Source organism: Lactuca virosa, chromosome 4 (genome assembly GCF_052849685.1).
Source record: "Lactuca virosa cultivar CGN04683 chromosome 4, Lactuca_virosa_CGN04683_v6, whole genome shotgun sequence".
Lineage (NCBI taxonomy): Eukaryota > Viridiplantae > Streptophyta > Magnoliopsida > Asterales > Asteraceae > Lactuca > Lactuca virosa.
Genome location: NC_136429.1, coordinates 132,718,079 through 132,790,167, shown reverse-complemented (window position 1 = coordinate 132,790,167; position 72,089 = coordinate 132,718,079). Strand labels below are relative to the sequence as shown.

The 72,089-nt window shown below is 39.9% G+C and overlaps 4 protein-coding genes and 1 non-coding gene across 5 annotated transcripts; 2 read left to right on the top strand and 3 right to left on the bottom strand.

Moving 5' to 3' along the window:
• Positions 1-44,881: 44,881 nt before the first annotated feature.
• Positions 44,882-46,633, bottom strand: LOC145105051 (uncharacterized). Its single transcript, XM_079042185.1, has 2 exons — positions 46,251-46,633; positions 44,882-46,133 (listed from the first exon to the last, which is right to left on the bottom strand). Exons 1-2 carry the CDS (start codon positions 46,631-46,633, stop codon positions 44,882-44,884), a joined length of 1,635 nt encoding a protein of 544 aa, XP_078898311.1.
• Positions 46,188-46,294, top strand: LOC145110135 (small nucleolar RNA R71). The gene has a single exon (XR_013709515.1). It is a non-coding gene; the product is annotated as a small nucleolar RNA R71 (small nucleolar RNA).
• A 5,454-nt stretch (positions 46,634-52,087) lies between the features above and the next one.
• MOT1 (molybdate transporter 1) lies at positions 52,088-53,624 on the top strand. Its single transcript, XM_079044296.1, has one exon. The coding sequence runs from the start codon at positions 52,098-52,100 to the stop codon at positions 53,472-53,474; it is 1,377 nt and encodes a 458-aa protein (XP_078900422.1). The 5' UTR covers positions 52,088-52,097; the 3' UTR covers positions 53,475-53,624.
• Positions 53,625-53,691: 67 nt separating this feature from the next.
• LOC145107416 (Ribosomal protein S5 domain 2-like superfamily protein) lies at positions 53,692-56,920 on the bottom strand. Its single transcript, XM_079044297.1, has 4 exons — positions 56,173-56,920; positions 54,404-54,844; positions 54,198-54,281; positions 53,692-54,014 (listed from the first exon to the last, which is right to left on the bottom strand). The coding sequence occupies exons 1-4, from the start codon at positions 56,870-56,872 to the stop codon at positions 53,923-53,925; spliced, it is 1,317 nt and encodes a 438-aa protein (XP_078900423.1). The 5' UTR covers positions 56,873-56,920; the 3' UTR covers positions 53,692-53,922.
• Positions 56,921-59,586: 2,666 nt separating this feature from the next.
• On the bottom strand, positions 59,587-63,579 carry LOC145107414 (putative serine/threonine-protein kinase At1g54610). The gene is made up of 8 exons (XM_079044295.1): positions 62,740-63,579; positions 62,373-62,657; positions 61,958-62,275; positions 61,618-61,845; positions 61,110-61,210; positions 60,580-60,691; positions 60,001-60,468; positions 59,587-59,911 (listed from the first exon to the last, which is right to left on the bottom strand). Exons 1-8 carry the CDS (start codon positions 63,133-63,135, stop codon positions 59,693-59,695), a joined length of 2,127 nt encoding a protein of 708 aa, XP_078900421.1. The 5' UTR covers positions 63,136-63,579; the 3' UTR covers positions 59,587-59,692.
• Between the last annotated feature and the right edge of the window lie 8,510 nt (positions 63,580-72,089).

Genomic DNA, 72,089 nt, shown 5'->3' with positions numbered 1-72,089 from the left:
AAAAAAATTATATTCAACTATTGCACGTTGTAAAATCTTCATAGACCATCATCACTTCATCTCGAGTTAAGTAGGTTACACTCATGATATTTCGTTTGTGGTCTTAAACGTTTAGTTGTATATCATAATGATCTTGTTTCTTTTTGTAATTAAGATGTTTTTTTCTAATTTTTACGGCTTGCAGCAACAAAAATTATGATTTGTGTTTTAAAAGTTAAAGTTGACTCCATATTGACGTTGTAATCGGCATTAAGTTATAATATATACTGCACATCCAAGACCTTACAAGCAAATTTAAATATAAATCTGTTTTGGTAGGATCTTTCGACCCCAGTCCGATCTTATGATTACGATTTTGTAAAGCATAAAACGATCTTGGGTAAGATCCAGATCTTAACAACCTTACACGGGTTAACTAAAAAAAAGTTAAATGTAAGGTGTAAATATTAATTATTTTTTAAAATAAAATTTTGAAATAAATACAAACGAAATGATGAATAAGTAAGTAATTCAATCTATACTAATAAAAAAACTATTATCATATTTTAAATAATTGTGTTGAATATCAAGATGTAAAAATTAAGCATTTTTTAAAGCCAAGTTTCGAAATACATACAATAAAAATAAATAAGTGAGTAAGTGAATCTATATTAATAAAAAATTATTAACATGTAACATTCCGTTTTAAAATTTAATAAATAAATAATAATTATAATAATAATAAAATAAATAAATAAATAATCCATAAAACCTCGAGATGTATTTTATATTTTATTTTTAGCCTTAAATTCGTAATAATTTATCAGCGTTAGCCTCAGGAGTTAAAAGTTATATTTTTCTGGATGTTGAGGGTTAAATGGTAACATATGGACTTGTATTGAATAGTTTCTTCGGAAGCAGGGGCTAAAGAGTAAAATATGGATTTAATTCGAAAAGAAAGGGGATAAAGGGACTGAAAGGGTTAAAAATGCAATAAGTTTGATATGTGGAGGCGGGACTAAGACCCGTCACCTCCCATCCTTTGTCTCATTTAAAAACGCATCTTAACAAACCCTAACCCTAAATAACCTTTACCTGCCACCCTTACAACTCCCATCTCCAGCCGCCGTCGTTCCCTTTCGCCGGACCACCACCGCTGCTGTTTGTTGCCGGCAAAGACGAGGGCTTCCGGGGGATGTTGTCTAGACCGAAGAGGAAGGCTGTGAACAACCGGGAGTGCGAGTGTTGCATCGGTTCTTGGTAAGACGACCACGAATCACCCTCCTCCACTTCTTTTCTGTTAAGCTTCCATCTACCTGACGAATAGCGTTGCTGCTGCCGCTCTTGCGAACCTCCAGTTGCTCCGGTCGTCGTACCACCCCCGAAGAGGGATGTTGTAGATGCGTTTGTGTGTGTGTTTTGTGTTGCTGCCCGTGATAGGCGAGACGTTGGCCAGAAAATCAAGTACAAAGACCAGCATGGCAGCCAACCATGGTGGCCACCGCCGATCTGCCGCCACTTCCGCTTTCTGCCACCATTAGCCACCATATGTGGGTGGCTGTGTGCGTTTATTAGTGTGTGTGCGTGTGTTGTAATACATTGTATGTGCGTTGTATTGTTGGATCTATTACTCAAACCGCCGCTGTGTGCGGGTGGCTGTCGGCTCTTGCCACCATTGACCGCCACCGACCACCACTGCCGAGGTGGCAGTGGGTGGTGCCCAATTTATCAATTACATATCTATTTATTTAATTAGAAAATCAATTAAATTTAGGGGGTTGCAAACCCTAGTTTGGGTTTAAAAACCCTAATATCAAGAAAACCCTAAATTTGGAGTTGGTGGGGACCTGCGATAAAACTATTAATAATTAAACCTAAAATAATATTTAATAATTCTCCACAATTAACTGGATACGATAATGGACTTAATGGATTAATTCCTTAATGGGTTGAGTGAGGAACACTAACCCTAGTTATCATTTTATGTGAAAACCCTAGAATCGAGGAGTTTTATTTTGGGCATTAATTGGGCGTGTATTTAAGCTGTTGACTCGACTATTATTTCAACTGAAAACGACTAAGTCAAACCTTAATCAATCATACCCTTAAGTTATTATGTCCTTAATGGGTTAAGTGTTCTTACTCAACCCTAATCGTCATTTCATGTGAAACCTTAATCGTCATTTCATGTGAAGTGGTCACTTTTGCATGTGACTATGACCTGTGATCGAGTATTGGATCAAGTATCTTCTTGTAGGTGATTGGAAGTGAGTTAAGCTGGTAGAGTCCTTCATTGCTACAGTGGTTTCTGCACGCACATCGAGGTGAGTTTCGCCTCACTGTACCCGTGGCTCGAAGGCACCAATGAGGGATGCCCTACGGACTTTATATAGTCATGTAGGATAGACTGAGGACTTTTGATCTAAGATCTCTTACCTGTTCCTTGTTTGGTTGTGGTTTTAGAGTGGGATCACCTGTCCGGGTGACTATCTCACCTCTGAGTATATACGGTTATGCAATCCTTGGATAGTTGATATTTAGTATGCTGTTATGCTGTAGTGATCTATTAGATCTGTGTTCTGGTATTGAGTACGTTGTTATGCTGTAGTGATCTATTAGATCTGTGTTCTGGTATTGAGTACGTTGTTATGTTGTAGTGATCTGCTACATCTGAGTTCTGGTATTGAGTATGCTGATATGATGTAGTGATCAGTTAGATTTGTCTCCTGGTAATGAGTATGTTGCTTTGTGGTAATAACCTGTAGAACTGTATGTTATCTGTGTTTGCTGGTTATCATCTATGGAGTGCCCTTAGGGACTGTCGGTGATTATGTAGGATAGCCTGAGAACTCTTGGTCTAGGCTCTCTTGCATGTTCCTTGTTTGGTTGTGGCTCTAGAGTAGGACCATCTGTTCGGGTGGCTATCTCACTTCTGGTTACTTATAGTTACGCATTCTATGGGGGTTAGCTGGTAGTGGGACTGTATGTGGTTAGAGATTACTAGGCAGTAGTGAGTTGTATGATTGTTGTTGCTTGTATTATGTGCCTACTTGATCATGATTGTCTATATGTCGACATATTGTGTTTGGTTGGCTTGAGGCAGTCCTGCTTTGTGCGGTAGGCCAAGATACCGGGTGCGGACCGCCTGTAAGTCGTAGGCACGGATGCTCGGGAGGAGCGGTAGGGTTGAGGCGGTAGGCCAACAAACCCTGGGTATTCCAACCCGATGGTTGATTGGACCCGACATATTGGTATTCCATCCCGAGGTTGATTGGGCCAATATGCATATGATACGAGGGTATTCCATCCTGAGGATGACTGGACCCATCGTGGACATGCCTGGTATTCCAGCCCGAGGCTGATTGGACCAGGCATGAGTATTTGCGTTTATGCTTTGTTTGTGTGGTGGTACTTTGGGGGAAACTCACTAAGCTTTGTGCTTACAGTTTTGTGTATGGTTTCAGTTTTTTCAGATGATCGGAGTGGCAAGGAGAAGGCGTGACCGTACACATCCTTGGTTTTACAGCAAATTGGATCTTGGGAAACTCTGATTTTCAATTAATGTTTGAGAACACTATTTTTGTAAACATTTTATTAGTAAAATGATCGTTTTTGAAAAGTTTAAAATTTGTTGAAATTTTTGGGACGTTACAAGTTGGTATTAGAGCCTTGGTTTGAGTGAATTGGAGGGACACTCGTGTGAATCCAGTCTCAAACTAAGGAAAAGATTTTTAAAATGATTTTCAAACGGTTTTCAAAATACTAAAGGAGGATGCGATGTGTACGATCATCCGGAGCCAGTAAGTAGACCCCAAAATACCATAATACTATTTGATATTGTGATATGTTAGAACAACATGCTAGAAATAGGCTAGTGATCTTCAGGATTGCATGATAGAATTGACGGATTGTATGATGCCTGATAGCCTAAGGTTCTTCTTAATATGGAATTGACATCATTACTGTAGTTGCTTAGTGTATGCATCATAGTTGTACATAATTAAGATTCTATAGCCTGAGAATATTTGGTTTGGCTTTATTTCCTGTTCCTTGTCTGGTTGTGGGCTTAGAGTAGGGCCGAGTATTCGACTGTCTATAGGATCCAGCGTTATGTATGACTAGCATACACGAGTGATGCAGGGTTGGTGGAAGTTTCATGGATGGTTGAGTTGTATGGGGTCAATAGGCCAGTTATGAGATAGTTAGCCTTCCTCTAGGAGTGAGGATTGAGCGCGCACCATGCATATGTATATTATCAGGGTGTTGTGATGATACTTGAGACAAATATGGGTAGGTGTGGAAGTTAGTATGGGCCCGTACTACTGAAAGCACAGGACCCATACGAGTAGTAAGGAAGTCACAACCCCTAGGGTTTAGTTGGGAGTTGGTTCCCTGTTATTTATGCGTATTATATGATATCTTCCTGGTGTATTTCAGTATGGTGGTTACGAGGCGTTTTGTGACTGGATCTGGATCGGGATCAGGAGAGGGCAGTCAGAGTGCCCCGACAGCACCCGAGAGTATCGGCTAGGATAGGCCAGCATTAACAGAGGATCGTGTCAGGGAGATCATCCGCGAGGAGGTGGTCGAGATTGTTCGGGGTCAGATTCCGGAGATGTCCGGGTCTATTAAGGCTGCTATGATGGAGTATTTTGATGACATATATGCAACCCTTGTTGAGATGGCTGTCGCGGCAGCTACATCAGCTGTAACAACGACAGAGAGAGGAGCCAGTCGGGCTTTTCAGTACTGGGACTTCGATATCACGAAGCCCCCGACTTTTGATGGGACTCAGGATCCGATCATAGCCACGAGGTGGCTGTCTGACGTGGAGGGATGTTTATTCACATGCTCATGTCCTGCTGACTAGAAGGTCAGATGTGCCCTGAACTTGCTGAGGTCTGGGGCAAAGGACTGGTGGAGGTTGATGGCTGGGTCGTATACGGACGATCAGAGAGTTGCCGTTACTTGGGAGCAGTTCAGGGAGATGTTCCGCGCTCGCTACATTCCACGGGTCGAGCGCGAGCGGCTGTCGTAGGAGTTTTTGGATCTGAGACAGGGTACAGAGTCGGTGACGGAAATCACCCGCATGTTCACTGAGAGGGCGATGTTTTTCCTGGAGTTTGCGTCCGAGAAGGCTCAGATGACTCGTTATCTGCGCATGATCAAGTCTGACATCAGACAGTTTGTTGCTACTCAACGGTGTGATACCTTACTAGAGTTACAGGATGTCACGAGGAGGCAAGAGATATAGATAGAGACCCAGGTGAGGGAACAGTATCAGGCCCCAGATCAGTCCAAGCTGCAGCAAAGCGGTTCAAGTCCGCCGGCCAGAGTTCCGGACCAGTTGGAGAGAGGCGCAGAGTTGTTACATGTCGTCGGTGTGGCGAGGAGGGTCATTTTGGAAGAGATTGCAGGCGGAGTGTGCGAGCTTGTTTTCATTACGGTTAGGAAGGCCACATCAGGGCTTATTGCCCGCTTCTTAGTGAGGTGCTAGATCCTACACCCTTAGCTTGGCAGTTACCTGATGGACGTCAGGGGACCGTCAGGGTGCCGAGGGCCGATATTTGATTTGGCAGTTCTTCTAGTTAGCGGTTGTGGTAGTATTGGTAATTATATGTAGTTATGTTTGTGTTTCAAGGTTCAGTTGTAATTTTGGATGATCAGTTAAATGAAATTATCTTATCTAGCTTGGTTTCAATTGATCTCTGGTTAGGTGTGGATAATATTCCTTGTCCATGATTATATGTGTATCGGAAGTTGTGAATGTCGTGTGGCTTCAGATTCGCCTATGCATGTGAATACTAGTGGTTGGGGTCAAGTAATAAAGTTTGAGTTAGTCTGAGTATCGAAGGAATACAAAGCTCTCGGATTCTAGCATATTTCAAGTGGGGGAGAGTGGAACCTCGCAACAGGAAGACCTAATACCAAGATTCGGTTCTCTTTCGGATTTATCTAAGTCCCAGATTTCGGCGCATCTGCTAACCTTCGGGTTTCGCGAAAAGATGACCGTCAGCTGTTGGATTTTTCCCTTCGATTCATATTTTTCTTCATTATGATGGCATCTTTAAAGTGTACTTGTGCTTATACCTTAGGGTGTTAGGAGCTCAGGTTGAGGATTTGCTTGTCTGCTATCGTCTAATCGGAGGTGAGCCCCAATGCCGTTAGTGCGTAGCTCAGATAGACTGTCGAAGCGGAGTATGAGTGTGGTTCAGTTCAACATGGGATCAATTAGTTTTATTGCGGTGATGCCTTTTTGGGCGGGATTAGAGCATCGACATTTGGTCGAGGATCTCAGAGACCGATTGATTCTGTGGATATTCGTTCATCTTGGTTGTTATGGGGAAATGCATCTCGAAGTAGAAGTGAGAGATGATTTCGAAGACGAAATCTAATTTAAGTGGGGGAGAATTGTAACATTACGTTTTAAAATTTAATAAATAAATAATAATTATAATAATAATAAAATAAATAAATAATCCATAAAACCTCGAGATATAATTTATATTTTATTTTTAGCCTTAAATTCGTAATAATTTATCAGCGTTAGCCTCAGGAGTTAAAAGTTATATTTTTCTGGATGTTGAGGGTTAAATGGTAACATATGGACTTGTATTGAATAGTTTCTTCGGAATCAGGGGCTAAAGAGTAAAATATGGATTTAATTCGAAAAGAAAGGGGATAAAGGGACTAAAAGGGTTAAAAATGCAATAAGTTTGATATGTGGAGGCGGGACTAAGACCCGTCACCTCCCATCCTTTGTCTCATTTAAAAACGCATCTTAACAAACCCTAACCCTAAATAACCTTTACCTGCCACCCTTACAACTCCCATCTCCAGCCGCCGTCGTTCCCTTTCGCCGGACCACCACCGCTGCTGTTTGTTGCCGGCAAAGACGAGGGCTTCCGGGGGAAGTTGTCTAGACCGAAGAGGGAGGCTGTGAACGACCGGGAGTGAGAGTGTTGAATCGGTTCTTGGTAAGACGACCACGACTCATCCTCCTCCACTTCTTTTCTGTTAAGCTTCCATCTACCCGACGAATACCGCTGATGCCACCGCTCGTGCGAACCTCCAGTTGCTCCGGTCGTCGTACCACCCCCGAAGAGGGATGTTGTAGATGCGTTTGTGCGTGTGTTCTGTGTTGCTGCCGGTGATAGGCGAGTCGTTGGCCAGAAAATCAAGTACAAAGACCACCATGACAGCCAACCACGATGGCCACCGCCGATCTGTCGCCACTTCCGCTTTCTGCCACCATCAGCCACCATATGTGGGTGGTTGTGTGCGTTTATTAGTGTGTATGTGTATGTTTTGTTGTTGTTCATGTATTGGTGTGTGTTTGCTTGATCTGGAACCAAAAGAGAACCCACCACCACCACCATGAGGTGGTGGCTGCCACCCCCTGCCGCCGCCAGCCACCATTTTTGGTGGTTGTCTTGGGCCTTTACTTATTATTTTGGTAATAGTGTGTGTGTGCATGTGTTTTAATACATTGTATGTGCTTTGGATTGTTGGATCTATTACTCAAACCTTCGCCGTGTGTGGGTGGCTGCCGCCTCCTGCCACCATTGACCGCCACCGACCACCATTGCCGAGGTGGCAGTGGGTGGTGCCCAATTTATTAATTACATATTTATTTATTTAATTAGAAAATCAATTAACTTTAGGGGGTTTTCAAACCCTAGTTTGGGTTTAGAAAACCCTAAATTTGGAGTTGGTCGGGACTGCGATAAAACTATTAATAATTAAACCTAAAATAATATTTAACAATTCTCCACAATTAACTGGATGCGATAATAGAATTAATTGATTAAGTCCTTAATGGGTTGAGTGAGGAACACTAACCCTAGTTATCATTTTATGTGAAAACCCTAGAATTGAGGAGCTTTATTTTGGGCATTAATCGGGCGTGTATTTGGGCTGTTGACTGGACTATTATTTCAACCGAAAACGACTAAATCAAACCTTAATCAATCATACCCTTATGTGATTAAGTCCTTAATGGGTTAAGTGTTCTTACTCAACCCTAATCGTCATTTCATGTGAAACCCAAATCGTCATTTGTTGTGTGTTAAACAAACTAGTTTTATTCATACTTTTTAATGATGAATTTGACACACAAAGGCAGTGGACCTGTCAATTGGTGGTATAATTTAGCAAGCAGGATATCGAACTCAGGGAATGGAAATTAATCTAACTACTAAAATTACCTAAAACAAATAGTAAATGAAAGGGTTTTCTCTAGTTTTGCAAGACTAGAAACTTAACTAAATTTTAACTAACACGTAACTAACAGCTAGAAGCAAGTAAAAATCAACTAAATTCAATAATCAAATGGGTTTCTGTCTAGGTTCGATTCATTTACTCCTATGGTTAATTTTATGGCAATGCAATGAATTAATTGTTATTGGTTACCGACTAAAGTGATTAGATTCACATCCGCTATTACCAATCCTTAGGGAACAAATTAATTTAAACAGTGATCAGGTGATTAAACTAATGAATTTCCTAGTTCAATTATTCGGATTAAATAAGACTTGTAATTAGCTAATTAAATTAACCTCTTGTTGATGGTTTATCAAGCAAGCTCACACGTTAATTTACCCATTCTCTAGTTAATCCTAGTTTCATATTCATTATTCCTAGGCACATAACAATGTGTTCACATAAATCACATGAGATAAGCAGTTAAGAGATGTTCATGCAACTTAATTACTTAGCTATTAACAGAAAATAGTTATGGTTAATGCATAAGGGTCTTTAAGCTTAATTTAACTAAAATTTACCAAATAACAATCAATCCAACATAAATTAATCCATAGGAGCAAACTTATCTACCCTAAACAGAAACTAACGAAATTAGTTCATAATTTCAGCAGATAAAAACCTAAAAACGAATTCAATCAATCCAAACATGGTTCTATTCAAAGATAAAGTGGAAAGGTAAACTTATGTTGCCTTAATCTTTTTCGAATTTAGGATCAGGGTTCTTCTCACGTTCCTCAGGTCTCCAGTAGTCTCCTTAGTCGCCAAGTAATCTTCCAAAAATCCAGAGAGAGTTTTGGACTCAGAATTCACCTCTATTTATAATTTTCAGAAAACAGAGGCTACTCGTCGAGTAGCGAACCGACTCGTCGAGTCCCCTCTAAGAATTCGTGTACGGTAAGGACTTTGGGTATTGCTTCGCGAACCTTCGTGGGTACTCGTCGAGTAGACGTCCCTGCTCGTCGAGTAGGGTCATAATTTGACTCTTTTTCTTCTTTCTTCAATCCCCGAGCTTCCGAATGCATCTCTTGCTTCCTTTTACTTCCTAAGCATATCTTTTAAACTGATAATATAATTTAAACACTATTAAGTACCTTTTGTCCATAATATGCAAATAATTAGCTAATAAATAATAAAAATCTTTACGAAATATATAGTTAAATATGCACATATCAAAATACCCCACACTTGACTTTTGCTTGCCCCCAAGCAAAACTGAATTTTAGCACACTAATATCATATAAGACAATCCCAATTGAACCCAACCATTTTGCCAAGACCGCAACGCATGCATTTGTGTCTTAAATTTTTTCCTAAAGACCCCCCTCAATTCTAAATACTAACAATCGTCATAAACACTCGCCCACTTCTTTTGAACAATGCTCATTTTATGCATCCCTCCGAATCCATCCGCAGAAAACCTCCAAGCCTCAAGGTATTTTTGGTCGAGCAACCCAAGCATACATAATCTAGACAATTACAATTTTTTCGGTACCACTATGGAACTCTTTTGGAATTCTTCACTTTGTAGATATTTGATCTTGATTTCTTTGAATTCGCCACTTTTTTTTATTTTTGGTATCTTCAACTTTTTGAATTTCTTCAGAACTTTGATCTTTTGATCTTCACTTTGATTGCTCCAAAATTCTTACAACTTTTTCTTGTAATTCTCTTTTTTTTTCACATGTAACTCACTTTTTTTCACTCAAATCCTACATGCTTAAGCAGGGGCGCTCAACTTCAACCTTTATTGATTAGAGATAAAAAATTTCCTGGATACATTTCTGGTACACGATGCTAAACATATTGCATTCCTCAAACTTAGCGAGATTGTGTTTTTGTCTCATGATTTCACTAGAATAAAGGGGGCCACAAATGCACTAGAACGTATATAGGCTCAACTAAACATTTGGGTCTTCATGCAATCATCAAACATAACACTTATATGGAATCCTAATTGTTTTTACCAAGATTTCCTAAATTAATCCTAGCAATTCTTTAATGCAAAATTTTCAAAATTATACATAAATTAGGATTCTAATGTAACTAATATAATCAACCCCCTACCCCACACTTAATTTATGCAATGTCCCCATTGCATATTATGCATGAAAAAGAAATCAACAAAGTAAAGAGGGAATTGGAACAAACTCCCCAGGGATAGTAGTGGCGAGGTCGATCTTCTTCATTTAAAGCTCCATCTTCAGTTGACTTTAGTCATGGGAACAACTCATCCATGCCTTGGGTGTCAAATCTTGTGTGGCACAGCTCCAACTATCCAGGAAATAGTCTCGAAAAATTTTCAGGAATTAATCTTTAAAGAATACGAGCAAAGCCCGTATCGTATGTAGTCAAAATCAGAGTTTTGGTAGTGGAATATTGAGTGACTCGCCGAGTCAATTCGACTGCTCGACGAGCAGAAGGGTTTTTAGCAGAAAAGTCATAGTATTGCAAGGGGACTCGCCGAGCCCAACTTATGAACTCGGCGAGTACAACGCTGAGTGATGAATATAAATCTTCTGCTTTGACTCCATTTCTGCTGGGTTGGGCAACAGTAACTTAGTATCCCTCCTTTATTTTTCTTCAATAAATGACACTCTTTAACCCTCTTTACTAACGGGCTCGACCTTAAACGCAAAACTTTTACATCCTCATCTAGAGTCGACTCTCATTTTAGCCTTGACACTTGAGACTCTTGCATACATCCTAGCTTTAATATGAAAAATAAGAACAACACAAGTAATAGATAGTAATAATTCAAATCCTAATTAACCCTAGGACTAGAAGTTCAAAACACAAAACAAATAAAAGTAGTTTTTCAAAACAACCAAATAAACCACAAATAATCAATATTCTCCTTCTTCCTCGTCTCCTCCAGCTCCACTCCCACTAGCTTGGTTTCTTCTTTGAGTTTCACGCTCTTCCCAATTCGCAACATAGGGATATCCGGGCCCGGGTCTAGGTGCAGTGTTCATTTGTTCAAATAAATAAACAAATGATTCGTTGTGGTAGTTCATGCTTCGTCCAAGATCGTCCTGATACCTTCTCATTTCCATGTTGTACCAGTCCATTGGTAGCTCCTCTTCCACCGGAATGACCGGTGGGTCTTCACGGACATGTTCCCTTTTTGGCCTTACCCTCCTTCCCGGTTCTTCCGACATCAATACCTCATAAGCATTCGGGATCCCAATGTGTCCCCCACCATAATCATCGATGATCCTTTCCCTCCTAAATAAAGTGGTGCTAAAAGGAGGGGAAGGAATCATCGTCAACATTCTCGCCTCCCCTTGGTCTAAGATCCCATATGACCTAGCCAACTTCGTGACAAATATTCCACCATTGATTTTTGAAGTGACCCGCTCCTTGACCGCCCCCTCTGCCAAATATTTTGCCATGCAATATGGCAAATTGCAGAAAACATCAGGAGTGATAATACTCTACATATAGAAAATATCAAGGGTAGGCACCTTATCGTCATCCTTTCGCATATTAATAGTGCTTGCGATAAGACGATGAATAAGACGATCAATCGGGGAACGGATACTCCCCTCTTGAGCAGACGATGGAATGTAAACCCGGTTGGCAATGGTATTCCACCAAGTGGATGCAACCACTTCTTTGGGCAAGTCTTTGTGGCACTGCTCTAGGAATGCTTCAAAGTTTTCGGACATGATTATATTTTGATCATAAATTCCCAATCTCCACGCGAGCTCAGCGATGCTGCATTGGCGCAGCTCCCCCCAAGACAGAAAGTAATGATTCATGTATTGTCATAATCACTCCCACCTCGAAAGGAGATGGTGGCAAAAAACTCCCAACATAGTTCTCGATAAACCAGTTCTTGAATCTTGAACAACCGACTCCAACCATCACAAATTATTGTCATCCCGTCATTTTGGAATGACTTGACCAAATAAGGGGTCAACTCTTCCTCCAGTCTGGATTGTCCCATCCAAGACCAGTCGATTGCGTTGGGGACATATATTTCCTTTCAGCGGAGTTTTCCAGCTTGTTCTTCGTGCGAGCAAGTGAGGATTTGGAGGTTATTCGTGGAAAAGTTAGCCATGGGAGGTCCCCATGGTCACCTCCCCTTGAACTTTGTCCCCGTCTAAACATGTTTCCTGCAAAACAAAACCAAGAAAACCACATGCAAAACATAGAAACATTAAAAACATCAAAATTCTGGGCATCTTCAGCGTGGACTCGTCGAGTCCACGAACCTGCTCGACGAGCAGAACGAACTGCACGAGTCCAATCCTGTTCGGGTAAAATCGTCCGTCCAAATGTAAAATTTAATACAGGGGTTTGTCTCGGAATGTTCAGTAAGCATAATGATGCAAGAAATTTCGACCAAAACATCCTAATTCGTCCTAAAATTAAAACCCTATAATTGGAGTAAACCCCAAAACCGGATTTTTCCTAGATTACAACCATAAAATTGCCCAAGATGTGAACTTTAACAAGTCTAAGTGAGAAAACATTACCTTTTTGGTTGGAGAAACAGAATCTAACAAGAATTGAAGATATTGGCTTGAGGGGAGAAGCTGCACGACGAGCGGCTGGTGGCTGCAAATGATCTTGTGTTTACCAATTAGAGTTAAAACCCCTTATTTACAGAATGTGAAAAATAATTTTTTTTTTCAGGTAAATACGTGTACTTGTCACAACTAGCATTTTGACTAGGAAATTCCGTCCTCATGTAAGCAATAACTATTATGAGACGTGTGCTAACACATTAAAAGTGTACAATATGAGTTCCTAATGAGCCATGTAGTGTTAGAATGCAAATCTCTCCAAGTATGTGAAATCTCTCCAAGTATATCGAATCTCTCCCAAATCTCTCCAAGTATGTGAAATCTCTCCCAAATCTCTCCAAGTATGTGAAATCTCTCCTAGTATATCGAATCGCTCCCAAATCTCTCCAAGTAAGTGAAATATCTCCCAAATCTCTCCAAGCATGTGAAATCTCTCCAAGTATATCGAATCTCTTCCAAATCTCTCCAAGTATGTGAAATCTCTCCCAAATCTCTCCAGGTATCTGAAATCTCTCCCAAATCTCTCCACGTGTCTCAAATCTCTCTAAGTACCTTCCTCAGTCAAAAACAGCTCAAAACCGGAAGAGGAAACCCAAAAGGACCCTCTTGGTCCTGAACCTGTTGGCCGGAACCCTCTTGGTCCGGAACCCTCTTATCCGGAATGCCTTCTAAGGGCCAAGAGGAAGCATCTTCGGAACCTTCCCCCCCCCCCCCCTTCGGAACCTCTGAAGTGAATCCGGAAGACTAAGGCTTGCTCCGGAAGGACCTTGCACCGGACAACTTCGCATCTCGGAATGCCTCGGTCCGGACCTACCCGTTTCGCACCTGACTCCGGAAGTGAGGATTGATTTCGGAACTCGCCCAGCGCCTCCGGAACTCCTCTATATGCACTTCGGACCCTCGCATACTTAAAGCTCCACTCCGGAAGTTGTGATATAGCTTCGGAATTCGCATAATGGCTCCGGAATTCACCTTTTAGCCCCGGATTTTGGACTATTTCGGACCTTTTCTTCATTTTGGGGTATTTTGAGGTCTGGAACCCCACCAAACTCGTATTTTTCTTAACTGAGACCCCTAAAACCTCTATTTTACGCCAAATTTAATTATTTAAATCATATTTTCATAAAATAAAAGTTTAGGATTTAGGAAGATCTTATCCTAAATCAAGATAAGGACAAAGTGGTTGACCTTGTGATGTGATGCTAATTCCTCATTTCCCATGAAAATCCCAGATAAACACACATTATCCATAAGAAAATAAGCTTTACCCACCAGCTTTCCATGCAAATGTCAAGTCACCCTTATCCTCCCTTATTGAAAACGTGAACTACTCTCTCAATTCTCATATCCATATTGAACAAACTCCTAAGAACACTCTCATTTTCTCTCAAATACTCCTCCCAAGAGCAAAGTTAAGGATCTTGCTGGAAGCAAAATTCTCAAATATTCCCTGGAGTTTTCTAAAGTAAGTTCTCCACTCATCTAAGATTTTATATAATCTTCAAGATGAATCCATATTATTTTACTCATAATAATATGTGATAATCAACCTTAGGACAACATTCTTCCCAGAGGAGTTCCTCATCTCAGCCAAAAGTTTAAGCTTGAGATCTTCACTCCATAACTCCAAACAACTCCCCAACCAACTCAAGGTGAGCTTCATACCCCACCTTTTTCCATGTTTTAATGTTTTTGGGGGAGAGTACAAGTCAAATCTTGCCTAAATACTTGAATAATTGCATGTATACGTATGTTTGTATGTGTGTGTGAAATATTATTAAATTATTATTTTAGTAATATTCTTATAAACGTAAGATTTCACAACTTCATAAAGAACATAGGATACTTTGTGTACAAAAGAGCCTCCTAACTATTGGGTGTGTCCAACTTAACCCATTTATCTATGCTTTCATGTCTAGAGATAAAAGTTATAAAAAGGGACCCTGATAAGTTTACACTCTTTCTAGTAATTTTTTTAAAAAAAAAAGGAAACTTAGTGACTATTTGCAAACTATCAGGGAGTATTTTATAAATATTCGATATAAAAGTTTGCGTCAAGAAAATATATAAATAGAGCCTTTATGACAGAATTATTTGCATGTCATAAACTGCTGTCGTAAAACCTCCAAGAACATAAGTAATGTTTTATATGTCATAAAACAGAAAATGCGTGTCATAACCGGCAGTTATAAATTTACACAAATTATAACTTGACACTTTTTCCTCTTGACTAAAATGACTTATTTTTCAATAAACGAAAAGGAACGGACACGAGCACCCAGTTAACGAGCACAATCAACGGTATGGAACGTGAACGATATTTCTATTCAATGAGTACGAATTTCATTATTTATCTAACAAATAATGGATCTTTAACGATTGCTCAAAAGGTTGTTAATATTCTAGTCAGACAAATCTCAAAAGTACCTAAATATAAAAATATTAGTGTATGTCTAAAGTCCTGTAAGGAGTTATAGCCAGAGTCTCCTGGAGGGAGAGCGGGAATTTGTGTATAGATCTATACGGGGTTGACACCCCGCACCTTCGTTGTTCGCTACAGCTAGACAGGCCAGTCTAGGGTGACAAATGTTTTTTTCCAAAACTAGGGCGCCTGAGAAACGCCAAAACGGGCACTCCGTCAGATTAGTATGGTTATAACGACTCACTAGAATATGTTATATTAACTAGAAATTTATGTAAGGAAAAACCTCATAAATAAATTTTGGCACGTTGTGTCGAACGTCCTAAACATGATAAGTGATGGTCCGCATTTGTTGCGTTGACTGTCCTTTTTCATAGCGTAGAACGTCCACAATTTCCATGTTGATTCTTTCTCCTAACAAGTATAGAGTCGTAATATTGCTATTTTACAAATTAAAAAGCATAGGACCCTATGGAAAAAGTTTGTAAACGATTTTGAAAACAATAAACTAACCCACACATATACATAGTTGGAACTAGAACTTACGAATATTTTATAGCCGAAAATATAGGATTTTCTGGAGAAAACGATTTTCTACGATTTCGATAACGATAAACTAGAAGCACACTCAATTTTATTCGATAAGAGGAACAAGATTTTCAACCATATTCTCTTTTTGAAAATAAGGGATTTTTTTGGAAACGGTTGACTATTACTGTTCAAAAGAACTATTCTCGTACATAGCTCATTTTTTTTACTACTTACACTACTTTTCAGAATCACTCCTTATAAGGATGAACAAAAGTAATGACATGCACACACATATATCCATGATTTTCAAGGCAAGACTTCAAACGATTTCATAGAAAATATCGGATTTTCTGAAAGTACAATGAGAATGATCCTAAACAAGTGTAAACGATTCTATACATAAATGCTTATGAACTCACCAACTTTTTAGTTGACGCTTTTCAAAACGACTTGTATTCTCAGGGATCTAGTAAGCAGGTAACAAGGGACGCGGATGCAAGAATGTTTAGCTATAGTTTGGATTTTTCTGCTCATGTCTCTTTTGTGTAACTTGAAGAACAAATATAATATGTAAACAATGTAAGTTTGTTATCTCAATGTATTATGTTTGGATTGCTCTGTTTCAATTATATTCAATTGTTATGATACTGCATAATGAAGTCACCCGCCTCCGGACGTTTCCGCCATCTGGTCCGGGGGTGTGATAGATTGGTATCAGAGCATTGTTTATAGTGAACTGATATATCTAGCCATACAAGATATACAACTATAAATACAATGGGACTAAAACACACTCTGCCTAAAAGTATACTTTAAGAAGATAAGTATTCTATAAAAGTATACATAATTACTAACCCAGTATCATAACGAGAAGAATCCAAAAGTAACTAAAGGTTGAACACTACAGTCAAACCTGGGCAGTTATGTAATCATATCTGGAATAAATATAGCCTGATAAACTATATTTATTTGAGATATGACCAACATGTGCTTGGGAGTGATGGTGGTGTAGCAACGAACCTAAAACCTATCAACTATGTGCACAAGAGAACAATAGAATCGAACATCAAGTTTAAAATACTATAGGAGTATTTTAGGATACTATAAACCCTTCCCACACCTAAAACTTTCCCCGTATATCTCGTATCTCGATTCCCGCACAAATAACATAGTTGACATTACTTACCAAGACTTCTACTACCCCGTCACGGTGAATTGCGGTTAGGGCAAGGAGAGACCGAAAGAAGTCCAAGAGGAAAATCCAGAAGTGGATCATAAGGAATACCAAGAGATGAATCGTGGAAGGGAGGATTCCGACTAAGAACCCAGCAAGGATAAAAGAGCCAAGGAAACCCTTGGCGAAGCTCTACCCAATTGATAGTAAATCAGAGACCCTTTCACCTTTCTCTTCCCAGATACATAAACACCCCATATAGGTACTCCTAGAATAGACATACCTAGAAACAAAACGATACCCACGCAAAAACAAGTTGAGAAATTGGCTCCTATCCAATTTAGGGCGTATCTCCACAAAAGACAACCCGATCCACAATCGACGTGCACCGAACTCCGATAGCCAACACCCTCGCGAATCAAGCATCACCTCCGTATGGGCCACGAGTAACCCGAGTTGACTCCCAGTTCCAAACTCTCTGCCATGGAGTAATGGAGACCGTAAGCAAGGCCGAGTGTGCGACGATGTAAATCCGATCCCCCACAAGTAACAAGAACACCATCTCAAATGCCTTGTGAAACCCACAAGTAGAACCAGAAAACTATGCAGACCATCTACACTCCTTCAATGGGGAGATGGTCATCTAGAGACCACAACTCATTGTAATCAAGGCTAGGGCAACCTTAGCGGTGTAAAGGACACCAAAAAGAGCACTCAGGATAGGAGTAAAAAGGCCAAGCACCTTGTGCGCCATGGCGATAAAAGAAAACCACCACACTACTCGCCTTAGGTTCATAATGCCTATAATCGCAACCAGTAGTAGTAAATCAAGAGGAGTACATCCTCCGAGAATCCATACAACCAATTCCATTAACGACATTGCTAACTATGTGCTATTTTGAAAGACTTAACGTCATACAATATATGTTTCCACTCTCTATCATAACTGCATCATAGGGATGTAGGTTGACACGATTATACGAGTAAACTCCCTTGAAACTAGCTACAAGTACTTACGAGATCACTTTTCGTGTGCAACAGGGTCATGTCTTCCCATGGAGATAACCAGTACCCTGACGATGCACCGGTCCTACAAATAGACTCCACCACATTCCAAGCAACTGTAACAGCTGCCGTGGCAGCTGTCATGGCATACTTCAATGCCAACAACACGAACAAAAATAGAAACAGTACCGGTAAATTCAATCCTAATAATAACCAAGAAAACCAACGAAGGACGACTCGCCAATGCACCCTAAAACCTAAACCTAAGCTCAAGAAACGAAAGTTTGGAAATGAAAAAGGAGGCAGTTCGACTCAGAGGCCTACTAAAAGACAACAAGTGGAATCAGTCCCCACCCCCACTAACCCTACTCCTCCCCCATCGAGACAAACATACCTTGGGAACAATCCACCTTGCAACAAGTGCAAATACCATCATTGGGGAGCCTGCCAGACATTTTGTTGCAAGAGGTGCAACAAGATGGGGCACACCTCCCGCTACTGTAGGGCCCTGGCCCCATGCGTCACTCCGACCCTCAACCCAGAAGTAAATCCAGTTTGCCATAAGTACGGTGCAACAGGACATTTCAAGAGAGATTGTCCAACAGAGATGACTAACGAAGAAGTTGACAACTAGACAGGAAGAGATGACAAGGAACCCTACCACAGCTTTTGGTATGTTCCACAGTAAACTTAAGCATCGAGCTATCACAAAAGTTTTTGTCAATTAAAAACATAACAAAAAAAAATATTTTTCTCGTTAGAGCAAATCCTGTAAATTACGGGAAGCTAGGGATCCTTACGAATGGACCATGATGGTCCCATATGAACGTTAGTACCACATATGGTTAGGATTCCGCAAACTGAGAACGTGCGATTCCGCCTTATTTTCTGTCCCTGGGCCGAATAGCGATTAGGACAGAACCCCACAGTCAACCATCTCTAAAGATCCTAAGTATGTACGGTTAGGTCACATCCATCTATAGTGGAAGGACCTGGCAGAATTCGGATTACGAATTCCTTTACCTTATAATAGCACCCTCGTGTCGCCAGAACACCTAAGCAAGCAGAAACGAGATAGACCCAATGGTAACAACGAAAACGTAACTAGCAACGATAAGAACACGAACACTAGAACACCTAACAAGCAGAAACGAGATAGACCCAATGGTAATAACGAAAACAAAACTAGCAACAATAAGAGCATGAACATAGAACACCCTGACGGTCCTGGCAACCAATACTCCTCAAATCGATGTAACAACAAGGAGTTTGTGACAACCCGAAATTTCTATCTTGTACAACCATTCACTTCAATCAAAGTCAGACTTGTTTCTGCTAACTTTTAGCACTGTTTAGAGTCTGTTTGAGCATTTTGAGCCTAGTGCATCAAAGGAATCAGTGTTTGGATTTATCAGTTAGGGTTCCAAACCAGCTAGCAAACTGTAAACCTCTTCAAAAGGAGTTTACGGTCAAGAAGCTTAGAGCTTACGGTCATGATGACCGTAAACTCCCTATATATACATAAATTATGATCATTTTGATCATTTCTTTCATTTCCAAGCCAAAAATCTCGAAAACTCTCTCAAGTATCATAAGATCTTCATCTTGATCTTCCAAAAATGTAAGAATTCTTTCCTTTGATTTGTTGTTACATCTCTTTATCTAGTGATTATGCATGATTTCATCCATGAAATCTCTTCATTTTGTTAGATCTTTAAGTGTTCTTCATTTCACCAAGAACACCAAGAACACACACTAGTGTTCTTGGATCCTAATCACCCTTACAAGCTTCTAATAAGTAAGTACACTACCCTTAGCTTGTTATATACTAAAATCGCTAGTCAATCACCTTGAAAACATCATTTTTAGCCAAGAACAAGGTGTTTACGGTCTAAGAGTATCTCCTTAGACCGTAAACTCTAATGAAAGGTGCATTAGAGACCTTAAACCCTTCCTAAGGCTAAACCCCTCCCACACCTAAAACTTTCCCCGTATATCTCGTATCTCGATTCCCGCACAAATAACATAGTTGACATTACTTACCAAGACTTCTACTACCCCGTCACGGTGAATTGCGGTTAGGGCAAGGAGAGACCGAAAGAAGTCCAAGAGGAAAATCCAGAAGTGGATCATAAGGAATACAAAGAGATGAATCGTGGAAGGGAGGATTCCGACTAAGAACCCAGCAAGGATAAAAGAGCCAAGGAAACCCTTGGCGAAGCTCTACCCAATTGATAGTAAATCAGAGACCCTTTCACCTTTCTCTTCCCAGATACATAAACACCCCATATAGGTACTCCTAGAATAGACATACCTAGAAACAAAACGATACCCACACAAAAACAAGTTGAGAAATTGGCTCCTATCCAATTTAGGGCGTATCTCCACAAAAGACAACCCGATCCACAATTGACGTGCACCGAACTCCGATAGCCAACACCCTCACGAATCAAGCATCACCTCCGTATGGGCCACGAGTAACCCGAGTTGACTCCCGGTTCCAAACTCTCTGCCATGGAGTAATGGAGACCGTAAGCAAGGCCCAGTGTGCGACGATGTAAATCCGATCCCCCACAAGTAACAAGAACACCATTCCAAATGCCTTGTGAAACCCACAAGTAGAACCAGAAAACTATGCAGACCATCTACACTCCTTGAAAGGGGAGGTGGTCATCTAGAGACCACAACTCATTGTAATCAAGGCTAGGGCAACCTTAGCGGTGTAAAGGACACCAAAAAGAGCACTCATGATAGGAGTAAAAAGGCCAAGCACCTTGTGCGCCATGGCGATAAAAGAAAACCACCACACTACTCGCCTTAGGTTCATAATGCCTATAATCGCAACCAGTAGTAGTAAATCAAGAGGAGTACATCCTCCGAGAATCCATACAACCAAGTCCATTAACGACATTGCTAACTATGTGCTATTTTGACAGACTTAACGTCATACAATATATGTTTCCACTCTCTATCATAACTGCATCATAGGGATGTAGGTTGACACGATTATACGAGTAAACTCCCTTGAAAATAGCTACAAGTACTTACGAGCTCTCTTTTCGTGTGCAACAGGGTCATGTCTTCCCATGGAGATAACTAGTACCCTGACGATGCACCGGTCCTACAAATAAACTCCACCACATTCCAAGTAACTGTAACAGCTGCCGTGGCAGCTGTCATGGCATACTTCAATGCCAACAACACGAACGAAAATAGAAACAGTACCGGTAAATTCAATCCTAACAATAACCAAGAAAACCAACGAAGGACGACTCGCCAATGCACCCTAAAACCTAAAACTAAGCTCAAGAAACGAAAGTTTGGAAATGAAAAAGGAGGCAGTTCGACTCAGAGGCCTACTAAAAGACAACAAGTGGAATCAGTCCCCACCCCCACTAACCCTACTCCTCCCCCATCGAGACAAACATACCTTGGGAACAATCCACCTTGCAACAAGTGCAAATACCATCATTGGGGAGCCTGCCAGATATTTTGTTGCAAGAGGTGCAACAAGATGGGGCACACCTCCCGCTATTGTAGGGCCCCGACCCCATGCGTCACTCTGACCCTCAACCCAGAAGTAAATCCAGTTTGCCATAAGTACGGTGCAACAGGACATTTCAAGAGAGATTATCCGACAGAGATGACTAACGAAGGAGTTGACAACTAGACAGGAAGAGATGACAAGGAACCCTACCACAGCTTTTGGTACGTTCCACGGTAAACTTAAGGATCGAGCTATCACAAAAGTTTTTGTCAATTAAAAACATAACCAAAAAAAAACTATTTTTCTCGTTAGAGCAAATCCTGTAAATTACGGGAAGCTAGGGATCCTTACGAATGGACCATGATGGTCCCATATGAACGTTAGTACCACATATGGTTAGGATTCCGCAAACTGAGAGCGTGTGATTCCGCCTTACTTTCTGTCCCTAGGTCGAATAGCGATTAGGACAGAACCCCACAGTCAACCATCTCTAAAGATCCTAAGTATGTACGGTTAGGTCACATCCATCTATAGTGGAAGGACCTGGCAGAATTCGGATTACGAATTCCTTTACCTTATAATAGCACCCTCGTGTCCCCAGAACACCTAAGCAAGCAGAAACGAGATAGACCCAATGGTAACAACGAAAACGTAACTAGCAACGATAAGAACACGAACACTAGAACACCTAACAAGCAGAAACGAGATAGACCCAATGGTAATAACGAAAACAAAACTAGCAACAATAAGAGCATGAACATAGAACACCCTGACGTTCCTGGCAACCAATACTCCTCAAATCGATGTAACAACAAGGAGTTCGTGACAACCCGAAATTTCTATCTTGTACAACCATTCACTTCAATCAAAGTCAGACTTGTTTCTGCTAACTTTTAGCACTGTTTAGAGTCTGTTTGAGCATTTTGAGCCTAGTGCATCAAAGGAATCAGTGTTTGGATTTATCAGTTAGGGTTCCAAACCAGCTAGCAAACTGTAAACCTCTTCAAAAGGAGTTTACGGTCAAGAAGCTTAGAGCTTACGGTCATGGTGACCGTAAACTCCCTATATATACATAAATTATGATCATTTTCATCATTTCTTTCATTTCCAAGCCAAAAATCTCGAAAACTCTCTCAAGTATCATAAGATCTTCATCTTGATCTTCCAAAAATGTAAGAATTCTTTCCTTTGATTTGTTGTTACATCTCTTTATCTAGTGATTATGCATGATTTCATCCATGAAATCTCTTCATTTTGTTAGATCTTCAAGTGTTCTTCATTTCACCAAGAACACCAAGAACACACACTAGTGTTCTTGGATCCTAATCACCCTTACAAGCTTCTAATAAGTAAGTACACTACCCTTAGCCTGTTATATACTAAAATCTCTAGTCAATCACCTTGAAAACATCATTTTTAGCCAAGAACAAGGTGTTTACGGTCTAAAAGTATCTCCTTAGACCGTAAACTCTAATAAAAGGTGCATTAGAGACCTTAAACCCTTCCTAAGGCTAAGCATGGTCCCTAGAATTCGATGCCTTTGAATGAAGCCCTTGAAAACCATCATTTGTGCAAGATTTGATGAGTTTATGGTTGAATCTCCTTAGACCGTGAACTCCATGACCGTAAGGTCATTAGACCGTAAACCTTATGACCGTAAGGTCATAGGACCGTAAAGACATGGGACCGTGAACCCATTGGACCGTAAGGTCATTAGACCGTAAACTCAATGAACCGTAAACCCATTGAACCGTAAACTCTTATGGTCATGCCACTTGGACCGTAAACTCCTTAGGGTGGCCATACACCCTTGGTATGCAATCACATATGATTGTAGCACTTAAATCTAAGTGTATCCTATGTCCTAGGGTGTTTCCTTTCATGATTAGTTGTATAAACACTAATTATATGCTTATATGTATCATTAAATGATAAATAGGATCCGTGTGTGTGCTCAAGTCTTCACTTGACACTTAGCATCCTATACCACTCGTTCATCCAAACCACTCACTACAGGTGAGTTCATACCCCTTAATCTATCTTTTAAATGATTTTAAATGCTTTTATGGGGGGAATACAAGTAGAGAACATGTTAGTTATATAATCAATCACATGTGATTTATAACTATGTTTCAAACAAAGGGTTTCATATACTTCAAACTGTGTTTCAAACAAAGGATTTCTTATACTTTCAAACTGTATTATCAATCAAACTGCTTTTAAATCGTTTTATAAATTGACATCAAGTCATCCATAGTTATCATTAAACTCTTCAAATGTTTTACAAAACTTCTTTTTAAACTTATATATTGTCAAATGCATGTCTATATATGTATAGTTATATAAGTAATGTTTAAAGGACTTAGGACTGATAACTCGCTTAATTTCCTTTTCCTTGTTTGGATGTGGCCAGAAAGTATCGGTTATTTGTCCGAAGGTCGTTTAAATATCAATTATATATTATGTATACATATGTAGATATAACGTACTATCAATCAGTTTAGTACCTTTGGGTAACAAAGGCATACCTTCCTTCATTCAAACTACAGAAATTACTAGTAAACTATAATAGGTATAGTTTAGGAGAATACTATCATATACAAATACTATAACAGAGAATACTATAACAGAGAATACTATAACAGAGAACACTATAACAGAGAATACTATAACAGAGAATACTATAACAGAGAATACTAGACAGAGAATACTATACAAAGGATACTATACAGAGAATACTATACATAGAATACTATTCCTATAACAAGTATACAACAAGATTCAGAGATAACATAATGTGAGATACTACTTCATGACACATCGACCATTTCGTTATGTCACGTTTTGTAACCAGAATCTCCTGGAGGGAGAGTGTGAGTTTGCGTATAGATCTATACTGGATTGACTATCCTACACCTTGCTGTTCGCTACAGTGGGACTTGCAAGTCTACGGGTTCCAAATGTCATTTCTTCCGATGTCTTTCATCGTCGTGTTATAGTCGGTTTAGTATGGTAACAATCTTATCACATTTTGCCTTAATTAAACCATTGGTTTTAAGGTAGTTATTACTTCAGTAGTTAATACAAATAATACTACAGTACACATACATTTTTCCCATTATATTCAAATTGTGATCTTCTCACATAAAGGGTAATATAAAACTATATTCTGGTAACGATAGTGTAAGTCCCTAAATTGCTCGTGTATCAATCAGATTCGTTTGATGGTGCGGAATCCCAATCAAACGGATGATGTCAGATCAAATAGAAGAGAAGGAAAAGAAGAATAATGTGAATCTCAATGTATTAATGAATAGAATGATGATCCTTTACATGAGATTCACACACACTCACACACACTCTCTTTTCTCTCTCTCTAGAACACCTTCAAATGCACACACTTAAGCTCCTCTATTCTATGTGTTCATCACTCTACTCCTCACCCCTTACACCTATATTTATACATAAGAAACATGGGCTTGGTGAACATGGGCCGTGAATGGGTTTACGGTCGTAAATGGGTTTACGGCCGTAAACACCCATTGGGTCGTAAACACCGAGCTGTTTCCGGTCCTAGACATAAAAATACATTTTTTTTAATTTTCTGATTTTTGTTTTTGGATTTTAAAATTTTTAATTCTCCCCTAATATTTAAATTAGAAGAAAACTACGAACAAATTTAACAAAAATAAAATGATATCTAACTTTAAGAGTGATTTGGGATCAAAGTTTTTAGACAACCTTTATCCGTTTATCAGTACCTCTCCCTTCATGAATAGATCTGGTCAATCGCCGGTATTGTGTTCCACTTAAACACGAGAGATTGTGACAAAATTAGGACATACTATAAGTGACAAGACAATGTGATCCTAAGTTCCTAGATAATATTCCTTAAGGACCATTCAGCTGACGACGACCAAAGATATTGTTGTCCACCTAAATTGAGCAGCGAGATCTACAGACAACCTAGTGATTGTTCAATTTTAAATGTACTAGAACATGTTTCCCACTTCCTGACATACCCCAATAATCAGGAACTTCCAAAGTACTCCTTACTTTAGGTGAGCAGACAATTATTATGAGAGAAGTCAGATTTAGAATGCATATGTTATACACCCAGGTCCGATCTCTTCCAATCTCGCAGAGGGTGAAACATATGACTAACCAGATTTAGAGGGATTGAGAAGTAGAATGGTGCATATAATGTGTACCAGGTCGGATTGTAAGTCACGCAAAGGAGACAGTATATGGCTAACAGATAGAAAGAATTGCATAGATAGAAGATGCATAGAAATAGAGTTGCATATGTTGCAGTCCAGGTTGGATGTATTTCAATCACGCAGAGGAGGCAACATATGACTAACAGAAAGAAAGCAAGAAAATAATTTCCTACAGACCTACTTTATCGGAATTCCCCAGTCGCCCCATCAATACCGGAATTAAGGACAAAGTTCGTACATCGAGGAAGAGTTAAACCACAGTTCTAGATACGGATAACTTTAATGTGACCGGTGGATTATCATGTATATCTCCCTGCTCAACCTATCTGAGCGTCGTATTGTCAGGCTAAATGGATCTATCTAGGTCAAGATTTTTCAAGTCTCTAGATTCCTTAAGTTCATTAATGCCTAGTCAAGTCCATTTTAATCTCTCGTGCCTACCAGCGCATCGAACACAGAGCCTAGACAATTCAGATTCTGTCCCTTACATAGATTCAAATTGCCTGTTATCACTTGATAATATCACTTCCCAAAACATCTCCCTCAAGCACATTTCATTAACACCATATTTTTGATTTTCTGATTTTCTAATGTTTTTGGATTTTTTTAAACTTTTCTAATTTTTGTTTTGTTTTTATTTCTCCCCCTAAATTTGTGCATAGGAGAGAAACGAAAGTAAATGCGCAAATTTAAACTATCCTAAAACAAAAATTTGTCTTTGAAGCGAATCAGAGTAAGATAAACTCAGGAGTATAGAGAAGAAAACGCAAACCGTAATTCACTGATTGAATTTGCATCCAGAAGGTCTGAGAACAACACGCGTAATCTCAGAACAGATCCAAAAATTCTTCATATCGTTAAGCACTAACCCCATGAGTGATCTCTTCTTTTCTTCCCTTCCCGCAAAGGACACATACTCTCAAACAATGTTCTGAGTGTTGTACAGTTGAGAGATGCCTCCTATCATGTGCCTGGAACAGCCACTACCAACAAACCGAAGTATGATGATATGCCTCCATAGCTGCTCCGACATAGAGCGGGATTAGTTGGTCTTTGGAACCCAGTCCATTTTGAAACTAGGTCGACGTTTGTCATTAACGCACGGTACTCTCTCCCATGACATGTCCTGCTTATCACAAACAGAAGATGTAGAAATATTAGAATCGTTGGAAGATTTGGGAGAGTGAGCCTTTGGAACCCATTTGTAGTTGGGTTTAACCCATTTCATTTTCGATCTGATGGTGGCTCAGTACTTGGTTTTGATCTTGACGTCGGCCGTTGAGATGACTTTGATTTTGGCTTCACGGGAGGATCTCTTGGATTTGGCTTCTTGGCCGGCATTCCCTTCTTGTTCTTGGGATTCAGATTCTTGGCCTTGTGGGTTTGATTCTTGGCCTTCTGCGCGTTCCAGTCACCATGGTCTGAACGTGACCTTGAGGGGTTTCTTTTGAAGTATCTCCCTCTTGGCGCGTTCTGCCAGCCTTGTGCATAGTAAAGAACGTATGCGCGATTTGGACAATTTCTGGCAATGTGTCCAGGTGTTCCATAGTGAAAACATGTCTTTTTCTTCACTGTGAAGTTGTTTCTTCCTTTCCCCTGGTGGCGTATCCTTGTCTTGTCTCTTATTGTTCCCACAAGCACAATTGCAGGAGGCACTCTGTTTCGCTGGAATTGGTGGTCTGTATTTCTCAACAGCAGGTTGATCAGAAGCAGTTGAGTTCGAAGCAACAGATTCAGAGCTCAAGGAGATGTTGGTTTGTTCAGTGGTGTTCTCCTTGTTCTCATCTTCTGCTACTTTACCTGCATATGAAGTAGATGTGCTAGAAACAGGAACATCAGTATTTTCAAACAAATAATCAAATATGTCAAAAAAATTTAACTCAACATGATCCGATGCAAAAGCATCACAAGATGTATCATCAACTTTAATATCAGAAACAAAAGGTTGTTCATTGGAAACAGAAACATCAGGTTCAGGCTCAGTTTTGTTATCAGAAACAGATCCTTCAACTTTGTGCTTTGACTGATCTAAGGATTGATCTGCAGGGGAAGTAGAAACGTTAGTACTTTCAACATTAATAAATCCGCCTGAAACGAAACCAGATGGCTTGCCATAAACCATAAACGGTTCATTGGCAATCTCATCCTTGGATAAGGGTTGATACTGATATGTATGATTATAAGGAGGAGGTACACTATCAAATCCTAAACCCTTTGACTGATTTTGTTTGAACTGCATGCAGTGATCAATCATGTTGGCAACTACCTCGCTTGATCCATCAAATTTTCTAAAATCAAAATTTGCAGTTTCAAATTGTCTTTTCAATGTATCAAGCTCGGTAATTAACTCATCATTTTGTCTCTTAACATAATCATAAAGCTCACATTTTTCACTGTATTCTGTCTGAATTCTTTTAAAATCTTTTATTTTTGTCTCTAACTGGGCCTTAAGGGGTTTCTGTCCTTTCCTGAGTTGATATCCTTCATATCTCAGGTCCTCAACTTCTCTTTTTAATAAATCAATTTGTTCCCAAAGAAATTTAATCGTAGTTTCACAAGATTGAGAACATGAAACTTTATTGACTGGAACGTTTGAAGAACTCATTGTTTTAAAAAATATGCCATTTGACTAAAAACTCAAAAGTCAACCTCAAAAGTCAAATTTAAAAAGTCAAACTTGAAAAGCTAAATTTGAAAATTTAAAAGTCAAAAGAGAAAGTCAAAGTTTAAAGTCAAAGGTCAAACTTTAAAAGTCAAAGTCAAAATTTTAAGTAAAAAAATCAAAAATAAAAGTCAAAAATTAAACACTTAAAATTTTTGGTTGAAATTGGAATTTATAATGAAAAGAAATTGAATTTTGGGCTGAAAGTGTCAAAATGCGAAATTAGGAACCGAACAGGACTGCTTTTGAATTAAATTTCGAAGCAATGAACCAAGAGACTTCCTAGACGAACTGGTAAGGCGCGATGGAGATGAACTAGAGGTCTCGGGTTCGATCCCCGGCAACCTCAATTTCGCTTACCCTTTTTAATGTACGAAGACGAAAGCTGCTGCTTAGCCGGCTTCCCTAGCCGTTCACCGAGCCGCGAATCCACCAAGCCGTCTGCCGAGCCGAGGCCGCACACCGCTGCCGTAAACCGCCGAGCTGTATACTCCGAGCTGCAAGCCGCCGACCGTAAACTCCGGCTACTGTAAACACGTTTACGGCCGTAAACTCCGGCGACCGTAAACACGTTTACGACCGTAAACTCCGGAAAACCCTAGCCGCCGCCGCCGCCGACCGTAAACCCTTCAAAGACCGTAAACTCTTCGCAGATTACGTGAAAAACAGCGTTTTTCACCTCTTTTTGCTCCAAAACTCGATCAAAAACTCGTTTTTATCAAAAACGCGAAGAACAAACCCCCCCCCCCCCTAATTTTCAGAGATCTATCCAAAAACGCAAGAATCTTTCAAAAATAAGATCAAATATGCTCCAGATCTAACCAAAATGACTGATACAATCCAAGCTCTGATACCAATTGTAAGTCCCTAAATTGCTTGTGTATCAATCAGATCCGTTTGATGGTGCGGAATCCCAATCAAACGGATGATATCAGATCAAATAGAAGAGAAGGAAAAGAAGAATAATGTGAATCTCAATGTATTAATGAATAGAATGATGATCCTTTACATGAGATTCACACACACTCACACACACTCTCTTTTCTCTCTCTAGAACACCTTCAAATGCACACACTTAAGCTCCTCTATTCTATGTGTTCATCACTCTACTCCTCACCCCTTACACCTATATTTATACATAAGAAACATGGGCTTGGTGAACATGGGCCGTGAATGGGTTTACGGTCGTAAATGGGTTTACGGTCGTAAACACCCATTGGGCCGTAAACAGGGTTTACGGCCGTAAACCTGTTTACGGCCGTAAACACCGAGCTGTTTACGGCCGTGAATGGGTTTACGGTCGTAAATGGGTTTACGGTCGTAAACACCCATTGGGCCGTAAACAGGGTTTACGGCCGTAAACCTGTTTACGGCCGTAAACACCGCTGCCGTCAACTAGTCCACTTCGAAGGTATGCTAAAACCGACTGGGAAAATGCTGTTTGTTCTTCGATTCGACTGAAACTGAAGGAGTAATCGGGGTTTAAGTGTTCGTCGGCGTTTACGGTTTGGGGAGGGTTTACGGTTTGGGGAGATTCAAGAACCGTAAACTTCTTTTGGCCTTACGACCGTAAACTCATTTTGGGCTTACGACCGTAAACTCATTTTGGGCTTACGACCGTAAACTCCTCCGAGTTTACGACCGTAAACTCTGTTTACGGTCAGGTGACCATTGCTATGGGTCTACGGTCGTAAACCCAAATTTGGACCGTAAACTCTGTTTGACCACTTTGAACCGTAAACTTAATGTTTGACCAATATTGACCGTAAACTCCAATTTTTGTGGTCAAAATAATTTTTAAGGCCAAATTAAAATTGTTTAATTAAGAAAACTTAAAGCTTTAAACTGTTTAAATACTTTGTTTTCTTACTTGGCCTGTTTTGGTGCAGATCAATGGCGAATCTTAAGTTTGCTGACATGCATAACCTGGCGATTGTGTTGGATGAACCTCCTGTTGCTCATGGAGATTTCAGATCAATGATCTACAGATTAAGAGAATGCTGCCTGGCTTGTGCCATCACTGTGAATCCGGTTATTTATCATAACATTGTCCGGGAGTTCTGGCAGACGGCCAAGATGTCAAAAGAAAATGGTGTGATTGTTGTTAAAGCTGTGGTTAAAGGATGCAAGATCATAATCACTGAGCCGTATATCAGAGAAACATTGTTGATCAATGATCAACCCGATTTTCCTACTAAAATTGGGATTGATGATGTTCAAAAGGTTCTCAAAAGGATGGGATATGAGGGCATCTACCCTCCCACGGTGAAGAAGCTTCTGCCTCCCTACTAGAGATTTTTGGCGCATGTGTTCGTGAGCTGTATCTCGGGAAGGAGATCAGGAGCTGATGAAATCTCTCTCAGGAACACAGGGGCTATCGTTTCACTGGCTGCTGGCATCAAATTCAACTTCTCGAAGTTCATTTTAGATGAGTTCTTGGTAAATATCAACGCTATAAGCCGGGAAACCAGAGATGCATTCTAGCTATATCCGAGATTTATTCAGACGTTCATCGACAACCAATTCCCAGAGATGATCAAAGATGGTGACAAGCTGGATATAAAGTCATTAGGCCCGCACACGATTGGTCTCATTAAGCAAAATCGAAAGGGAAAAGTCGTCTTCCAAGGCTTACATCCTCTCGTGAAATTCAGGAAATTTGCTGAAATAGATGAATCTTCCGAATCTCATGGAACGTCTGACAAGATGTCTTCTGAGCCCACTTCCTCCGAGAGAGTTGTTTCTGAAGATGTCATCACAGTTTCAAATCATGATGAGGAAGAAACTCCAACTGCTAATGCTCAAGTAGCTGAGGAACACGAATTAACATCTGTTCAGGTACAAGGAGATTACAATGAGGGGTCTGAAACAGAGACTGATTTGTACGAAGGCCTCGACCTCACAGGATTTGATAATGATGAAATTCCTCTCAACTTCGGTAGCAATGAAGATTTCATGACCGGTGTAAACCTCAACACACTGCTTGAAAATATCGATGAAGTTGCTCATCCAGCAACGGAGATAAGGGAAAAAGAAGACGTTCTCGAAGCCACGCCTCATCCTACCAATCCAACGGCGGAAATAGCAATTCCTATGGTGACAGTATCATGGATTCCTCCCCTTGATGTTGTTTTACCTACTTCTGAGCCATTGGAAAGTGATCATACAACTACACAAGCCTCTCACCCTCCATCAAAAAGACGAAGACTTGACCCTAGACAGGGAATTCTTGATTCGAGTTCACTTCAAAGTTTTACAGCTCCACCAACAACAACTCCAGTTATCATCTCATCTGAACCTATCAGTGAAGGTCCTAGTACCTTCTATGAAGCTGGTGGATCTTCATTCCCCACAGATTTCTCTCCTCCCAGGACAGAGCATGATGCTGCCTCGGTTAAGTTGGCCAGGTTTTTGGCCAGAGAACAACTCACAACGCCTCCCTCACATGGCAAAGGAATTTCTATTGGGGGTGGCAGCTCAGGAGAAGAGAATCCTTCACTTCTTGGACTCCAGAAAGAGATCGATGCTCTGAATCAGAAAAATGTTGATTTAGATCAGAGAAATATTGAGCTGGATATCAAGGTCGCAGACCTTCAGACTGAGAATACAAAGCTCAATATTCAAGTGGCCGAACTTATCGAAGACAAAGCTCTGAAGTCGAAGCAAATTACTGATCTTCAGACACATTTTGGCTTACTGACCGCCAGCTACTACGATCTAAAGAAGAAGCTGGAAGAAGAATTTGGCGACAAATTCAAATCATCCGTTGACGAGCCAAAGATCTATCCTAGCGTCATTGATCCCAAAACAAGTCAGCCACTTCGATCAGTGATGTGGCCCGCTACTGCTCAAGTAAAGCAGGTTCCCGTTCTTCAAAATTATCCAGATGGATCTCTCGCATCCATGAAATACTGGGTGTTTGATGAATCTGTTGCTGCTGCTGTCATCAAGCTTAAAGACGATTGTATCCGCTTGTATGACAAGAGGGATTTGCTTCAATTGGGCAAGTGGGACATACATCAACTCTCCATTCATCAGATCAAGGTGGCTGAAGACATTTTTAAGCCCATTGCAAAGGAGTACACTTCGATGGTTGCTGAGATTATCGAGAAAGAGATGTGGAACGGAGCTATGGGAAAATCCGATGTGTTGGTGGTCGACAAAAGCTGAGTCCAAGCTAGCACCAAACCAAGGGGGAGATTGAAAGGTCCAGTAAATGGTTTGGTCTAGGCTTTCATTGTATTATGTTCAGTATGAGTTTGTAACACAGTTTGTGGGTTGTTTAAGTGTTTTTGTTCAGAAAGTGTGTTTATGACCGTAAACAGAGTTTACGGCCGTAAACACGTTTACGACCGTAAACCGAGTTTACGGTCGTAAACCCTGTTTCCGGTCTTGTTCAGTATAAATAGTGGAGGTGTAGGTCATTGTGTGGTTGTTGATGCCATTGCATTTACAGAAGTGTTCCATCGAGTTGTACCTGACGTTTTTCTGAATATAAACGTGTGCAAGCTCGATTTCTTTTCATCTTATTCTTCTTTTGTGATTGTTTGTTGCTTGATCATTGGTAAAGATCCTTTTCAGGACCTTACAGATAGTCATATTTGGGAAAAGCTTCCACTTTTACAGAGAAACAAACATACAAAACAGTCGGGTCTTGGTGGAAGACTACTTTTTAATACTAGTAGAAAATATAGGATTTTATAGGAGTTTTTCAAACATATACAAACATTTACATTGAACATTTACAAACATTTTCATCAAACTTATACAAACATTGACACTAAATACTTATGAACTCACCAGCTTAAATGCTAATCTTTGCTTTCAAAATAACTTGTATTCTCAGGTCACCAGTAGACAGGTACCGATGATAGGTTTTGAGAAAACGGAGCAATGTTCAAGACTCGTCTTTTATTTTGATTATTCATTTTTGGTGTCTTATTACTATTAAAGAACACACTTGTATGAAATTATACTATTAATGCAATGGATGATGTTGTTGCTTATTTACTACTTTGCATTGTTATGATACTGTACATGACGTCCTCCACCCCCGAACATTTCCGCCGTTCCGGTTTTGGGGTGTGACAGATTGGTATCAGAGCATTGTTTATAGTGAATCGAGTATATCAACCCATAAAAGATATACAAACTATAAACACATAGGGATTAAAATACTCTGACCAAGAGTTTATACTTTTAAGTACTAAAATACTTAACTAGAAGTATACATAATTACATACCTACATACTTACTATAGAACAGTTTCATACTAGAACATAACAAAAGTATTATGATTGTTGAACATCACAAGTAAGCTCAGGGATGTATGGTCAGTTCTGGGAGTGACATAGCCTGATCAACTATGTTGGTCCGAAAAGTGATTAGCATATGCCGAGAATGGTTGTGATGTAGCAACAAGTCTAAAAACTTACCAACACTACTACAATGAGAACATTAGAACATAACATAAACTTAAAATACTATAGGAGAATTTTGTGTTACTATAATTACTTATTTGAGAACTAAACATGTCTTTGTTAGTATGTCAATAGTTGCTGAGTGGATACACTACGGTTATATGTAACTAGGGTGTCATAGACTTAGAATCTGTGATCTTTACTTTACTTCATGTTCCTTGTTTGGTTGTGGACTTAGAGTTAGGATCACTTATTCGAAGGTCTATCCTGTTTTGGTTACATATGACTGGTATGCACTACGCAAATGTTGGAGTAACTGATAAGGATCATCTTATAATTATCTTAGTTAGTACATCTATTAACTATTTCTTTTACCCCTACTTCTCGCGTAGATAACATGGTTGGATTCCATATCCCCGGAGACCCGTACTTCCCAAATCAGGGCAATGCTGGATGGCTTGATGAAGAGCCAGAAGATGATCATCCCATCCCTTAGGATGATCACCTCGCATAAGGCTTTTCGGATGGTTCTGACTCCGAACCAGAAGTCAACAACCTACCTCAAGAAGTTCAAAACCCAAATCTCAACCCCGACCTGCATTTCAAGGTCCCACACCCTTGTGGGCGACAAACTTGAATCGTTGGAGTAATGAACAGGGTCAACCATTACCCTTAAATGGAGACCGAAGCTTTTACAATCTCAGCGAAGGAGGCTCAGCTGACCGAGTCCTGCCCATTATGGTCCGCAGGATTGCTCGGAATAATGAGCAAGGTAGAGCAGCCATCGACCGAGTCATGGAAATTGACGCTAACTCTGGCGTTAACACGGTCCGCATTCGCCAACTCGAAGAAGCCATGGAAAGGACTAGGAGAACCAATGAGGCTCTGCAGGAACAGCTAGCTGCATCCCAAGTTGAAGTCATAGAACTTCGAGTGCGTCAGAGAGCTCATGAGCGACATCTTCAAGACATAGTACGTCAATTGGTAGATCTGAGGGTTCGCCCGAGGAATACCCGTCGCCAGTAGAAGATGTCTGACTCATATTTTCTTTTGGTTTAAGGATTAGCCATTCGTATCAGTGCTCTATGAAGCACTTTTCTGTAAAATACTCCTGTCATTCAAGTACTTTAACTAGACTTCTAAGCTGTCAAAATTTTACTACTTCTGATATGATGTAAGACCTACTCTTAGGTTAATTTTTCCCCAAACTAATTACATCCTTAATATCAATGATATTGGCAGTCACCTAATCTTTTGTAGAAATCTTTGTTCAAATACTTTCATTCTTGTAATTCTAGAACTCTATGGAACTCATACTCTTATCTAGTTGTTGAACTATGGCCATTTAGTTCATGGGACTCATTCATTAACTTCACTATTGAATTCTTATCATTGTACTCATCTTTTAAACTTATAGTTGAAAGATGCCTCCTCGTAAGTCAACAAGGCGTAATCCTCCGATTATTCCAACTCAAACACCACCTCCTCCACAATTCGATACGGCAGCTCTTCATGCTGCGGTAGTTGCGGCTGTTGCTACAGCGATGGCACAATACCACAACAACCAGGGTACTAGTGGAGGTGGGATAGTCGTTCATTCCATACCAGGTGATGTCATTGTGCGCTCGCGAGAGTGCTCTTATAAAGATTTCACCAACTGTAAACCCCGAGTCTTCAATGGAATCGGTGGAATCATTGCTCTGTCGTAATGGTTCGAGAAGACGAAATCGATCTTTGAGATCTGTTCCTGTACGGAAGGAAGCAAAGTCAAATTTGCTGCATGCACCTTCAGTGATAGAGCCCTGACGTGGTGGAATAGCCATGTCAAGTCACTAACTTTAATAGTGGCAAATGCAATGGGCTGGGAATCTCTTAAAAGGCTTATGATAGAAGAATACTGCCCGAGGGACGAGGTTCAAAAACTGGAACAAGAACTCTGGAGCCTGACCATGAAGGGCTTCAACATAGTGGCATACACTGCCAGATTTAGCGATCTGGTGGCACTATGTCCCAATATGGTTCCCAACGAGGGGAAGAAGATTGAGAGGTACATTTGGGGGCTGGTGCCTCCATTTCAGGGGAATGTCTTAGCTTCAAACCCCACTACTTTCGATAGTGCCAAGCGATTGGCACAACGACTCATTGATCACGGAGTCCCTACCCCGACAACGACAACAACCCTGGCTATCGCAGAACCCTCCAAAGCCGCGGACAACAAGCGAAAGTTCTGGAATAACAAAAAGGGCAAGTCGGCGCAGAACTCTGCCAAGAAGCAGCAAGTTATGGCTGTTCATGCCGCGATTGCACCTGCTGCTACTGCGCCAAGGAAGCAGTATACTGGAAATCTGCCCAAGTGCAACAAGTGCACCTTCCATCATAATGGTGCCTGTCGGGAAATGCAGTGCGCTAACTGCAACAGGAAAGGGCACACTGCGCAATTCTGCAAGGCTCCGGCGAGGCCAACTAACCAAGTCCCCAGCATTGTTGTGGGCCAGGCTTGCTACGGTTATGGCAAGGTTGGTCATTTCAAGAGAGACATATTCAACCAACAACGAGGACTGGCAGAGGCCGACCTACCATTAGCTCGGGAAAACTATAGGAAGAAAACTCCCAAGATAATCTAAGACTCATAAGGTCAACTACATCACACAAACTCAACCTTGGTGACCATAGTACCAACCCTTAGGGCGCAAAAAACCCTATTTCTAGGACACCAGGATCCCGATCCCTAGAAGACCATTCAAAAGGCCCCGCCAAGAAAGGGCCCGATAACTCATAGTCTCCGATTAACATAAGGAACTAGTTTTGGACATTTCACCTTCCATGTGCTCAGCGCTCATAAGTGTCAGACCATCGAAACTCTAGAAATCCCACATGTCGAGATGAAGGTAAACAAGAACCCACATCCCGAAGAGAAGCATGTGTAATGGACATTGACAAGGTTTGGGATACCCACTTGCTTCTAAACGAGTATTCATATAACAACAACTACCACTCGAATATAGGAGTTACACCCCTCGAGGCCCTGTGTGGCCAGAGGTGCAGATCATCCTCTTTTAGGCTGAGATGGGAGATACCCAACCGACAAGATGACAAACGCCCAATAGCACACTCACTAGATCCAAGATTATTCGAGAAACCACACAAAGGATGGTACAAACCCAAACACAACACCAAACATCGTAACCCCGGCAAAAGAACTATACAGATAGCATCTTAAAACCTTGAAATCCCAAGTAGGGAATCAGGGTATTATTTGAGAACTCCTCTCGGGGAAGAGTGAATCGAGTGAAAAAAGGAAAAGTAAACTAAATCCCCGATGCAGCAGACCATTCGAGATCCTCGCACGGATCGGTCCGATAGCCTACAAACTCCAACTACCCTCCAAGCTTAGTGACGTACACCCCGTGTTCCATGTGTCGAACCTAGGGAGTGTTTATCGGAAAAAACCCTCCCAAGTTCCACTAGACAAGACTAAAGTGAACTAGAACCTCCTAATCATTGATCAGCCTATCAAGGCAATGAACGAGAAAGTTAAGAACACAAAACAAAGTCGCATCCCGATTGTGAAGGTTCGAGAGAACGCTAGACGTGAGTCGGAATTCACTTGGGAACGCGAAGTCTAGATAAATCAAAAGTACCTTCATCTATTCCCATATTCATGACCCTATCTTTCGAAAGAATTTCGGGACGAAATTCCCTCTAACAGGGGGATGATGTCAAAACTAGCATTTTGACTAGGAAATTTCGTCCTCATGTAAGCAATAACTATTATGAGACTTGTGCTAACACATTAAAAGTGTATAATATGAGTTCCTAATGAGCCATGTAGTGTTAGAATGCAAATCTCTCCAAGTATGTGAAATCTCTCCAAGTATATCGAATCTCTCCCAAATCTCTCCAAGTATGTGAAATCTCTCCCAAATCTCTCCAAGTATGTAAAATCTCTCCAAGTATATCGAATCGCTCCCAAATCTCTCCAAGTATGTGAAATCTCTCCTAAATCTCTCCAAGCATGTGAAATCTCTCCAAGTATATCGAATCTCTCCCAAATCTCTCCAAGTATGTGAAATCTCTCCCAAATCTCTCCAAGTATGTGACATCTCTCTCAAATCTCTCAACGTGTCTCAAATCTCTCTAAGTACCTTCCTCAGTCGAAAACAACTCAAAACCGGAAGAGGAAACCCAAAAGGACCCTCTTGGTCCGGAACCCTCTTGGTCCTGAACCTCTTGGTCCGGAACCCTCTTCGTCCGGAACCCTCTTGGCCGGAACCCTCTTGGTCCTGAACCTCTTGGTCCGGAACCCTCCTGATCCGGAACCCTCTTATCTGGAATGCCTTCTAAGCGCCAAGAGGAAGCATCTTCGGAACCTTCCCCCCCCCCCCTTCGGAACCTCTGAAGTGACTCCGGAAGACTAAGGCTTGCTCCGGAAGGACCTTGCACCGGACAACTTCGCATCTCGGAATGCCTCGGTTCGGACCTACCCGTTTCGCACCTGACTCCGGAAGTGAGGATTGATTTCGGAACTCGCCCAGCGCCTCCGGAACTCCTCTATATGCACTTCGGACCCTCGCATACTTAAAGCTCCACTCCGGAAGTTGTGATATAGCTTCGGAATTCGCATAATGGCTCCGGAATTCACCTTTTAGTCCCGGATTTTGGACTATTTCGGACCTTTTCTTCATTTTGGGGTATTTTGAGGTCGGGAATCCCACCAAACTCGTATTTTTCTTAACTGAGACCCCTAAAACCTCTATTTTATGCCAATTTTAATTATTTAAATCGTATTTTCATAAAATAAAAGTTTAGGATTTAGGAAGATCTTATCCTAAATCAAGATAAGGACAAAGAGGTTGACCTTGTGATGTGATGCTAATTCCTCATTTCCCATGCAAATCCCAGATAAACACACATTATCCATAAGAAAATAAGCTTTACCCACCAGCTTTCCATGCAAATGTCAAGTCACCCTTATCCTCCCTTATTGAAAACGTGAACTACTCTCTCACTTCTCATATCCATATTCAACAAACTCCTAAGAACACTCTCATTTTCTCTCAAATACTCCTCCCAAGAGCAAAGTTAAGGATCTTGCTGGAAGCAAAATTCTCAAATCTTCCCTGGTGTTTTCTAAAGTAAGTTCTCCACTCATCTAAGATTTTATATAATCTTCAAGATGAATCCATATTATTTTACTCATAATAATATGTGATAATCAACCTTAGGACAACATTCTTCCCAGAGGAGTTCCTCATCTCAGCCAAAAGTTTAAGCTTGAGATCTTCACTCCATAACTCCAAACAACTCCTCAACCAACTCAATGTGAGCTTCATACCCCACCTTTTTCCATGTTTTAATGTTTTTGGGGGAGAGTACAAGTCAAATCTTGCCTAAATACTTGAATAATTGCATGTATACGTATGTTTGTATGTGTGTGTGAACTATTATTAAATTATTATTTTAGTAATATTCTCATAAACGTAAGATTTCACAACTACATAAAGAACATAGGATACTTTGTGTACAAAAGAGCCTCCTAACTATTGGGTGTGTCCAACTTAACCCATTTATCTATGCTTTCATTTCTAGAGATAAAAGTTATAAAAAGGGACCCTGATAAGTTTACACTCTTTCTAGTAATTTTTTTAAAAAAAAAGGAAACTTGGTGACTATTTGCAAACTATCAGGGAGTATTTTATAAATATTCGATATAAAAGTTTGCGTCAAGAAAATATATAAATAGAGCCTTTATGACAGAATTATTTGCATGTCATAAACTGTTGTCGTAAAACCTCCAAGAACATAAGTAATGTTCTATATGTCATAAAACAGAAAATGCGTGTCATAACCGGCAGTTATAAATTTACACAAATTATAACTTGACACTTTTTCCTCTTGACTAAAATGACTTATTTTTCAATAAACGAAAAGGAACGGACACGAGCACCCAGTTAACGAGCACAATCAACGGTATGGAACGAGAACGATATTTCTATTCAATGAGTACGAATTTCATTATTTATCTAACAAATAATGGATCTTTAACGATTGCTCAAAAGGTTGTTAATATTCTAGTCAGACAAATCTCAAAAGTACCTAAATGTCTTTTCCAAAACTAGGAGGGAGAGCGGGAATTTGTGTATAGATCTATACGGGGTTGACACCCCGCACCTTCGTTGTTCGCTACAGCTAGACAGGCCAGTCTAGGGTGACAAATGTCTTTTCCGAAACTAGGGCGCCTGAGAAACGCCAAAACGGGCACTCCGTCAGATTAGTATGGTTATAACGACTCACTAGAATATGTTATATTAACTAGAAATTTATGTAAGGAAAAACCTCATAAATAAATTTTGGCACGTTGTGTCGACCGTCCTATACATTATAAGTGATGGTCCGCATTTGTTGCGTTGACTGTCCTTTTTCATAGCGTAGAACGTCCACAATTGCCATGTTGATTCTTTCTCCTAACAAGTATAGAGTCGTAATACTGCTATTTTACAAATTAAAAAGCATAGGACCCTATGGAAAACGTTTGTAAACGATTTTGAAAACAATAAACTAACCCACACATATGCATAGTTGGAACTAGAACTTACGAATATTTTATAGCCGAAAATATAGGATTTTCTAGAGAAAACGATTTTCTACGATTTCGATAACGATAAACTAGAACGCACACTCAATTTTACTCGATAAGAGGAACAAGATTTTCAACCATATTCTCTTTTTGAAAATAAGGGATTTTTTTGGAAACGGTTGACTATTACTGTTCAAAAGAACTATTCTCGTACATAGCTCATTTTTTTTACTACTTACACTACTTTTCAGAATCACTCCTTATAAGGATGAACAAAAGTAATGACATGTACACACATATATCCATGATTTTCAAGGCAAGACTTCAAACGATTTCATAGAAAATATCGGATTTTCTGAAAGTACAATGAGAACGATCCTAAACAAGTGTAAACGATTTTATACATAAATGCTTATGAACTCACCAACTTTTTAGTTGACGCTTTTCAAAACGACTTGTATTCTCAGGGATCTAGTAAGCAGGTAACAAGGGACGTGGATGCAAGACTGTTTAGCTGTAGTTTGGATTTGTCTGCTCATGTCTCTTTTGTGTAACTCGAAGAACAAATACAATATGTAAACAATGTAAGTTTGTTATCTCAATGTATGATGTTTGGATTGCTCTATTTCATTTATATTCAATTGTTATGATACTGCACAATGAAGTCACCCGCCTCCGGACGTTTCCGCCATCTGGTCCGGGGGTGTGACAGTACTCGCCGAGTAGGCGTACCTACTCGCCGAGCAGATACGCGAATCCGCGATTTTTCGTGATTTAAAAAATGGACTCGCCGAGCAATTATATAGACTCGACGAGTTTTTCGTTCTGTTTGACAAAAATTTGAATTTTTAAATTTTATGCCACCAACCCCACACTTGAACATTGCTCGCCCTCAAGCAATCATTTTAAGCACAGAAAAAGATTAACATAGCAGTTCTAAAGAAAAATGAAAGTAAAATTGAAAAAGAAAGGTAAAAAGAAAGCAAACTCTAAACTCGGGTTGCCTCCCGGAAGCGCTTCTTTTTTAAGGAGTCATTAGCTGTACTCCTTCCCGCTTTACGTTTCTGTAGTTCCTCCCAGAAGCAGCCCTTTTTCAAGTCCTTCATATTTTGGGACTCCTTCTTCATATCTCTTCACTCGATGACCATTAACCTTGAAAGGGATTCCATCTTTTGATATAAGCTCAATAGCTCCATGTGGAAAAACTTGCTTTACTACAAATGGACCATCCCATCTTGTCCTTAGCTTGTCCGGAAAAAGTTTTAACCTTGAATTGAAAAGTAACACCTTTTGTCCTTCATGAAAGTCCTTATTACCCTTTAATCTTTTGTCGTGCCAATTCTTGGTCTTCTCTTTGTATATCAAGGAACTAGTGTAGGCCTCATTTCTAAGCTCTTCTAGGGCATTCAATTGCATTAACCGGTTGGTTCGAAGTTCAGCCAACTCAAAATTGCACATCTTTAAGGCCCAAAAAGCTTTATGCTCTATTTCAACCGGTAAGTGACAATTCTTTCCATAAACTAGCATATATGGTGTAGTACCAATAGGTGTTTTAAAAGCTGTTTGAAAGGCCCAAAGTGCATCATCGAGTTTATCCGACCACTCCTTCCGATTTCCTCCAACCGATCTCTCCAAAATCCTTTTCAACGCTCGATTCGTCACTTCAGTTTGGCCACTCGTTTGTGGATGATAAGATGTCAAGAACCTATGATGTACCCCATATATTTTTAACACTTTTGCTAATTGATCATTTGCAAAGTGAGTGCCTCGTTCACTAATGAGAGCTTTAGGGACTCCAAACCTTGAGAATAACTTCTTAAGAAACCGCACCACCACTCGAGCATCATTAGTTGGTAATGCTTGTGCCTCCGCCCATTTCGATACGTAGTCTACTGCCACCAATATGTATTTGTTCCCTTTTGACATTGGGAAAGGTCCCATAAAGTCAATCCCCCATACATCAAATACCTCACATACTTGAATACTATGTTGGAGCATTTCATTTCGGGATGATATGTTCCCCGCTCGTTGGCACGAATCGCATTCTTTGACATATTGAGCCGCATCTTTGAAAATTGTAGGCCAATAAAACCCAATATCAAAAATCTTCTTAGCCGTGTAATGCGCTCCATGATGTCCCCCGGCGGGCCCGCAACGGCAGTGTTCCAAGATTTCCCGACTTTCTTTCCCGAATACGCATCTTCTTATCATTCCATCTGCGCAGCTTCGGAAAAGGTATGGCTCGTCCCAAAAGTAGTATTTGATTTCTGAAAAGAATTTCTTCTTTTGTTGTCGAGTTAAATCTTTTGGAATATATTCAGTAGCTAAGTAATTAGCTATATCCGCAAACCATGGCACCTCCCCTGCTATTACTAAAAGATACTCGTCGGGAAAATCATCTCTAATTTTGTCTTCTTCTAACTCCTCCAAAAGCGGGTTCTCTAGTCTTGACAAATGATCGACAGCTACGTTTTCCATCCCCTTTTTATCTTTTATTTCAATATCAAACTCTTGTAAAAGTAAGACCCAACGTATCAATCGGGGCTTAGCATCTTGTTTAGCAAAAAGATACTTTAGGGTAGAATGGTCGGTAAAAACTATCGTCTTGGATAAGACTAAGTATGGTCGGAACTTGTCAAATGCATATACCACTGCTAGCAACTCCTTTTCGGTAGTAGTGTAGTTATCTTGAGTTGGGTTCAAAGTCTTGCTTGCATATTAGATAGGTTGAAAATGTTTATCAACCCTTTGTCCCAAAACAGCTCCCACCGCATAGTCACTGGCATCACACATAAGCTCAAAAGGAAGATTCCAATTTGGGGCTATCATAATAGGAGTAATGGTTAATCTTTCCTTTAATAACTGAAATGCTTCATGACATTCTTTAGAGAAATCGAATGGAGCATCCTTCAAGAGCAATTGAGTTAATGGTCTTGTGATCTTCGAGAAGTCTTTAATGAAGCGACGATAAAATCCCGCATGGCCAAGAAAACTCCTTACCCCTTTTACTTTTGTTGGAGGGGGTAACTTAGCTATTGTGTCAACTTTTGCTCTATCCACTTCTATACCCTTCTTTGAAACTTTGTGACCCAATACAATTCCTTCCTTTACCATGAAATGACACTTTTCCCAATTAAGGACAAGGTTTGTCTTCTCACATCTATCTAGCATCAAGTCCAAATTAGATAAGCAATCGTCAAAAGATGACCCGAACACCGAGAAATCATCCATAAAAACCTCCATAAACTTCTCAATCATATCGTGGAAAATGGCCATCATGCACATTTGGAAAGTAGCCGGTGCATTGCATAACCCAAAAGGCATGCGTCTATATGCGAATGTTCCACTTGGGCACGTAAAAGTGGTATTCTCTTGGTCTTGTGGGTCGATTGGAATTTGAAAATATCCCGAAAATCCATCGAGAAAACAATAATATAAATGACCGGAAAGCCTTTCGAGCATTTGATCTATGAATGGCAATGGAAAGTGATCCTCGCATGTGGCGTCATTTAATTTTCTGTAGTCAATGCAAACACGCCACCCGGTTACTGTCCTTGATGGAATTAACTCGTTATTTTCATTGGCCACCACCGTCATTCCTCCTTTCTTTGGTAGCACTTGCACCGGACTCACCCATGGGCTATCGGAGATTGAGAAAATGATTCCGGCCTCTAGTAGTTTAACCACCTCCTTTTTCACAACTTCTTGCATGTTCGGGTTAAGTCTTCTTTGGCGTTGTACTACAACTTTAGCTCCATCTTCTAAGTTAATCTTGTGAGAACAATAAGTTGGGCTAATTCCTTTTATGTCGGTTATTTTCCATGCTATAGCACCTTGCCTCCTCCTTAGTACACCCACAAGACTTTCTTTCTCATGTTTGGCCAAATCAGCAGCTATAATTATAGGTTTTTGTTGGCCATCTTCAAGAAATGCGTACTACAAGTGATCTGGTAGTGCTTTTAGTTCATATTTTGTGTTCTGAATGCTAAACACGTCGAGTCCAGTTAGGGGACTCGTCGAGTCCTGGGTAAAATTCATGACTGATCAGGCTTCTTCGAATGGACTCGTCGAGTCGATCGGGGCTACTCGGTGAGTCGGGTATTCTGTACTTCTGATCAGATCATTATACTCAGCTTCCTCGAGAAATCTCTCTATTTCTAGCAGGTCTCTTTTAGCATCAAAACCTTCTTCAAGGGTGACGGTGGGCTTGTTTTTCTCATCTTCATTCCATTCCTCCATTAGCTCTTCCAACATATCAACCGAAAATGACGTGTCATCGCTATTCCTTGAATGCTTCATGGCTTGATCAACCCCAAAAGTGACTGATTCGTCTCCCACCCGAAGAGTAAGTTTAGAATCTCGAATGTCAACTATGGTGCTTGCGGTGTTTAGGAAGGGTCTTCCAAGTATGATCGGGACTTGAGGATTTGCTTCCATGTCTAATACTATGAAGTCCGCGGGGAAAACAAACTTATCAACCTTTACCAATAGGTCTTCGCATATTCCCCTTGGGAATGTGACCGTTTTATTTGCGAGGTGAATAGCCATTCGGATTGGCCTTGGCTCTGGAAGATCTAATCTCTTGAAGAATGAGTAGGGCATAAGATTTACACTTGCCCCTGAATCAACAATGCATAAATGGTTTCTAGGTTTCCGAATTGACAAGGAAAAGTGAGGCTTCCCGGATCACCCTTCTTCTTTGGTAGCTTATTTAACATGGCAGCTGAACAGTTTTCATTTAAAACTACTTTCTTCACTTCTTCCATCTTTTTTCTATTCGTTAGGAGTTCCTTGAGAAATTTTGCGTATTTGGGCATGTGTGCAACCACCTCTATGAATGACATATTAATTTGAAGAGCCTTTATGTGTTCCAGAAACCTCTGGTAATCAACTTCATTCTTTTCTTGTCTTGCTCGAGCTGGATATGGCAGTGGAGGTTGATATGGCTTCACAGGAGGGTTTTTATTATGTTCAGGTGGGGGACTCGTCGAGTCCGTAAGGTCGACTCGGCGAGTCGGATTGGGAATTTGTGATTCTTCATTTTCTGCTTCTTCCTCTTGCACCTTGTTAGGGTCTTCTTGCTGAATAGGGGCCACAGGAGTTATAATCTTCCCACTCCTAGTTGTCACGATATTTATATGTGCACCTTTTGGATTACTTTCGGTATTACTAGGAAGTCCACCCGGTCGTCTCTCATTTACTTTTTGCACAAGTTGGCCCAGCTGCTTTTCTATGTTGAGAATGGATGCTTGCTGATTTCTAAGCAGAGCTTGTTGATCTTTCATCATGATTTGGTGTTCTCTCAACATATTTTGTTGATCTTTGATTGCAGCATCGGTATCACTATGTCTTTTTTCGGACGCGGCTACGAATCCTGTAAGCATGTCTTCCAAATCTGACTTCTTTTCATACACCGGTTCCTCCTTTTGATAAAAGCCTCTATCTTTTTGCTTATATTTTTCCTCCCTTGCCTTTTTATACTCTTCATAAGGTAGCCATTCTTTCTTGGGTTTTTGCCAATTGTCATCATACCTGTCACCACTTGAATAGCACACTTGCACTTTTCGGTTCCCGTTTTCATCAAGGTCGCAATCTTTAGTAAGGTGGGGCCCTCTACAATTTTCACATCCCACTCTTATGGCATGGATGGATTGGTCCATCTTAGTCATCCTTTGGTCCATGCTTTCTAATTTTTCCATCATTGTTGCCATGTCATCCGTAATAGAATTCACCGCCCCTCGAGTCATGTCATTCCTTGGGTTGTGATATTCTCTAGAGTGCTTAGAGAATTCTTCAATTAGAGCCTTTATTACTGGGGGTGGTTTCTTTGTGAGTGGTCCTTGCGAGTCAAGGAGTTGCCTGGTCGTCACATTTACTCCATCATAAAAAATGGAGACTTCTTGTTGGCTGTTTAGATCATGATGTGGGCAATTCCTTAGTAAACCCTTGTATCTTTCCCATGCTTCATAAAGTGACTCCCCAGCTTGTTGTTCAAAATTGGCAATGGCTTTCTTCAATTTGGCTATCTTTGATGGAGGGCAAAACTGATCTATGAATTCTTCTTTCATTTTAGTCCAAATAGTGATGGATCCTGGAGGGAGTGATTTCATCCATTCTTTCGCGGCTCCTTTAAATGTGACTGGTAGCATACGTAGTAGAACAGTGTCGCGATCCACATTAGGGACATTAAAGTAATCGGCTATATCGTTGACCTCGTCTAGGTGCTTGTATGCGTCTTCATGATCCTTCCCGTAGAATGGGATTTCTTTAAGTTGAGCAAGTATGTGGCCTTTAAGTTCAAAAGTGGCAGTTGCGGGAATCGCGGGTTGCACAAGTCCCGGGCCGGTGTCGTCACGCATCCTTTTCTTCCATTAACCCATGGGAACTTCATCGATGTTAGCCATGGTGTTAGCTAGTTCGCCCTATATGTCGCTTCCTCCTTCGGATTCGCTTTCTTCTTTTTCGGATTCGTACACGATATCGTCCTTGTTCGGGTCTTCGTCCGTCTCTGAAAATATGCTGGATTCTCCCACTCTCTTATCCTTTTTCTTACTAAAAACAGATTTGAGATTCTTCAATGGCGAATTCTTTGATGTTGCGGTTTCTCCTACGGTTTTGCCTTTGCTTTTCTTCAAGGTTGCTTCCGGGTCTTCAAGTGGTGGAATCAAAGGTGTGCCTCCTCCTCTGGTCATATACGAACTGCAAACAAAACAGAAAACACGCGTAAACAGAACAAAAACAAACTAAAAACGAAAATTGGAAATCAGCTATGGACTCGCCGAGTAGAGTCGAGTGCACTCGGCGAGTTCAAGGCTAAAACAGAAAAAAAATGTAACTAAAAGACCTAATTCTTAAAAACTTCAAACTTATTCTAATAATTAATTTACTAAAGCAGTAACTTTGTGCAAGATGAATCTCACACAAAGGATCGATAATACTAGAAATTAGAATTAATTCTTGAACCGTTCCCCGGCAACGGCGCCAACAACTTGTTGTATGTTAAACAAACTAGTTTTATTCCTACTTTTTAATGATGAATTTGACACACAAAGGCAGTGGACCTGTCAATTGGTGGTATAATTTAGCAAGCAGGATATCGAACTCAGGGAACGGAAATTAATCTAACTACTAAAATTACCTAAAACAAATAGTAAATGAAAGGGTTTTCTCTAGTTTTGCAAGACTAGAAACTTAACTAAAATTTAACTAACACGTAACTAACAGCTAGAAGCAAGTAAAAATCAACTAAATTCAATAATCAAAGGGGTTTCTGTTTAGGTTCGATTCATTTACTCATATGGTTAATTTTATGGCAATGCAATGGATTAATTGTTATTGGTTACCAACTAAAGTGATTAGATTCACATCCGCTATTACCAATCCTTAGGGAACAAATTAATTTAAACAGTGATCAGGTGATTAAACTAATGAATTTCCTAGTTCAATTATTCGGATTAAATAAGACTTGTAATTAGCTAATTAAATTAGTAATTAAATTAACCTCTTGTTGATGGTTTATCAAGCAAGCTCACACGTTAATTTACCCATTCTCTAGTTAATCCTAGTTTCATATTCATTATTCCTAGGCACATAACAATGTGTTCACATAAATCACATGAGATAAGCAGTTAAGAGATGTTCATGCAGCTTAATTACTTAGCTATTAACAGAAAATAGTTATGGTTAATGCATAAGGGTCTTTAACAAGCTTAATTTAACTAAAATTCACCAAATAACAATCAATCCAACATAAATTAATCCATAGGAGCAAACTTATCTACCCTAAACAGAAACTAACGAAATTAGTTCATAATTTCAGCAGATAAAAGCCTAAAAACGAATTCAATCAATCCAAACATGGTTCTATTCAAAGATAAAGTGGAAAGGTAAACTTATGTTGCCTTAATCTTTTTCGAATTTAGGATCAGGGTTCTTCTCACGTTCCTCAGGTCTCCAGTAGTCTCCTTAGTCGCCAAGTAATCTTCCAAAAATCCAGAGAGAGTTTTGGACTCGGAATTCACCTCTATTTATAATTTTCAGAAAACAGAGGCTACTCGTCGAGTAGCGAACCGACTCGTCGAGTCCCCTCTAAGAATTCGTGTACGGTAAGGACTTTGGGTATTGCTTCGCGAACCTTCGTGGGTACTCGTCGAGTAGACGTCCCTGCTCGTCGAGTAGGGTCATAATTTGACTCTTTTTCTTCTTTCTTCAATCCCCGAGCTTCCGAATGCATCTCCTGCTTCCTTTTACTTCCTAATCATATCTTTTAAACTGAAAATATAATTTAAACACTATTAAGTACCTTTTGTTCATAATATGCAAATAATTAGCTAATAAATAATAAAAATCTTTACGAAATATATAGCTAAATATGCACATATCATCATTTCATGTGAAGTGGTCACTGTTGGATGTGACTATGACCTGTGATCGAGTATTGACTCAAGTATCTTCTTGTAGGTGATTGGAAGTGAGTTGAAGCTGGTAGAGTCCTTCATTGCTACAGTGGTTTCTGCACGCACATCGAGGTGAGTTTCGCCTCATTGTACCCGTGGGTTGAAGGCACCAATGTCGGCCCATTAGTATTGATTATCTGCTAGTAGAGGGATGCCCTAGGGACTGTATATAGTCATGTAGGATAGACTGAGGACTTTTGATCTAAGCTCTCTTACCTGTTCCTTGTTTGGTTGTGGTTTTATAGTAGGATCACCTGTCCGGGTGACTATCTCACCTCTGAGTATATACGGTTATGCAATCCCTGGATTGTTGATATTTAGTATGTTGTTATGCTGTAGTGATCTATTAGATCTGTGTTCTGGTATTGAGTACGCTGTTATGCTGTAGTGATCTATTAGATCTGTGTTCTGGTATTGAGTACGCCGTTATGCTGTAGTGATCTGCTAGATCTGAGTTATGGTATTGAGTATGCTGATATGTTGTAGTGATCAGTTAGATTTGTCTCCCGGTAATGAGTATGTTGCTTTGTGGTAATAACCTATAGAACTGTATGTTATCTGTGCTTGTTGGTTATCATCTATGGAGTGCCCTTAGGGACTGTCGGTTATGTAGGATAGCCTGAGAACTCTTGGTCTAGGCTCTCTTGCCTCTTCCTTGTTTGGTTGTGGCTCTAGAGTAGGACCATCTGTTCGGGTGGCTATCTCACCTTTGGTTACTTATAGTTACGCATTCTATGGGGGTTAGCTGGTAGTGGGACTGTATGTGGTTAGAGATTAGTAGGCAGTAGTGAGCTGTATGATTGTTGTTGCTTGTATTATGTGCCTACTTGATCATGATTGTCTATATGTCGACATATTGTGTTTGGTTGGGTTGAGGCGGTCATGCTTTGTGCGGTAGGCCAAGATACCCGGTGCAGACCGGCTATAAGCCGTAGGCACGGATGCTCGGGAGGAGCGGTAAGGTTGAGGCGGTAGGCCAACAAACCCTAGGTATTCCAACCCGATGGTTGATTGGACCCGACATATTGGTATTCCAGCCCGAGGTTGATTGGGCCAATATGCATATGATACGAGGGTATTCCATCCCGAGGATGACTGGACCCATCGTGGACATGCCTGGTATTCCAGCCCGAGGCTGATTGGACCAGGCATGAGTATTTGCGTTTATGCTTTGTTTGTGTGGTGGTACTTTGGGGGAAACTCACTAAGCTTTGTGCTTACAGTTTTATTTATGGTTTTAGGTTTTTCAGATGACCGGAGTGGCAAGGCGAAGGCATGACCGTACACATCCTTGGTTTTACAACAGATTGGATCTTGAGAAACTCTGATTTTCAATTAATGTTTGAGAACACTATTTTGTAAACATTTTATTAGTAAAAGGATCGTTTTTGAAAAGTTTAAAATTTGTTGAAATTTTTGGGACGTTACAAACATATTGTAAATAATTGTTATGAATCACAAATTCCTAAAAACTTTTTTGAATACAACATTAGATGTCATATTGTTAAGTTTACCGTCATTGTTTAAAATTAATATGTTTAATCCATTTATGTTTTTAACTATTGACAATGCAACATACAATTGCCCATGGATGAATATTAGTTGTCTCAAAACAGCACCACATTTGATAACGACTTTCATTGTATTCATTGAAATGTGAAAGGAATCATTTTATCCGAGGGCGTCAAAGACATTCTTGGAATAAACGTACGATATCCTATATTACTTCTAGATATCATCTCTGCTTATATAACACGCTTAACAATGCTATAACCAGTAGCCTCATTATTTTTTGTTCGTGTTTATTTTTTTACGTTTCGACGTAACTTTTAAAATAATCAATAATCAAAATCTGAAGGCCAAAAGCGATTATGAAATTGAGTGATCTTATTAGATTTTTAAACTTATAATTTTGATTTTTGAATCTGATGGTGCATTGATTTTGAAACAATTAGTTAATTAGTAATAAAAAACACACACTCTTAACCATTTAACGAGTTCAAGAGAAGGAGTAACGTCGTTGGCGAGAATCAGAGGTTGAAGTGACTTTGGTGATGATATGTTTGAATCGATTTTATTTCCGGGACTTGATTACTAGTCTACTATAACAAACTATATGTAAAAATTAGGCCCCCTCCGCGATTCGCACATCTTTACCCTTGGCCATGAACATCCTTTGGATTTTTCATTTACTCGTTCCTCTTTCAATCCAAAAAAAAAAAAGAAAAAAAAAAGGAAAAAACAAAATAGAATTTGTAACTTACTATCCTATTATGCAAGATTACAGTACAATCAATATAGCAAATAAGATAGAAAGATTTCTAAACTAGATTTCAAATCACAGTATAGTATTTCATATAAGTATCTTATATAATACTCTTTCCCTAGAACTGACTACCTAACATGGGGATTCACTGCAAATACTAACTTTGCTCATTATTGCCGAGATAATGGTCTACTTCTTCACATCCACTGCACAATGCATGCAGTTATTGATAAACAGAAGAATCATGGTATACACTTTCGTGTACTAGCTAAAGCGTTACGTATGTCTGGTGAGATCATATTCACTGCAGTACCTTAGTAGGTAAACTTGAAAAGGAAAAAGAAATCACTTTGGGCTTTGTTGATTTACTGCGTGATGATTTTAATGAAAAAGATAGAAGTTGCGGTATTTATTTCACCCACGATTGGGTCTCTCTACCAGGTGTTATGCATGTAGCTTCGAGCAGTATTCATGTTTGGCATATGTCTGCTCTGACCGAGATCTTTGGAGATGATTTCATAGTCCTTTAAGCGTTAAACTTCAGATTTTAAGGCCTTTCCACTTCAAAAAAAAAAAACACATACACACACACCTGAATTAGATCTACGAAATGATCGAATCAAATAGAGGGTCATCATAAGCTCTTTCTTTTCCTCCTTTTCCGGTCCTATTAATCAAAAGGCCATCATGGACCAAGATCCAAATGGTTCAATCTTTTACACCGATGTATCGTACTCTCTCAACAAGATCGTCATAAGAAAATACTACAAAATCTTTCCGAAGTGCACCTCACACACCCTCAAAGGCGTTCATGTTATATCTGGCACTTACATCAAAAAAGAAAGTAACTTCTTGTAAAAAAAAAAAAAAAAAAAAAATCTTCCTTGGTATGGTAATTTTTTTTGTGATTTATTTGAGAACAACAAACAAATTGACCCCTTCAATAGTCTTGGAACGATAAATTTGCGGCAGTTGACTAAAAGATGCCTTACGGCTTACATAGTGACATCACATCATAATAGCACATTCAATTCCCTCCATCCTTATAAAAGGTGGTATTCCAATCCCTCTATTTAACTACAACACAACAGTTCATACCTCATGGAGTCCAACAACTACCAATCCCCACCGCGAACCACCCCCGTCACCACCACCACCCTGGCCAAAAAGCTGAAAGACAATTTAGTTTTCCGATCAAAATGGGCGGAACTGAATGGTGCAATGGGCGACTTAGGGACCTACATACCCATCGTTTTAGCATTAACACTTGCCGCTGACCTTAACTTGGGCACTACATTGATTTTCACCGGCGTTTACAATATCGTAACAGGTGCAATCTACGGCGTCCCTATGCCTGTCCAACCCATGAAATCAATTGCTGCGGTGGCTATCTCCGACCCCGATTTTGGGATCCCGGAGACCATGGCCGCCGGAATCTGCACAGGTGCAGTTTTAATTTTTCTGGGTGCGACCGGTCTCATGCAGCTAGCTTACCGGCTGATTCCGTTGCCGGTGGTCAGGGGAATTCAGCTAGCACAAGGTCTATCATTTGCCATGACTGCAGTCAAGTACATACGGAAAGTTCAAGACTTTTCAACGTCAAAATCCAAAGGGAATCGGAATTGGTTAGGACTCGATGGGTTAGTTCTCGCAATCGTTTGCTTTTGCTTTATCACAATTGTTAATGGTGGAGGGCAAGAACCTGAAAACGAAAACGAAAACGAAAACGATGAAGAGAGTCAAGATAATAAACGAAGAAACTGGAGAAGGAACATGGTAAGTTATTTACCCTCAGCGTTTATTGTGTTCCTGTTAGGGGTAATTTTGGCAATTATAAGAGAGCCTAAAGTGCTGAAAGGGTTCAAACTGGGGCCATCTTCTATACAAGTTGTTAAAATTTCAAAAGGTGCTTGGAAACGAGGGTTTGTGAAGGGCACAATTCCACAATTGCCCTTGTCCATTCTTAACTCGGTTATTGCGGTTTGCAAGCTATCGGCCGATCTTTTTCCCGAAAAAACCGTGACACCAACCTCGGTTTCCGTAACGGTCGGGTTGATGAACTTGACCGGATGCTGGTTCGGTGCAATGCCGACTTGTCATGGGGCGGGTGGGTTAGCCGGGCAGTATAAGTTCGGAGGGAGGAGTGGTGGGTGTGTAGCGTTACTTGGTGCAGCTAAATTGTTGCTAGGGTTGATACTTGGGAGCTCTATTGTAAGGATTTTGATCTCGTTTCCTGTTGGGGTTTTAGGTGTGTTGTTGTTGTTTGCTGGTGTTGAGCTAGCGATGTGTGCTAGGGATATGAATTCCAAGGAGGATTCGTTTGTTGTTCTTATTTGCACTGCGGTTTCGCTGGTTGGATCAAGTGCAGCTTTAGGGTTTGTGGTGGGTATGGTTGTGCATCTAATTCTAAGGCTTCGGAAATTGGGTGGGCCGGATGAAATTCGAACTTTTTCCTCCTTTTGGATGCATAGCCCGTAAATTCTTGTTTATTACTTTGAAGCTTCAAATTGGGTGTATAAATGAATAAATTTACATTTGTTGTACAGGTAGAGCTGTACGTAAAATATGATGTAAATGTACAATTTGTTAGTGTATATTTTGTGTTTGAATATAAAGTTTGAGATAAAATAGGAGCAAACTTGTAAAAAGTATGGCACATATAACAAACGGAAACATTTTAATGCAATAAAAACGCTATAAAAATCCAATAACAATATTATTATTTCGACCGTTGCACCACCCTCAATGTAACCAAAAATCCAACAACCACAAAAACCCCTAAAATAACTAGAGACAACACACAAAGGTTTCCAAGTTCAAAAAGGCATAGATTATGATTTTTGCATTTTCTACGTTAAGATCCTACAAATTATCAATTTTGACTCTTCTGGGTGCAATTGAGTTGACACTGTAAATCAAAACCCGATTACCGCTTAACCCATTGGAAGCTCTTTCTTGCTTTGGCCTTACCAGGTTTCTTCCTTTCCACAATCCTCGAGTCTCTTGTCAAGAAACCCACTGCCAAAAACATAAATCACACATTATTATTTATATTTTATAATACAAGTAAGTTTGTTTTCACATAAATAAAAAACTCCTAGTCCTAGGTTAGGTGCAGTTTCTTTTTTACTTGCTTAACGGAGAAAGAAGTGAACTAGTTAAATATAGAATGTCTAAATAACCAACAAAAAGTCTCCTTACCTTCTTTCAAAGGAGGACGGAATTGATCTGGTGCCCAGTTTTGTAATGCCCTACTCATACCAAGACGAATTGCACCAATTTGACCTGTTTCATTTATTTGTGTATTAACAATTAAAAAAAAAGTATAATAATTTTATCACTAAAAGAAAAAAAAAATTAAGTGGCTAAATTCAAAGAAGCATAAGTTGCATAAATTGAATGCTGACCTGACACACCCCCTCCTTTAACAGTACAATTAACATCAAGAAGACCCAATGTTTTGGTCTCCGAAAGAGGCCGAAGAAGAGCTGCTCGTTGATCAAGCATGGGGAAATAGACGTCAAATTGTTTGTCATTAATGACAAATTTACCCTCACCAGGTTCAATCCATACACGGGCAATACTACATTTCCTTTTTCCAGTGCCATAAGCCCTACCCTGAGTATCAACCTGTCTTACCCTTGATTTGGCAATTTCCTCTTGCTTTTGTCGTTCAATGTCTGCCCTAGTTGACTTCCTGGTGTTCTTTTCATATCGCATGTCCTCAATTGCACTCAGTGAGGGCAATCCTGGAACATCATCTAAGTCTTTGAGAGCCATTAAACTATCCAGCATTTCATCTGTGATTCCTGATGCGGCAATCAAGTCGCCAAATGCATGATCTGGACCTGTAGTAATGAATTCTAGGGTTAACAAAATCTTCGTATTTAGATGACAATAATGCTATACTGGGTAGATTTTTTCAAAATAAAATGTTGTAGCAAAAAATGAAAATACGATGCTATGAGCCTATAATAAACAAATCATTGGGCATACGTTGCTATTTCTTGCATTTAACCCTATAAATAAACATCAAATAAGGAAAAACAAATATGAAGAGATGAAAAGCATTCTGAGGAGGAACGCAGACCCGAATCTTTATTATTCAAGCTCTTTTATTAATTTTATGTATCATGTTAGTTAAAAAGATATTGACTTTTTGTAATCAAGAGTTGGAAAGTTTTTGTTTTTTTGTCTTCCTATGCAATATTGGCATTATGAAACCAAGATTCAACCCATACCAAGTAGTTAAGCTGAAGTTGATGAATTACAAGGGTTGCAATGTGAGTAGCTTATGTATGCATTTGCCAATTTCATGACAAAGTTGAGAGCTTATAGATTTAGATTTATTCTTTGGGGAAAACACAGAAAAGCACATTTTCTCACTTGAATATTTTATGTAGTGATTATTAAGCCATTATACTATTTTGACCATTTAGAAAAACATTTATCCTAGTTATCAGATTTTTGAAGAGGTGAGATACAGAAAAGCACTGTACTTCCACCATATTATTGATTTACTCATTGAACTATTATCTTTTATGATTTATTATGACAATGGTTGGTGGCTAGATCAGTAGAAAATAATAGCGAAATGGCTAATTCAATAAAATGATTATGTTGTGTTTTTTTGTATCTTGCCCAGATATCAAAACTGGGTAATCAGGAAAATGGTATTTCTAAACAGTCAAAAGAAGTATAATAGTTTAACCACAACAGTAAACAGAAAATAGTTAAATGGCTTAATCTATAAAATGGTGAAAGTACAAGTTCTTTGCTGTACTTTGCCCTTGTTCTTTTTATAGTAAGGTTTGCTCATAGATCCACTACCCTAGAATATTAATTTTAGGCTGCAATATATTTTTTCAAGCAAAACTTAAAGAGGATCCACAAACAAACCTCTCTAAAGGATCAAGACATGCCTCTACATAGAATCACAGAGTCTTAACATATGACATGATTTAACATCCTAACCTCAACCTAGAGAGATGGTAAACTTCCATATCATATGTATTTTAGCATTTCAAAAGCTCGATCCACTTCCCTAGTTAGAAGCAGAGCTTCCAAAAAGACCTTTTGGTATAATCTATTATGCTATTTCTAAACTTTTATGTGAATTTGGTAACAACAAATAATATGATTGGCCTTATGGATTTGTAACGAAAGGTATATATACCTTTGAGTACCTCTGATAGAGCTTTCTCCTCAATCTCCAGTAATCTATCTTCTTCTTTCTTTTGACTCGCCATTTTTTCATCAACATTAGCATCAAGCCCAGCCAATTCCGAAACCCCTGTATCTCCAATATCAAAGATTCCATCTTCTCCGTCTCCCTCCTTCTGATCTCCCACCACAAAATTCCAGTCCTTAAGTCCTTCCTCCGCCCCCCACGTATCAGCACCACTCACCTCAGTCCCTTTCCCCTCACTCTCTATTACCTTGAAAATATCATCTTCTTCACCATTACCTCCTTTCTCCTTCGATTCAATACTAAACCAAGACTTCTCCTCTACTGCATCCTCGCCACCGGCAATATCTTCGAGGCTCTCAGTGTCTTTACCGAACACAGATTCAATGCTTTCTTCATTTCCCGACGAAATCTTCCAGATATCGGACGATTTACTACCGTCTCCGCGATTGGTGGAAAAATAGCGAGAGTTGATTGAGAAAAAAGTAGAGGAGGTAGGGTTTTGAACCAGGGGAGGATGGTGATGTTTGTAGTGAGATTGAGATGATGAGATTAGGGCTACAAAACGGAGGCTTGAGGGTTTAGAGAGTATACGAGATAGCATTTGTAGAGTGCGGGAGGATCCTCCGTTGTCTGGTTTCTTTGAGGGTTTTAGCCTCCAGGAGAACCTCTTACGATATAAGGCCATCTCCAGTGTCTTGCCATTTTGCCTGCTGATCCTGGTACAGCCTGGTCGGGTCGGTTTTGCCCTAAATCTGAAACCATTTTTTTTTCTTTAACAACTATTTGAGTTAGTTTTTTACAGGTGGAAATACGCCAAATAATGACAAGAAAACCAAACACTAAAACGCAAGCTAAAACGTATACAAGTTACAATGAATGGCAATACAATTAAACGAATAAAACACAAATGGGTCCAACAACACATCTCTCCATGGCCTTTTCTATTTGAACACAACTCCATGACAAAATGGCCATATGGCCTTTTCTATTATTTGATATCAAATGACACAGTTAATTTGAAAAACCGTCTCAAAAACCATCGTGTAATAATACCTTTGTGGGGACATAATAATAACACTACTCGAACGATTACGTTCTCCTTCAATGAATGTTCATAATTTTCAGTTGTAGTGCTATGCAGGGTTTTTCTGAGGTTGAAAAAAACTTTACCATAACCTTACTTGTTTAAGTTTTGTTTCTGATCGTGTTAACTCGGTTATTTAAACAAATTGAAATCTTTTGCAACAAATTCGTTTATTCCATTCCCATTTTTATGACATTGTTTGGGAAATATGTATGGATAGGTGAAGTTCCCCTTTCTATTTAGATTTCTCAGACCTTCTTTTCTTGAAAGATATAAAAATTGTTTAGACCAATGGTCAACCAAACAATAGACATGGAATTTGCAAAGGTTAGTAGGGGTGTCAAAAGTGCTCAATTCTTAGATATATACCAACTTGTTGGTCCTTTTGTGCCTTCGGATCAAAGGGGCGGATTGATTTGAGATCTTCATCACTCGGATAATTTCATAAGAGTTACTGGATGTTTTAATGGTGTCATTTGTTTGGCTGTGGGAAATGAGGCTACTATATAAAATATAGTTGTTCCTAAAAAGATTAATATTTCTATTTTGGAGGGTGCTTTTAAATCGCGGAACCATATTGATTGCAATGGTTATTGATACAGATTCCACTTTTGAGTTCTTGTTGTTAAGGGCCTTAAGGCTACAGAAGATATTCATCATTTATTCCTTAATTAGTTGCGAAGTGGCAAAACAAGGCTTGTATTGGCCCGTTGGTGGGATACTGTTATTTCATGTTGTCTTTTGGTATATACTTATGTTTGTTGGTTGATTCATTGAATGTCTCGAGTACGAAGAGATCGGTGTTGAATGTGATTGCGATGACTACCGCTTGGGTGCTTTGGAGTTATCTAATGCAAAGGTCTTATGATCCAATAGCTATAGTAGATTTTCTATTTTTGATAACTTTGTCTCTTACTTGATTTATTCATAGAAATAGAAAAACTAAAAACTCAATTGGGTTTCTGGTTACAAAACCTAATGTTGGCTATAAGTTTCTTTCAAGCTTCTTGCTAGTTTTATATTACTTAGTCGGTCAAAAGGTAAAACTTTGTTACTTCATGTTGGGTTATGTCAAGTTTTGCTTGGTTAGGTCTCTATTTTTCATTATTTTCTGGCTTTTTTATCGATTTTTTATTAACCTCTCACCCCTAATTGCACTTCATTCTTGATGATTATATTATGCATTATAATGCACTCATATGATTATTGTTTTGATGTGCCGGTCGGTCATAACTGATCAACAAGAAAAATGGTTTGGTGAAACAACAAAACTAAATACACACGATGGAAAAACACAACCAAAATATATTTATATTAAATACTATTTTTCTTTCCCCCCCCCCCCCCCCCCCCCCCAAAAAAAATAATAATAATAATAATAATAATAATAATAATAATAATAATTGAATATTCCACATGTGACTTGTCAATAGAGATCTCACAGGTTGCCTATGCAATTATGCATGATGAGGCTTGTTCGTGTATAGCGTATTTGCCAGGTTACCTAATTGTGATGGGTATTATAATTTATAATTTGGCTTGCACCGACGACCGGGTTTATACTTTATCCACGCTCAACGACCGGGTTTATACTTTATCCACGCTCACATTTTTATAAATGGATCCATATTTATATTAAACATGTTTTTGGATTATTTTTAAAATAACCATTGTCATCAATTTATTAAATAAAAGCCAACGTGGATGGATGCCACCATGAGACACATGTTACAACTTATTTTTTGTTTTAAAAAAAAAAAAAAAAGTTTTGATAGAATACATGATTTGGAAATTCGTTGAACGACATTAACTCAAACGTAGCCAAAGCAGATTGAGGCGCCCTATAGCGCGTTATGCAGATGGTTTTGTGTTTTATTACCATATGTGAAACTACTAGTTTTTTTGTTATAACTTATTGTTGTTTTTGTTGTTAGTTATTGAGATTTATTAGATATTGAGATTGAGATTACACATTTTGTAAAGTTGGTATAAATCTATCGTTATTTGATTTTTTTTTTCTTTTTTGCATGGATTCATATTGTTCAATATAACTTAAAACTGATCACACATGTAGTTTTTACCTTTTCCCCATTTTATTCAACAGATAAGTTTTTACAGCCTCGTTTTATTCCAACACGAACTTTGAGATCTCTTTTTTATGCAACAAACGTTCTACTTTTTTTTACCAATCTACTATAAAGATGTTTCCAAAGCAAAATTTACGCCATAAAATTCCCCTATATATATATATATATATATATATATATATATATATATATATATATTCCAACACAACATCCTAATAAATTCCAAAATTACCGACAATAAATAATTACTATAATTACTATGTACACAGTTATACGGTGACATAGGAGAGCGATTGACTCCCTCTCTCTCTCTCTGTCTAGATTTTATCTATTATTACCTGGGTCTGCGGCTAGACATATAAATAGGGTTTGCCATCATTTGTGTTGCATCTGCTTTATCTTTGGTGAGCCTTGTCCTATCAAGGCGCGCTCTTCTTGCAGCTTCTTGAATATGTCGATCATGATCTTTCAGCATCTGGTCCACATTCGCATTTGATGAACCCAATGGACCGGAGAAATGGATCTTGTTGTTTCCCTTGTATCCATGACCATTCTATAATATAAATATATAATCAAACACCATATTAAGTATCACTCTACTTTCCTTCATTTGTAGATATAATATATAAATATACAACTCACCTGAGCAGGTTCCTTAGTACTAGATCTTCCACTTTCCATGTATCTCCGGGAAAGGTCTTTCCGATCATGCTTTCCGGAGTGTCCAAATTCTTGGGTGAATTCCGATAGTCTTCCCATCTGATTTGTTGGATCCAATTGGGAAGAATTACAATTAGAATTAGAAACACGTTTTTCACGATCTTCGGCTGATAATATCCGGGAGCTCACTAAACCCGAGAGCGAAGATAAATCAGCTCGGCTCGTGATTGAGACATCATCGTATCTTTTTCCCAATTTTGTCCATGAATCCGCAACCAACGGGCCGGAATAGGATTCCCGCATTGGTGGGTGTGGTTTGGAATCGTTGATTGAATCTTTTGAGTAATGGGAAAGTCTCGGGTTTTCGATAGGGAAACCGGAAGCTGTGTCATCTTTGTTACGGGAGAAGTACTCGCTTCTGCTCTTTGAATTTGCTCGGTCTTGCCTTCTCTGTAAAGGAATTGGATTCAAGTGTTGTTAGCAAATAAGGAAATAATTAATAATCATAAATAAATAAATAATAATAGTTTAGTGGCTAAATTGATAAAATGGTGAAAGTACCTGCATTGATGCTACTAACTCAGCATTGGCATCAGGAGCTGGAACTGCCCGAGGGTCTTTTGGTCCTCGGCTTTCCTTTTCCACCTTTTGGCCCTTATATTCCGCTCTTTGTCTACACAACATTTTCAGTGATTAAAAAGTTGATTAAATCAAGTTATATAATTATAGTGAAGGTAACAACATTAAGATATAAACTATATTAGTTTCTGTAGCTTGACTTGTAAGGTCAAAAAAAAAAATACTTTGGATTCGATAGTCAAACCAAGATTTCAAGAATGTGTTTGGTTGGATGGAATGGAATGGAAAAGTCATTACATGGTTTTGATTAGAACTAAAATAAGATTATGCAATGAACTTTTTTTATTTATACAAATAAAAATTTAAGCATAATGAAAAAGCTTACTATAAGTGAAATAAAATTATGTTAAAAGTATGTTTTCTAGTTATTTTATAATAAATAAAAATGTAATTTAATAAACATGGAACTTTTTTAGTGTGGTAAATAGTATAACATGAACACATGCACATACCTTCTAGCTTCTTCCTCCCTCAGTTTTGCATCAATTTCTTTGCTGGGAGGATATTTTGGCAAACTTGAAGGATCACAAGCATGTGGTTTTGTTGTAAAGAACTGCAATAATATTAGAATCATATATAAGTCAACTGAATTCTTAGTTTTAATTTTTCATAAGAGATTGAAAAGAATTAACAAAATTGAGGTGTGGCTTAAAACAGTAGGTATAGGTATATTTACTTTGAGCTCAAACACCAGTAAAAAGGAAAATTGCAGAAAATAGCAACATAAGTTAATCTTTTTTTAATCAAAACCAGGAAACCAGGAAACATGGTTTAAATGGTTAAAAGTAATGGTTTAATCACAACAGAAAACAGTTAAAAGACTAAATTGATTAAATGGTTAAGTATAAGTTCTTTTCTTTACTTTTCCCTTTAAAACATATCCACTGACCATAAACTGACTGATGTGTTCATTATTTCCTGAATTTTATGTATTACTTGTAATATTTTGTGGCCCATTACCTCACTCTTAAGAGCAAATGATGCGGTTCCTCTTTGTGAAGGATCTATTGCAAGTAACATCTCCATAAGACTGATAGCAACAGGAGGAACATCTTTAAAAGTTTCTTCAATTCGACATCTGTAAGGTTGTGTAGGTTTAAACACCGCTGAATGACGTAATTTTGATTTTCTCCAATAATCCTCAGATGGTGAACCACAAAGTTTGAATATTTTATGCAATTGCTCCACCTACAAAATAGAAATCATAAGTCAAAAGAGTAACCAAGTGGAAGATCAGTTCAGAGAATGTTTTTGGAAGGAATGGAATCTGAAGGAAATGGAATCTGTCAAGTTTTTAGACCTCTGTTCGACCAGGCATGATAGGTTTTCCAGCATATAACTCTCCAAGAATGCATCCTGTGCTCCACAAGTCCACTGCAACTCCATAATGAGTTGCTCCAAGAAGAAGTTCAGGTGGTCGATACCAAAGAGTCACAACTCGGCTAGTTAATGGCACATTTTCCCTATGATCAAAAAAACTTGCTAAACCAAAATCCGCAATCTTCAAGATTCCATGATTATCTATCAAAAGATTCGACCCTTTTATGTCACGGTGTAAAACACCACGACTATGGCAATGCTCAAGTCCACTTAGCAGTTGTTGCATGTAGCATTTAACCTACAATACAAGAATGCATCCATCATCCATCATCGATGTAACATTATGTATCCAGAAAACTCGAGAAGAAGAAGACGAAGAAAGAATCTGAGTCTACCTGTGGTTCTGTGAACTTAGCCCCAGGTAACGATGCAAGTCCAGTAAGATCATGTTCCATGTACTCAAAAACCAGGTACAAGCTACATGAAGTGCGTGAAGTGACCATTCCTTCAAGCTTGATTATATTGGGATGATCAAGCCTTCGCAAGATAAGAATCTCTCTCGCCATAAACTTCACACTTTCAGGATCCATGTTATCAAAACGCACTCTTTTTAAAGCAACAACTTTATTGTTAGTGAGATCACGAGCCTTGTAGACACTGCTATATGTTCCTTGACCAATCTGCATCAAAACAATCAGATTCAGATGTGGAACGTATTCAGCACCTGAGATATCAAATTTGGCAAATTTTTCATAAACATACCTTTTCAAGTTTCTCGAATGTATCTGCTCTGCGAGGTAACCATCCATTGATGGCTTCACCAGCTACAGCAGCAAGCCAAGAAGGCCAACCTGCCACGACTTGTTCACCTTCTATAGCTTTTGGAATAGTCCCTATACCCGGAATATTAGCAATAAACACTTCTGACACCTCTCTCTTCTTCTCGTAATGATCATCACGAACACGTCGTGAAGAATTCAATCTCTTGTCGATGGATCCAGTTCTTACCTCACCTCTATTCTTCACCCTAAAACTTTCTACCCTTTTAGACCGCGATCCGCGCGATTCTGATGAAGCTTTACTCGGTACTCTCTCCCTTGAACTCGAACTCCCTCTGCCATCATCGATGGCAGCAGGCTTACCACAAATCCCACCCATTAAATCCCCAAAACTAACTGCCAATCACAGCTATAGAAAAACCCGATCAAACTAATCAAAAAACAACGATTTCACTTCTGTGGATGTGCGTCGGTTAAGCATAATCATTACCGACTAACATCATACAAAACGAAATTCAATCCGGCGCTTGACATAGTACAAAACTGATGATACCTTTAGACCTGATTTGAATGAAAACCCAAAATTAGGGTTTTGATGTGCTCTCCAAAATAAAAGAATTCGTGCAACTATTTTCCGTGGATGAGAGTCAAAAATGAACACTTTTACTTGCTCGTATGCATCAACGCGCTTTCAGATATAAATATCGATAGACAACACTCTTTGCCGGCATGGCCGAGTCAAAGAGTTGAACTCTCTCTCTCTCTCTCTCGAATGTTAAAAAAACAGTCAGAGGATAAATGGTCTCTCTTTCCTCTCTCTCTCTCTCTCCAAAGAATGTTGTTTATGGGGTTTAATAAGAGAATATATCATTTTACTCCCATACACTATAGTGTATGTTTGTTTTGACCCCTGAATTACCATTTGTACTAATAATATTATGGGGAGAATGACTTAAAAGGGTAATATATTTTTCGATTTGTACACATTTGATCATTGAGTTTTTTTTTTTCGTTTACATTTACCCCTTCAACTTGTTAAACTGTACGCATTCAGTCATTATGACCGATTACTCCAGGTTAGTCGAGAAAAGTGACTTAATAGGGTAATATATTTCTCATTTTGTACACATTTAGTCCTTAATATTTTTGTACACATTTAGTCCTTAATATTTTTTGTTTCAAAATAAGTTCTTTTTATTTTTGTACTCATTCAGTACTTATGAATGATTTCTTTATGTTTTTCCCACGACGTCTTACGTAGGACAATCATTAATGAGAGGTGTGGGTCTTTTGATGCTTATGTGTAACGTCCTATTTTCACAACAAAAAGTTTTCATTTTTAAATAAGGCAAAACTCTCTAATTATAAATCCATTATTAAGAAAAACCGTGTATTCCAAAATACATTTATCGAAAATCAGAGTAATATAAGAAATGTTGAATCTTCAATACTGTTGATGAGTATGTACAGTTCTGTCTTCGCCTTCCCACAATCAACGATAGAACCTGAAAACATAAACAACTGGGTAATCACAAAATTTAGTGAGTTTCCCCCAAAGTACCCCATACAACAAACGTATTATCATGCATAACGGGCCCACAATCATCAAATTGGAATACTCTGACCCAATCAGTCATCAGACTGGAATGCCAACATGAAACGGGTCCAATCACTCATCGGACTGGAATACCCAAGGTTTGTAGGCATGCTGCCTCAACCTAACCGCTCTTCTCGAGCCTCTGTGCCTACGACTTACAACCGAACTGCACCAGGTATCTTGGCCTACAACACATAGCAGAATCGCTTCAACTTATCCCACCACCATATGTCGACATATAAATAATCAAGGATCAATTAGGCACAAAATACAAACAATTATAAATCATACATCTCACTATCGCCCATTAGTCCTCTCATAGCACGCTGTTCTGCTACCAGCTAACCTCTATAAAATGCGTAACCATACGTAACCAGAGGTGAGATAGCCACCCGAATAGATGATCCTACTCTAGAGCCACAACCAAACAAGGAACATGCAAGAAAGCCTAGATCAAAACTTCTCAGACTATCCTACATGACTACATACAACCCCTATGACACTCCACTAGACGATAACACCAAGTTACTGGTACTCTAACTAGCATACTGCTATTGTATCATACAAGGATACATAAATCTACCAGATCACTACAACTCAGCAACATCTTATATACAGGGATACATAACCAACACTCCAAGGAATGTGTAACCATAAGTAATCAGATGTGAGATAGTAAGTAAAAATATATTGCTTTTTAACAGGAGTAATCTAAACAAAAGTTGGAGTAGACTAAAATATGAATGCATGGATATAAATATCGTTAAAATTCAAGATCGTATGAAGAAATTATGACGTTCAAAACACATGACCTAAGCAACCAAGTAGTCAAGATCGCGATGGACATCAGCATCAAAAGCCCGAAACATCTCATTAATGATTGTCACACGTAAGATGTCTTGAGAAAAATCTAAAGAAATCATTCATAAGTATTGAATGAGTACAAAAACAAAAATGACTTATTTTGCAACAAAAAAAAATATTAAGGACTAGATATATACAAAAATATTAAGGACTAAATGTGTACAAAATGATAAATATATTACCCTATTAAGTCATTTTTACCGGCTAACCTGGAGTAGCCGGACATAAGGACTAAATATGTACAGTTTAAAAAGTTGAAGGGGTAAATGTAGACGAAAAAAATTCAGTGACCAAATGTGTACAAATCGAAAAGTATTTTACCCTTTTAAGTCATTATCCCTATATTATGTCATATTGTGGCCTTGTGGGCACTTGAATAGACCTTCTAGACCCAACGAATATGAGACAGATGTTATGTGACAAACCTGATAGTCTATTGGTCCATATCGAACCAAAGATTTTCTAGACAAATCAGCAAGTATCGATCTTTTTTAAGGTTTTGTAAATGTATTTTTGTAGTTTCTTATTTTTTGTAAATTCTGTTTTTTTATAAACTTTGAACTTATAATTATATAAGTATTTCATTTGGAAATTCTAATATTTTGTATTATATAAGTTTTAAAGTAAAACTGTGATAAATTAATAATTATTATAAATCGATGGCTAAGCTTAAAAAATGAGTTTCTTAACTTATTAATGTTTCCGTACCAGTATAGGTTAAAATGAATGTTTGGATAGACTATTTTTTAAAAATGACTTATAGTAGTGTGGAACCAGAGATAAGTCATTTTTTATAAGTTACTAACTCCTAACTTATCAAAACTTCGTATAACAGTTGTCTGACATCTTTGTGAAGTCTTTTTTTATCATTTTACCAAACACTTAAAACGCTTATCAATTTATAGTGTTTTGACATCGGATAATCTAATTCAAACACTTTTTTAAAAACTTCGTTTTGACACCGCTATAAACTAATAAGCTATAAGTTAAAAGGTAATAAGCATTTTTAATAAGCTTAGCCAAACACCCTCATACTAAAATCGGTAACTTATAATTAGTTATAGTAGGATTTGTGATAAAATTTACCATGAAGTTCGTTTTGTTACCATTTGATTACTCAATGTCAAAATTAGTGGAATTGAACTTTAAAATCAGAATTTTGACACTATTTACCTATTCGAACTTGTTTTATGCAGCTTGTCTTATTACTTGTCAACGTGGCTCCAGAGGGAATGGTGTAGCATCCTACATGGAAAATCATACAATTTTAATATTTAGAAGGGGCTTAAACGTTGTTGTTTTGGGGTTGTTCTTGCATGGGGGCTAAGTGAGTGATCACTTTACCTTTTGATTCATACCACGACCAAAGCTCTCTTCGCCTTTCTCTATAAGGGTCATAATTTGTATTGATTTGTTATGAAGTTAGGGTCTTCAATTTTAAGCAATTGTTGGTTATACCTTAGTAATTTGGTTATTCGAAGTCGTATACAATTTCATAAAAATGAAGTTTGGAAGTAAGAGTAAATGTGATTTTGCAGTGGTTATCAACTACCATGGCTTTTCGTTCCTAATCCTCTATAATATTGTAACACTTAAGTTTCGTAACTTTCACTTTTACCCCCCCCCCCCTCCCTTTATTGAAAAACCTTGCATTTTGGTCCTTTAGATAGTACGCGGAGCGTACTAAGTGGTACGCTTGGCGTACTAGTGTAACATCCCAAATTTCGAGTCCAAAAATTTCATTTTAATTAACAGATTATAAAAACATTCATAAGAAAATTGCGTAACAATATATCATTTTGTGAATCAATGTATCATGTCTGAAAACCCAAAACATATAATAGCAACATGCCAGAGTACAATCCCAGAATATCTCAAGTGCGGAAAATCAATGCGTGTGTGTATGATGTGTCGCTACCGCGCCAGCTCTTTCCCCTTCGCTGAAGAGGTACCTGAAACCAAAACTGTAAACTGTAAGCACGAAGCTTAGTAAGTTCCCCCATCATACCACATACCATACAATCACATAACATACATATACTGTCAGGCATATCTGGGTGCCCGACCTACCCCTTCGGCCCTCTCGACCGGATACTGCCTAGCATATCTGGGTGCTATCCTCCCCTTCGGTCCTCTCGACCGGATACTGCCTAGCATATCTGGGTGCTGGCCTCCCCTTCGGTCCTCTCGACCGGATATTGGGGACTATTTCACCCCTCTACTACTACCACATAACATATAACACATAATCATATTCTATTTAGCATGACTGGGTATGACTACCCCCTTCGGCCCTATCGACAGGAAATCTTGGAGACTATCTCCCCTACTGCTACTAGCATATAACATTATATCATACTAGCACATAACACATCAGGTAGTAGCAAACCTAGATGAATATCACAAAGACAGTCATCTAACATATAACTCCTACTGGTGGGCCGGCATTGTGGCCGTAGACCCACCGCTACTGGAAGGTAACTCACCTCAAACGAGTAGCTGCTGATAATCTGCACGGGAAGTCTCTGACTACTGCTACTTCGGAAATCCTCCGGCTATAATCCCCACAAAACACTCAGTCAGAATCTGATATCTACTCTTAGGGTAAAATGACTATTTTACCCCTAACCAAGACCAAGTCAAAGTCAAAGTCAAAGTCAACTTCCAGTTGACCCGACTCGCCGAGTTGGGCCGTCAACTCGTCGAGTCCCTATATCTTCAACCGTCCTCATCCACGTCCCTACTCGTCGAGTTTAGCAACGACTCGATGAGTTCTCCTTCTAACACAACCTCGGATGAACCTTAATCCGACTCGCCGAGCGGTATGAACACCCGTCGAGTCCATCGTCATCCTATGAATACGTCCTGGCCTTGACTCGCCGAGTTCTATGAACAACTCGTCGAGTTCATCTTCAAGGGTTGGGAGATTGCCTTGGACTCGCCGAGTCTGCTCGTTCACTCGTCGAGTCCTATGAACTCCAGGACTATGGCTTATCCCAATACGTTTGGGTCACTCCCCTGGACCCTCTAAAACCTTTCTTTCACTCAACTGGTTCCCATGAACCATAACAGAAAAGGGGAGTCTAACCTCGGACTCGTCGAGTCCCAAGAACGACTCGCCGACTCGCCGAGTCGCTACAGTCCAAGTCTTATTTCTTCAATTTATGAAGTGCAACTCTTGTCCAAATGATAGATCTAGGTCCCTAAACTCAATCTAGCACGTAAAGTTACAAACTTTACGTGCATGCATGGGACTTTGAGTCTAAAATGCCCAAAAAGAAGCTCTTAAGATGCATGGGGCCTTCCATGGGTGCAAAAGCAACCCCTAACTACCTTGTGACCCTTCCATGGACCTAGATCCGAAGCCTCAACCCCCAACCATGCTTGCAATCATGGTTGGCTACCAAGAATGACTTATAAAGCCCTAAATCTCCCCAAAAAGGGATCTAACAAAAGAACAAGCAAGGTATAGACTTTATACCTTCTGAGAACAGCAAATGATGCACCAAACTCGAATCCTTCAGTCTCCTCTTGATCCTTCTATGCTCTTCCTTCTTCCTTGTGATCAAAATCCACAAAATCACTCAAAAGCCTTGAATCTTGCACCAAAACGCTTAGGGTTTGCTAGGGAGGGTTTCTGGGAGCAATAGGGATGAGTGGGGGCTGAATGAGATGATTAAATAGGGTGTAAACCCTCATATTAGGGTTTTTGTCCAGACAGAGCCTACTCGTCGAGTCCAGGATCCGACTCGACGAGTCCCATACTTAAACCCCGTGTTCTATCCCACTTCTACTCGGCGAGTTGGGACATCAACTCGCCGAGTCCCAGGCCAAAAATGTAAAATTACATAAATGAAATACATACCAGGAACCAGGTGCTACAAATCTCCCCCACTTATTTCAGACTTCCTCCTCGAAGTCTGCTGCTCGCTCCTGGAAAAGCTCCGGATAATGCTCCATCATCTCATCCACCGGCTCCCAAGTCCATTCCGAGCCCTTCCGGTGCTGCCATTGCACCTTCACGAGCTCCACCCTCTTGTTCCTCAGATCCTTTCGGTCGAGGATTGCCACAGGTCGCTCGATGTAGTTCAGGCTGTCATCGACCTGAATATCCTCTAAGGGTACCACTGCTGAGTCGTCCACCAGTTACTTCTGCAGCTGGGAGATGTGGAAAGTGTTGTGGATCTGGCTGAGTTCGGCTGGCAGATCCAACCTGTACGCCACCTTGCCCACCCAGGCTAAAACCCTGAAGGGTCCGATATACCTGGGGCCCAACTTTCCCCGCTTCCTGAATCGGATGACGCCCTTCCATGTTGACACCTTCAGAAGGACCATATCCCCGACCTGAAACTCCAGGTCTGATCGGCGCTTGTCGGCATAACTTTTCTGCCGACTCTGAGCAGTCTGAAGCCTACTCCGGACCTACTGAATCCTCTCCGTCGTCTTGAGCACCACTTCGTTGCTCCCCAGGACCCTCTGGCCAACCTCACCCCAACATATCGGGGTCCTGCACTTCCTCCCGTACAACATCTCGAAGGGAGGACGATCGATACTCGCGTGATAGCTGTTGTTATACGAGAACTCAGCCAATGGGAGGTAAGTATCCCAGCTACCACCGAAGTCTAGCACACATGCCCGCAACATATCCTCCAAAGTCTGGATGGTCCGATCGCTCTGACCATCCGTCTGCGGGTGAAATGCAGTGCTAAAGTGCAGACGAGTACCCAACTCGTCATGAAACTTTTCCCAAAACCTGGAAGTGAACCGCACATCCCTGTCTGAAATCACCGAAACTGGCACCCCGTGCCGCGCCACCACCTCCCTGATGTAGATGTCGGCCAACTTCTCGGCCGAGATGCTCTCCTGAATTGGAATAAAATGGGCGCTCTTGGTCAATCGATCGACGATGACCCAAATCGAATCCACTCCCCGCGCGGTCCTGGGAAGCTTTGTGATAAAATCCATCGTGATGTCTTCCCATTTCCACAGCGGGATATCCAACGGCTGTATTTTGCCGTGTGGTCTTTGATGCTCGGCCTTGACCTTCCTGCAGGTCAAGCACCGCTCCACGTACCATGCCACATCCCGCTTCATGCAGGGCCACCAATAATCAGGACGAAGATCCCTATACATCTTCGTCGCTCCGGGATGGATAGAAAATCTGGATTTGTGAGCCTCCTCCATCAGGACCTGGCGCACACCTCCATGATAAGGGACCCACACCCTACGGTGAAGAGTCAACAGCCCTCGGCTATCATAATCGAAGGGGGAAACCTGGCCTACAATCCGCTCACTCTTCCGATGTTCCTCCTTCATGGCCTCCTGCTGGGCCTCTCGAATCTACTCCAACAGTGGAGTAACCACGGTCATCCTCATGCAGGTATCCCTGATCGGCGTTGCCTTGCGGCTAAGCGCATCGGCCACAACGTTGACCTTCCCCGGGTGGTAGAGGATCTCACAATCATAATCCTTTACCACATCAAGCCACCGACGCTGCCTCATATTTAGATTTGGCTGGTCCATGAGATACCTCAGGCTCTTGTGGTTCGTGTAAATGGTACAACGGACCCCATAGAGGTAATGACGCCAAATCTTGAGGGCGAACACCACAGCCCCTAGCTCCAAATCATGCGTCGGGTAGTTCGCCTCGTGAGGCTTCAGCTGCCTCGAAGCGTAGGCGATGACATGCCCTCTCTGCATCAAGACCGCGCCCAAACCCGAAATAGACGCGTCACAGTACACAACAAAATCCTCTACGCCCTCTGGCAGGGCTAAGATTGGCGCCTCGCACAATCTCTGTCTCAGTTTCTCAAACGCAGCCTGCTGCTCAGGCCCCCAGCGAAAGACTACGGCCTTCTTCGTTAGCCGCGTCAAAGGTACGGCTATCTTGGAGAAATCCTGGATGAATCTCCGATAGTAGCCGGCTAATCCCAGGAAACTCCGAATCTCAGATGGAGACTTCGGAACCTCCCATCTCATCACGGCCTCCACCTTGGCCGGGTCGACCAGAATACCGTTCTGGTTGACAAGGTGCCCAAGAAACTGCACCTCGCGCAACCAGAACTCACACTTTGAGAACTTGGCGTACAAGCTCTCTCTCCTCAGAGTATCCAAAACCTCTCGCAGATGCTCCTCATGCTGCTCCTGCGTCTTGGAATAGACCAAGATGTCGTCGATAAATACTATCACGGACCGATCCAGCATCGGTCTACATACGCGATTCATGAGATCCATGAACGCGGCAGGAGCATTGGTGAGCCCGAAGGGCATCACCACGAACTCATAATGGCCATAGCGAGTCCGAAACGCAGTCTTCTGTACATCCTCCTCTCTGACCCTTATCTGATGGTAACCCGAGCGCAAATCAACCTTGGAAAACCAAGATGCTCCCCGAAGCTGGTCAAAGAGGTCGTCAATCCTCGGGAGTGGGTAACGGTTCTTCACCGTTACCTTATTCAGCTCCCTATAATCTATACACATCCGATGCGACCCGTCCTTCTTCTTCACAAACAGAATCGAGGCTCCCCAGGGTGAACTGCTCGGTCTAATGAATCCCTTGTCTAACAGCTCCTGCCGCATATCTCACCTTCGACCCCTCGGGGCAGAAGCTGGTCAACTGTGCAGACTCAATGTCTGCAATCCATCGCCTGGCAGCAATGGGGTCCTTCACCCCATGGAAATCCGGCGCACCACTGCCCCTGAAGTCCTTAAAGGATAGTGTGCGTGATCCTGACTGGTTGGTCGCCATGTCATTCCTGAACGCCCGGAGGCGATCCTCTATCAGCTCGACAATCCCTTCCTTGATCGACCCAAAGATGATCGGGGTCGCATCAAGGATGCCTCTAGTGATCTCGGACGCGATGAACTCGCGT

Bases quoted from the DNA above. Each gene is read 5' to 3' on its own strand.
- LOC145105051 (XM_079042185.1), bottom strand. From the start codon at position 46,633: ATGCGTGACGACACCGGCCCGGGACTTGTGCAACCCGCGATTCCCGCA. The intron at 46,134-46,250 runs GTCACTTTATGA...TGTGACGACCAG, and splicing joins TTTGAACAACAAGCTGGGGA to GCAACTCCTTGACTCGCAAG.
- MOT1 (XM_079044296.1), top strand. From the start codon at position 52,098: ATGGAGTCCAACAACTACCAATCCCCACCGCGAACCACCCCCGTCACC.
- LOC145107416 (XM_079044297.1), bottom strand. From the start codon at position 56,872: ATGGCCTTATATCGTAAGAGGTTCTCCTGGAGGCTAAAACCCTCAAAG. The intron at 54,845-56,172 runs GTATATATACCT...TCATTACTACAG, and splicing joins TCTATCAGAGGTACTCAAAG to GTCCAGATCATGCATTTGGC. The intron at 54,282-54,403 runs GTCAGCATTCAA...TAAATGAAACAG, and splicing joins TAAAGGAGGGGGTGTGTCAG to GTCAAATTGGTGCAATTCGT.
- LOC145107414 (XM_079044295.1), bottom strand. From the start codon at position 63,135: ATGGGTGGGATTTGTGGTAAGCCTGCTGCCATCGATGATGGCAGAGGG. The intron at 61,211-61,617 runs GTAATGGGCCAC...ATATTATTGCAG, and splicing joins CATTTGCTCTTAAGAGTGAG to TTCTTTACAACAAAACCACA. The intron at 60,692-61,109 runs GTATGTGCATGT...AATGTTGTGTAG, and splicing joins AGGGAGGAAGAAGCTAGAAG to ACAAAGAGCGGAATATAAGG.